Source organism: Perognathus longimembris, chromosome 12 (genome assembly GCF_023159225.1).
Source record: "Perognathus longimembris pacificus isolate PPM17 chromosome 12, ASM2315922v1, whole genome shotgun sequence".
NCBI lineage: Eukaryota > Metazoa > Chordata > Mammalia > Rodentia > Heteromyidae > Perognathus > Perognathus longimembris.
Window position 1 is genome coordinate 13829144 of NC_063172.1, and position 72089 is coordinate 13901232.

The following is a 72089-nucleotide window of genomic DNA, read 5'->3' on the forward strand; positions in this document are numbered from 1 at the left end:
ATACACACATATCCTTTGGTTCATACACACACGCATACACACACACACACACACATCTATACCTATATATGTTCTTTGGTCTGCATCAGTAGTCAGAATTCCCCTCTCACCCATCTGCCTTCCTCACTGAACCCTTCCCAGATCATCTCTCTGTTCCTTTCAGGCCTCACTACCATTACTATTGCTACCATCATCACTTCAGGTCTAAAAATGAGCAAGAAAATGCACTCCTCGACATCATCTCCAGTTCTACCTATTTTCTGAAAACGAAAAGAACACAACCTCCCTTTTCTTGATGGCTGAGCAGTATTCCAGTATTCCACGGGGAAGCTCAGCTGATTCTGCAGTTTGGTGGTTGTGCACAGAGCTGCTGCAATGAGCATAGATATATCATTCTTGTCTTTTTACTCCCCTTCAGATATATGCTCAGGAAGTATGGCAGGGGCCTAAGGCAGTTTTGTGAAGAACATCCACATTGCTTTCCTTAGTGTTTGTACCAGTTTATATTTCCACCAGAGAGGTCCTTCTTCTTTGTATCTTTGCCAATATCTATTCTTATAGAGCAATATATTTTATTATAAAATAATATCAAATTCTATCTACCAAAGCATACAAAGATCTTAAATGTTTGCTTAATTAAATATGCTGCCTGAGGGTAGGGTGTAGTTGGGGTGAATGGGGAGCATGATGAACTCGGTGACATTGATCAAGATGCATTGTACTTATCAACTGACATGTTGAATGCTTAACCTTTTGTACATCTCAATTAAGTGTCTTTCCAACTTGGAAACAAGCCTACACTTGGTGATAAGTTTTAAGATCTAGATTGTGGAAGGAATGAAATCCAAAGTCAGATGAAGAAAAAGATTATTGGGGTTATATTCTTGTTTTCTTGATGACTGCCATGCTAATTGGAGTAAGATGCATATTGTTAGTAAAGCTTTGATTTATATTTCCATGTTGGCTAACAATGAAATTCTCTTCCTTTATTAATTCATCATTTGTATTTCTTCTTCTGAGAACTGTTGAGTTTATTTGCCCACTAAAAAATGCATCATTTGTTGTTTTGCTGTAACAAGTGGAACTCTCTATAGATTTTTATTTATTTATTTATTTATTTTTGCCAGTCCTGGGCCTTGGACTCAGGGCCTGAGCACTGTCCCTGGCTTCTTTTTGCTCAAGGCTAGCACTCTGCCACCTGAGCCACAGTGCCTCTTCTGGCCATTTTCTGTATATATGGTGCTGGGGAATTGAACCCAGGGCCTCATCTATACAAGGCGAGCACTCTTGCCGCGAGGCCATATTCCCAGCCCTCTCTATAGATTTTGTATCTTAATCTTCTATTCATTAAATAATTGGCAAGGATTTTATCCCTTTCTTTGGATTGCTGCTCGATTCTGACAGCTGTTTCTTTTGATGTGCAGAAATAATTTAATGCCTTCCTTTTTGTCAATTCTTGCTCTTATGTCCTGGGAAATAGAAGTCTTATTCATAAAATAATAACTTTGCCTCCTTTACAAAGGGAAAGCAGGCATTTTCTTGTTCTACTATAGCAGTTCCAAGGTTTCAAGTCTTAAACTAAGTTCTCTGATCTATTTGGAATTTTTGATTGCACAGAGTGAGAAGTGTCAATCTTTTACATGTACAGACCACTTATATCAGCATCATTTGTTGAAATTTCTATTTTCTTGTCTACTGTATGATATTGGCTCTTTTGTGAAAGATCAAGTAGATATAGTTAGGTAGCTTCAGGGTTAGATTTCTATTCTGCTCCATTTATTTCATGTATTTTTGGCAAAATCATGTTTTTATTTTTGTCACTATGGCTCTGTAATATAATTAAAGCCTAGTGTTAAGACACCTCTTACATTTCTCTTTGTATTCAAGATTTCTTCTGCCAATTAGTGCAGATTTTTCTACATCTGCACGGATTGGGTTTGATGGGCATTGCATTCAATCTGTAGATGGCTTGTAGAAACAACTTGATGATGGTGTATGATATTATTAGTGTGTTGCTGACTTCAAATGTTAGATCAAACCAAAAAGCTTCTGCTCAACTCCTCCAGGAATTTTCTTGGTGACTGCCTACCTGCCGACTACTAGTGACCTGCACCCTTGATTAGCCATTACAAGATTAGCCCAACTGAGGTTGCAAGCAAGCCTGAAATCCCATGTTCTCTTGACTTCTTGGCTCTTCCTTATCCTGATTTCCCAACTCCTTTTACCAGTTCTCTTGGGGCATTCATTTAATAAATACTTGGCACATAGAATTTAGCCTTTGGGTGTGATTTTAAGAATTAGGCCCAAGACAGCATATGCAGCTGGCAGTAGGGAAGAAAGATTACCATTCAGATTTGTAAGTACTTTCCCATATATTTCTGTATTTAAATGACTATAATGAAATCTATAAAACCTCTTTCTTCATTTATAACAGTGCTATAGTTAGAAAAATAAAGGTAATTTGTTCAAACACATTTTGTAAATTAGTTCTTGCCAATTATACACATTCTCGTGTGTTTACTTTTTATAGAAAAATCTTTATTTTCAGTTTGTTCTTAAAATTCCATTTTTTAAGTGTGGACTATTTGGTTTACATTTTTTTTAACTTATTATAAATGGTATTTCATTGTCTTCCAGATTCTATAATTGCTCATGAGAAGTCAGCTGTCAATACAAAAATCAATACCTTTTAAATGATTAATCTTTTCTCCTTTAAAATTTCTTTACTTCTGTTAACCCTCTACAGTTTCACTATTATACATATCAGAGTATGTACATTTTTAAAAATCTGAGCTATCTATTTTACCATATCCATTAACATAAATATAAACATTTGTTTAACACATATAAATGTGTATATACACATATATTTCTTTCATCACTTAAAATTATTTAGTGATCCAAGAGCCAAATGAGAAATTGCTAAAATGAGAAATTAAACCTTACATTTTTAAATTAGAATTATCTTTCTATGACAATTATCATTACATTAGCCATGATATATAAGTGCTATTATCAATTTGAAGATGATGAGGGCACTGAGGCCAAGAGGCTTAAACTGACTTACAATTACACAGTTATATGAGTAGAAGACTAGGATTCCCAACTCAAGATTGGGTGATTTTGAAGTTGGTGTTCTTTGTCACTACAATACACAAAGACAGACTTTATTAATTCTCTAATTGGTCTTGAGGGTTGTTTATAAGTGTTTTCCCATAGTAATTATTAAGCTTGGTAACCTCTAAGGGTATCTGATAGAAGAACTCAGATTCTGGGATTTTGAAATAGAATTAGTGCTCAGATATCCATTTGGAGTTCAATGATCTGAACCTAGAGTTGTTCATTTTGGACAAATGCATCAGTTTGTATGATGAGTTTCTGTCCCACAGATACAAACAAGCTTCCTATCAATAGTAAAACTACCAAACTAAAGCTATGCTGGAGAAGCACTTAGAGAAAGTTCAGTCTCTTTTAGGTTCTTCTTTTGAATGTTTGTCAATGACGTAGGTGTACTTTTATTTGCTGCTAGTGTCACTTGCATTTTACTTTTTTATCTTCAAATTCAGTATTTTCTTTCTTCCTTACTGTGAATGTCCATCAGCCTGGGTAGAAAATGTTTGAAAATTCATTTTAATTAATCAGAAAAAGCCTGGCTGGAGACATGCTTCCAATGAGGAAAGAAGCTGAGCAAACACAAGATCCTGAATTTAAGCCCTAGTCCTGGAAAAATAAAGTCACTAGTGTTATAATTTAATTTTAAGTCAATCAGTGAATTTGCAATTGTGCAGATATTTATACTTAGCATGGCTCAGATATTATGATCAGAAAAGTGCTACCTCTGCATATTCATAATTGGAAACATGTAAAAGTAGCTATTGTGTATATGCATATGTGTGGATTGTGAGCATGTGACTATGAATAATGCAAGTGTTTCTTTAATCTCTATGTTTGGGGCTGTCAATATTTTCAATTTAGGTTTAATTCCTCTTAAAGTTTTTCTGCCTTAATGTGATGTCACAAACACCATGGTATCATAATCGGTTTGTGATATCACAAATGCTATAACATCATAATAGGTTTGTGATGTCACAACAGCACAGTGATGTCATAAGATCGATGTGATGTTGCAACAGTTATGGTGTCACATGGTTTTCTGATATCACAATGTGAGTCATGTCTGCAACTTTGTGATGCCACAAACAGAATATGAGGTCATAATGCTTCTCTGTTTTCAAAATATCCATGTGATGTCACACAAGTGATGAGGTTATAATAGGTTTGTGATGTCAGAATGGGTTAGTCATGTCACAATGCCATGTCTGAGCTCAGTTGTCCTTAGTTCACAGAAGGACTGTGATGTCACTGTTAATGTGATGTCATAAACTATGATTTTTTTTTTTTTTGGCCAGTCCTGGGCCTTGGACTCAGGGCCTGAGCACTGTCCCTGGCTTCTTCCCGCTCAAGGCTAGCACTCCGCCACTTGAGCCACAGCGCCGCTTCCGGCCATTTTCTGTATATGTGGTGCTGGGGAATCGAACCTAGGGCCTCGTGTATCCGAGGCAGGCACTCTTGCCACTAGGCTATATCCCCAGCCCATAAACTATGATTTTAATAGGTATGCTATAAAAATGAGATAATGATGTTGTAATAGCAATATGAAATCACATAAATTATAAATTCTTAATAGCTTTGTGATGTCACATTGGGTTAGTTATGCTACAACTGCAACCGATGTCCAAAATAGTCATGAGCTCACAATGGGTTTGTGATGTCACAATGGTCTAAGTGGTCATGAATTTCCAATCTGGATGCGAGTTCACAAAGTATATGTGTAACATGTTACAAAGGTTATGAGGTCATAATAAGTTTGTAATATCACAATGGATTAGTGTTGTCACAATGGCAATGTGATACCACAATGTTCATGATGTCACAATGGTTTTCTGGTATCACAATGCATATCATATTCGAAACATGAGATCACAAATGAAATATGAGGCTACAAAGGGTCTATGATATCACAATTAAAGTGTGCTATTAGAATGATGTGATGTCATAATGACTTGTGATGTCACAGTGGATTAGTGATGCCACAATGGCACTGTGCTATGATGAAGTAAAATGGGTTTATGGTGCCACAATGACACCTCAGATCTTAATTGTCGTCAGGCCACAATGAGAATATTTTCACTAAAGGACTATGATGTCACTATGTCTATGATGTTATTTTGTCATGATAGGTGGTCATAATATGATAAAGTGACAGTGATTTCACAGTGGCAATGTGATGTCACAATGGTTATATCATCACTATTGCTTTCTGATATCACAATGCATGTCAGGTCTGAAAGTTAGTGAGGTCACAAACAGGTTATAAAGTCATAGAGTGCCTATATTGCCACAGTGGCATCATGATGTCACAAAAGTTATCAGGCCATAAAAGTTTGTGATGCCATAATGAGCCAGTGATGTTACAAAGCTAACATGATATCACTATGTGTTTGTAATGCCAGAGTGGGTTTGTGATGGCACAATGACATGTAGATATCAATTGCCATGAGGTATCAATCAAGGTATGATGTTACAATGATATTGTGATGTCTTTTTATGGTCAAGGTGATGTGCAGAAGGGTTACAGTTACTTTTCTTGTCCAACTTGTTACTCCCTCTATCATTTACATTTCTTGTCCAACTTGTTATTCCTTCCCTCATTTTTCTTATTGTGATATCTTAGTAGCTGTATGGTATCACAAATGTAATGAAGTCAGAACAGGTTTGTGATGTCACAATGGGTTTGTGGTGTCGAGTCCAAAATGGTGTCACAAGGGTAGGTCAGATCTCAATTGTCATTAGTGCATAGTGAGAATATGTTCACACAAGGACTGTGCTCTCACTATGTCTATGGGCTTTCACAAACGTTGTAAGGTCATAAAAAGTTCATGATGTTATAATGGCACAGTGATATAATGTCAGTGAGATGTCACAATGATCATGATGTCACATTGGTTTTCCTATATCACAATGCATGTTAATCTGAAACTTTATGAAGACATGAACAGGATATGAGGTCACAAGGCTTCCCAGATGTCAAAGTGGCCATTTGCTTTCATAGAAACTATGAGGTTATGGTATGTTTGTGATGTCACAGCAGCAATATGATGTCATAATGGTGATGAGTTCATAATGGATTTTTGATGTCATAATACATGTCAGATCAAAGTTGTCATGAGGTCACAGTGAGCATATATGTTCACAGCAGGACTGTGATGGCACTGTGTCCATATGATATCACAGGTCATAATAGGTTTGTGATGTCACAATGGGAGAGTGATGTCATAATGGCAACTTGGTGCCTAAATGGTCATGATGTCACAGTGGTTTTCTGGTATCACAATGCATGTCACATCTGAAACTTCATGAGGTCACAAACAGGATAAGAGGTCACAAAGGATCTCTGATGTCACAAAGGCAATGTAATGTCCCAATACTTTCATCAGTTGTATTTTTTAAAAATCTGTCATGGGGCTTGAACTCTGGGCCTGGGTTCTCCAGCTCAAGGCTAGTGCTCTACCACTTGAGCCACAGTGCTGCTTCCAGTTTTCTGGTGGTTACTTGGAGATAAGAATCTCATAGACTTTCCTGCCTAGGCAGATCTCAGGGTTCTGAGTAGCTAAGATTACAGGTGCCTGGCATAATACTGAAATATTTAATACTTCCTTCACCATGAAATCAGTTTGACTTTATAACTAGTGACAGAATAGGATAATAACTCAAATCATAAAAAATGGAAGTCAGCTTAAAGTCATAGATTGCCTAGTCATTGACTACTTTATCCCTGGGGAGGGTGATAGTGAAGAGCTTTGCTTGCATATATGCTTACTTCCTCCCACCTTATAGCTTGATAGTAACTGATCTTAACACATCTGGACACTTCCACTTTGTTATTTTTTTTTACAATCTCTTCCTAATATATCTTTTTCATATTTTTTCCAAAGGAGTTTTTTTTTTTAAGATTTTCTTTCCACAAAGTGTGTCTTATATCCCTAAAAGCAATTTTTTCAGGACTACAAAATTTCTCTTTAGACTTAACCTCTGTAGTCAAAAGTATTGCTTTTGTTTCCAAAGACAACATTAGGAAAATGGCCACTGAACTAGATGGTGGACTTTTATCTTAAATAAAAATATTCATTTTGTCATTTAGCTGACTGACCATAAGATTTCAGGCATGAGGGGCTGGGAATATGGCCTAGTGGCAAGAGTGCTTGCCTCCTATACATGAAGCCCTGGGTTCAATTCCCCAGTGCCACATATACAGAAAACGGCCAGGAGTGGCGCTGTGGCTCAAGTGGCAGAGTGCTAGTCTTGAGCAAAAAGAAGTCAGGGACAGTGCTCAGGCCCTAGTCTAAGGTGCAGGACTGGCAAAAAAAAAGATTTCAGGCATGAGTTAACCTTAAAAAGTATTCTGTTCTGGTCCTTCTTGCACTATTTGAGTGCCATCTACATATCCTTACCCATTAGTTCCTTAGCCTTGGACTACTCTAAATATCAGACCAATAGATTTTGGTTTTTACAGTATTATTTTAGTAGATGAAATAAGACTCCATTGGCTTTGGAAACAGGAATCCTTTTGTCCTATGGACTCTGGATGGATAGAAAGTTTGTATTATAACTTGCCAAATAAATTCTAGAGGATATAAAATAGGCTGAATTGAATTTTCACTTTATAACTGCCACTCTTTTCTTTTACCATTTCATATATTACATAGTCATCCCATGGAGTAATGTTCTTTGTTTCTTTTTCTCCCTTAGTGAAATCCAAATTTCCTCTCTTTGATTTCTGTATCTGGCTTTATTAGGGGCTCGGTCCTTGTCAAGCCAAGGGAATTAATAATAAATCCAAGGGAAGAATTTAGTATCTTTGATAACTTGTGAGAACAGCTTCACAAGTTGTACTATATGGATGATTCATTAATAACTTTCAAATGCTTTTGTTGCTCTGGAAACAGTGCTGTGATTAAACTCACAGACAATTGGTAGGCCTCTCTGCAGTAAAGGACATGGCAAAATATGAGTTAATCATAAAGCAGTATCAGTGGCATGCAGGAACCCAAACCCATGGCTCAGCATGTATCTGGAAATCTTCAGTGTTTAAATACTTGTTGAGTTCATTCTACTCCGTACTATTCATGTTCATAGAGAGAAAGGCTGTGTTCTTTATGCACATATTAGAACTTGACTGTCAGCACAGTTTTTCTACATTTACCCATCCCTCCTAATACCATGTAGTGCTTATATTTATTGTTCTGTGAAAGGAAAAAAGCCCCTAATTATTAGTTGAGCATGCACTTTGTTACTCAATTAAGATTCACTTAAGAATTGGAGTTATTAACAGACAATAAGAATTGTTAACAGACAACAAGTGTAAACTAGAACAACATAAGCAAAACATGACAATAGTCACTCTTCTTAAACATCATTAGTTACAGTTCTGGTGGTAGACCTTGTATCTGCTAGTCAAATGACGTCAGGTCTTTGACTTATTGTTAATATGGGAATTTGACAATCTGTGCTTTGTGGCAGGTTTTGAGTACATTACGGACCTGCTCTATCTACATCTCATGGCACTCTTGGGAATTTTATGGAGTAAATGGATGAAAGTTATCTTTGAAACATTACAAAGTATTTGGACCACAATGTGCCATATGTACATTGTGTCTAAAGACTTAATAGGAAGCTCTCTGCCATTGAAATTCATGGAAAGACTCTGAGATGAAGACAGAGATTTTATGACAGGAAGGTCTTGAGTTCAAAATTAAAGAAAGTAGGATCGGGTACAGAGCAGTTAACTGTGACACAGTTGCCACTGTGGCGTCAGCCAGTCCCATCAGATGTTTGGCACTTTTGGTGGCCCCTCAGCTTGGCCTGGACTGACATAGAAAGCCTAGACCCATGCATTAACCAGACATCAGAATCCATGAGAATCTTCCTGTCGAAGGTGGTGACTGTATCCTACAGTTCAGATCCACAAGTCGATGCCTCTAAGTGCCCTGGCCTTGACAGAGATGAGTCCAAGATTAGGATGGGGCTGAAAAGTGAAGGATGAGATAAAGGATGGGCTGGCCATGAGCCAATGGAGTCTCAGAAGCCAAGACAAGGCCAATGTATTACTCTTGGCCTTCTTGCAAGTGAATTTGAGATTAAAAACTCAACTGACTGGACAGGTAACCCCTTATACGCCTATAGATTTGGAAACTGCTTGCTCTTTCATTGCTTCTCGATCACTATGAGGCCTCCATGCCATAGATTTCACATAACACAGAAAATCAAGAGCCTAGCACAAATGTAGGAAACTGTAATTTAGGCTTGTCTATCTTCATGTAACTTCAGTAGGAAACAAGATTTTCAGTTTTCCTTGAAAAATAACATTTTCTGGGCAAACATGCAGGGCAAAAATAACATTTTCTGGGCAAACATGCAGGGCAGTATTGGTTGGAAGTGAGAAGCAGCTGCTGCTTGATGCAGACACTTACATGTCTGGTTGTTACTGTCACCCCATTCCCCTGATATCTTATGATTCATTATATAGTTAATCCTTAAAAGGCAGAGGTTAGGGTGTCAACCCCTGTGTAGTCCAATTCCTTTGTGTAAGTTCTGGATCTCTTCACACTTAACTAGTAATGATTTACTGTTCACATGATGATTTACCAATGACATAAACAGTGGATGAACATACATATTGTATATATTATATAGTGAAACATTCACAAAGATCATGAAATCTTTGTGATCTTTGTCTCCTCCAGGAAATTGCATACTTCCCAGAAAGATGAATTGTTCATGAAAAGATGGTCGTAGGGTGGCGTTTAAGTCAATACTGGCAAGACTGGACCTCACTGCAATAGCCTACAGGATGTGGCTAGGAAATTACACTAGTATAGCATGTGCTGGTCATTTTAATGCTTGTGTGTCTTAATACTGCATCTTTGTATTTATTTTTCTCTAGGCTAGATGACACCATGTGTCATCAGTGTATGCATAAGTTTTAATGTGTTAAGTTTTTTTTAAAATTAAATTTTTGTTTTTATTGAAAAGGTAAATGGGGGGAGGTATTACAGTTATGTAAGTCAAGTATTGATTACATTTGTTTTTAGACAATGTTACCCCATCTTTCATTTTCTCCCACTTACACCTCCTTTCTCTCCTGCCCCGCAAGTTGTAAAGTTGATATCCAACCTATTGTTAAGTGAGTATCATTGTTGTATTATTTTGTCCTTTGACCCACTGTTTCTGTGATTCCCTTTCCCTTCCCCTGGTCGAAGCATCTTATAAAAAAGACACAAGGTACAGAAAATTAAGAGGGATGAAAGACAAAAAAGACTAAAATAAATAAACAATAAATAAACTATGTATAGTACATAATAAGGATGACTTGTTTTCATATCTTGGAGTTCATGTTGGTACACTTCATTATATACTACGGTCCTATGTATTAAGCAATTGGATTGTTGAGATCCCCTGTTAAGAATGTCATAGACATATTCTAGTTCTTACATATGAGTGAAACTATGCAATCTACTTTTCTTCATGTTTGGCTTACTTCATTTAATGTAATTTTTTTCCAGGTCTTTCCATTTCCTTATGAATGGGGCAGTGTCACTCAGATAGAGGCATAGACCTCCATTGGTATATATGCCACATCTTATTGATCCATTCATCTACTGAGGGGATGCAGTAAACATGGTTGTGCTGGGAGCTTTAGTGTGGCCTTGTTTGTGGACATTTGGGTAAATGCCCAGAAGTGGGATTGCTGGATCACAGGGGAGCTCTATGTTTAGTCTTTTGAGGAAGCTCTACACTGCTTTCCACAGTGGTTGTACCAGTTTGCACATTCCTACCAACAGTGTAGAGGCTCCCCACTTTGGCTGTCTGCCCCCACCCCCAGCATCAGTTGTTGTTAGATTTCTTGATAATGGCCATTCTAATTGGTTGTTTTAAGTTTTTGTAATAGATTCATATGTATTTTTTGTGTGCCATCCTGGGACTTGTACTTAGGGCCTGGGCACTGTCCCTGAACATTTTTGCTCATGGCTAGTGCTCTACGGCTTGATTCATAGCTTCAGTTTTTTTTTAGTGGTTGATTAGAGATAAGAGTCTCATTGGCTTTCCTGCTTGGACTGGCTTCACATCAAGGTCCTCAAATCTCAGTTTTTTGGGTAGCTGGGATAGCAGGCTTGAGTCACTGATGCCTAACAAAATTCTTATTTTGTGCCAGTAAGTAATAGGTATTATTAGTAATGGATATTATTATCTGCATCTGTTTTACGTGTTTATCATATACTTAACTTTTTCTTAATATTTTGATTTATAGACTATTTTGCTCATCTATGAGTTATTTCAAACTGTGGCAAATCTAAATAATTCTTCATTATAAGTGGGTCTGTGTACTTCAGACTTGTTTTTTTCCCAAGGATCTACTACCTTATCTAACTAATATGCTTGTTGAAGTTTCATGCTTAGTAGAGCTCTTTGTCTCAATCTTCTTTGATTCATCATAACAAAGAAACTTCTCAGTTAGTTATATGCAGAAAAAATGGGTGAAAATTTTAATTGAATGTGTTTTTTTACCTTCTGCAAGGACTGTTCTATTGGGAGATGTTCAAATGTTTATTTGTTCACTTAAGCTTAGTATTTTTAGTGTGTATTCAATCTTTTTATATGTTGTATATCCCTTCCATACCACTCTCATTGGTATTCTCCATTTTACATTGATGAAATCTGTGTAACCAATTCGTTAACATAATTTGTTTAGCCAGAAAAGTAGGATTCCCCCCTCCCTCCACGCTCACTTGGAAACTCTCAAAGGAATCAATTTCTTGTGGCCATTACATGAAGAAGGGATTCCAAGAGCACATGCTCCTGGAGAAGTTTTATTTCTTCCAGATTACCTGGAACTCAAACAAGTTAATCTTGCAATTTTATCTGGGCTTTGACAAAACCTTATTGCTTTGTTTAGCTGTAAAATAGAACAGCAAAGTATACAAGCCCTTTTATGTCTTATTTATTCACTGCTTCAAGCCATCTGTTTGATATTATTTGTTTGAATTTTGAGCGCAATAAAAACCAAACTAATTTGGAGAAATCAGTTTACCTTAATAAAACAATCTTGCCAAATTGTTCTGGAATAATATTTAGCTATGGATAAATTATGTTTCTTGTCCATAGGGGTTCTTATATCCTCTGTTATTCGCAGTCCTTGGTTAAGGACTGGTATGGGTTGGCATTATCTGTAGTAGCTCTGGACACTGAGCAATTTAGGTATCATTACCAGCTTATATAAAAGAGAGGAAGTTGACTTGATTCATACTAAATTAAAGGAAAATTAACGGGAGAGCACATGTAGAAACAAAAGTATTGTGTTTTGATTTAATGAAGTCACTTATTTTTCTCCATGGACTTTCTCTGCTCTTGTTGGAACCAAGGTGTTTTCTACTACCACAATAATCATCATTTCCTACACAGGCCAAATCTCATCTTAAACAATTGTTCAGACCTCCTGGAAGTGGGTGTAAACCCTGTCTCTTTCTGGCCTTATAAGAAGACTAAGATCTAATCTCTTGTGCTCTAAATAAAATCAAAGCTCCAGATTTATAGCTAGAGTGCTATTATATTCTTAATTTTTTAATTGGCATTATTAGTTGTGCTTAACTGGATTCTAGAATCAAATTCCAGGCTTTCCAATGAATTCTACATCTTATTTCTGTCACCATATCACATGGGTTGAGTAAAGAGAACAAATTGGGCTTCTGGAGGGCTTTGGGCCTGTACTTCCCAAGGATGGTTGTTCAAGCTGGTCCAGTATATCCGTGTGAGCTTGAATCATGCATACATTCACAACCTTCGGTAACCCCTGCAGGTACCCTTGAGACCTATGTGCATGCATGGTTTTGTACGACAGGCTTTAGTCAAATGCCACTTTTGTCTAGAGAGGGTATAAACAGGCACCAGTAAAGGACAGGGTAGAGCACTAGGGTGCCATGATGAGTGGTCACCATTGGGTGATGGAGAGAAAGCACTGTTAGCAGTGTGCTGTTATTCTCTGGGATGCTGCTTGTTGTCGTGGTTATGGAGAATCAATGAAAAGAGCTTATGATTAAACATGATCTTCATCCCTACATTGCCTAGAATCCTTCTGTGGGTTGCTCCAATCAGAGAAGTAGCTGAGGGGAATCTGGCAACACAGTATGGCACCCTTCATGTTCACACTTCATGTTCCAGTGCCTGCTACTACTTTCTATTACATTCTTCCACCTTAACTTGACATGGGCTTTAGTATTTGTTGGGGCAAAGCCAGGTTTCCTTCTCACACTAACTACCCAGGATAATTTGGCATGGAGAGCTCATGATGTATATTACTGATTGATACAGAACATTGCTTTAGGAACCTTTTTAATTTAGGAAAAGATTAATAGAAAGTGGAATATTTAACATCTAATATCTTCTGTCTTAAAGCTTTTGGCAGGATAGCTGGTAAAAAGTTGAAACTAAGTGGGATGATTGGAAAGCATAAGCTACTGAACCTGGCCTCTATATTAATTAATTAACTAATGAATTAATTTTGGTGGTTTTATGATACATGGTGTACACACTGCAGAAAGCCTTTTGTGTAGTAGAAAAATAATATAAAATAGGTGGATTGTGATAAAATATTTGAAGATTAACGATGGGAAAAGTTCACAGAGGCTTGAACTCTGGTAGTAAAAGACCAATGAGTGTGCACCATGAAGGGCCTGCAAGGGGACCACTTCCATGGCAATGAAAATCAAGAGCATATCATGCTCTGGAAACAACTGCCAAAGCGGTCAGAATGACTAGTGCAAGTGCTCTTGATGATAGGTTAAAAAAAAGAGAGAGAGAGTAAGCAATATGGGAAACTCCCTTCGCAATATGTTGACATGGGACAGAGGAGTTAATGGGATGATTAGAATGCTTCTAGGAGCATCTAGGAGGGTACGAGCTAAAGATGTGGGATGGAACCACCTCTTCCTAGGCCTCATATCCCAGCAAGAACAGTATTAAGCAATAATGAAGAAAATGTTATTAAACACAGATTGGCATCAGTGGTTGCTGTCTGTATTCTTAGTTACTCCAAAAGCTGAGAATATGGTCTTCAAAAAATTTTTTCTTTGGAGACTTTGGTTTTGTATAACTGCCTTCTTTCCCCCACAGTGCTACCATATCTGATAATCATATAAAATGGAGTTGAAATTAGCTCTTTACTTTTTTTTTCTTTTGCTAGGTAAGCAGAATGTAATTTGGCATCAGGTATTAAGTTAAGGAATAAAAATAATTAAGAAAAATATTTCTTTTATATGCAAAGTATCAGTCTACTTTCTTAAGCCATCATGCTCTTGGTTGTTGTTGGTGTTGTTGGTGGTGTTGGTGGTGGTGGTTGTAGGGTTTGAACTCAGTGCCTGGGTGCTGTCTCTGAGCTCTTTGCCTCAAGGATAACTACCATTTTCAGTCACAGTACCACCTCTGGTTTTCTGGTGGTTAACTGGAGATAAGAATCTCAAGGACTGTTCTGCCCAGGCTAGCTCTGAACTGTGATCCTCAAATCTCAGTCTCCTGAGTAGCTAGTATTAGAGGCATGAGTCACTGGTGCCCAGCTACTCCAGTTATTCTTGAAAGATGATCTTGCTTGACTGCTATCCTCCTACTTATACTTCCAGTTATAGCTGGGATGACAGACACAAACCTTTTCTGTTAAAATGAGGGTCTTCCAACCTTTTTACTTGTGGTATGGCACTAATGCAGTGGTCCCAATTTCTGCATCCTAAGTAGCCCAGATTATAGGAGTGAGCCACTAGTGCTCCAAGCTTCCTTGGGTGCTTTTAGTCATATGCAAAGGCTACAGACCAGGAAGATTCCTCAAATCTACAGCTCAGTCAGAGAAAGAGTGAAAATCAATGTATGTAAGGTTTGTAGGTATGAGCTGAGCCAGCTATTTTGAAATATAACCACTGGAGAGTATAACTGGAAGGGCATTTCAGAAATCTTTCAGACCATTCTTCAGAGCTCAGTTATAGAGTCCTAGAAATAACAACTTGTTTTAGGGTCCGGGTCTGGATGCTTTTCTTCCCAGGCTCATTGCCAAGAGCTACTGTGAATTTTCAGTGAGTGAACAGAGGTATCATAGGTAAAGTATTAGCTTCTTTCTACTTGTACTGGATGTTTCTCTGATGGTAACCACCGATTGTCTATGCTGGTAGAGGTACTTCTAAATGTACCTGGTCACTTAAGTGGATAAAGACTATAATATCTATCATGAAATATTATTCATGTAGAAGGTGAAGGAAATCAGCCACTTGTGACCACATAAAAATGACGCAGAACATTATTCTATACGAAAGAATCCAGACTCAGAGAGAGATATACTGTGTGATGTAATATAGATTTGCTGTCCAAAATAAGTGAACTCGGACTGGACTAGTATTTATCAGGTGCTGAAGATGGGGAAAATAGGAAAGTTATGGTTTAGGGTACATTCTAAACCAAACAGGTTCTGGGGAATTGATAGGCCAGCATAATTGGTGAGAGTTGTTAATTAATTTGACCATGGTAATCATTATAAAAGCATTATACAATCATATTGTATAACTTGAATGTGTACAGTCTTTATTTGCACTTAGTGTCTTTGATAAACAAATCCCAGGAAGCAGGGCTGAATACACTGTACTGTGTAATAACTTTAATTTCTAAAAGTGACATGAATACAAAGAGTTGCCTGGCCAAGGGAAATTTTTTTCTTGAAGATGTCTTTCATGGTGTGTCTCTCACTAAGTCACTTGTCTCCCCATTGTTCTGTGAAAATAATCTAAGTGGTATAACCACTTTGGCAAGAAGATGCAGACAGTGACCCTGAACATTGAAGAAATGATGGCTGCACGCTTTGCTTTCTAAGCTTTCTAATTCAGAAAAACCTTTTAGATCAGTAAACTCTACATTGGCTAATTTGCCATTTCCATATTCTACAGCCCATGCTTGCAGGTCTGACTATGGCCTGTGAGGAACTTCAACATGTAAGTGACCTTGGAGGACTTCAAGTTTTTTTTTTTTTTTGGCCAGTCCTGGGCCTTGGACTCAGGGCCTGAGCACTGTCCCTGGCTTCCTCCCGCTCAAGGCTAGCACTCTGCCACTTGAGCCACAGCGCCGCTTCTGGCCGTTTTCTGTACATAGTATCAAAGACTAAGAAAAGAGAATGATAAACTTGGAGTAGTTTGAGTATTTTTTAGGTATGCATATGTGTTTCCACCTATATATTTCTATTACATAAACGTGACCTAAATTCATATTTCAAAAAGGAGGCACATTACTGTTTTTGTATACTTACGAAGACCATAAAGACCATGACTGTGCAAAACATTGAGTTGAATCTATTGAAGAGATTCAAGGATTTGAGAAGAGTGAATTCTTAGGACTGCATAAAAAATTTTCTGTCCCTCATAGTTAATCAAATTACCATTTTAGTTTACTATTGGCTAAAGTAGGATCATTTTACATCATGGTCTTTTAAAGGCAATTCCTGATTTTTATTGTTATCCTAGCACAATTATTGAAGCATTGAGTTTCTACATAATAAGATAACAACTATTTCAATTATTGCAAAGATGATATGAACAGTATATATTACTTGTATATATAATATAGTATGTGTATATATATGAAAATTGATTTTCACATAGAAGTCCCCCAAAATTAGTTATTTGTTTTCAAAGTCATGGTTTAATGTACTCTAAACTTGTGTGTAAAACTTAGTATTACATATCATGTAAAGTATATGTATGTAATCTTCAGTGGATAAATGAGTGGGAGAAAGCAGACAGAATCTTTCAGGCATCATCACAAACTAATAATGATATAGAAGTCCATTCAGTTCTGGATCATTTCAAAACTTGCCTCCTTCTAGATAGACACCAAGTTCCTTTCAGTATGAAAACTTATTATTATAAAATATCGATTCAAAGATGAGTTGCAATAATAGTTTGTACAAAGAAGTAGAGAGAAATTTTCCCTATAAAATGCACCTGGGGCAAACTCCTTCAAAACTCAAACCTCACTACATTCGCAGACAACGCAGCAAGCTTGGTGGCAATGTAGCCATTCTGTAGCTACAGTTTCTAGGGCCACATAGGTTTTGGATTCCATTTTTTCCATATTAGGATGATTATATATCTATATTATGAATTGTATGTCATATATACAGGTATGTGTATATACATATATGCCACATATATAGGTATGTACATATATATATACATATGAGTGTAGAATCCCACTGTAATTTCAAGTTACTATATAATCAGAAAAGTGTACTCCTAGTGTTCCTATTAAGATTATAAAGAAATAACATTTAAAATAGTTCAGGTACATTTGGTCAAGGCTCTCTACCAATAATTTGGGATGTATCAGGCTTTAAATAACCTAGGCAAGGCTTGCATAGCTTCAGAGCCTTTTATATTATGTGATTTAGGAAATGGTACTGTTTATATTCTATTTATCAAGTCTATATTCAAGTCCATGTTATAGTTTTTATTGAAAGATTTTTGTTTTCAATTCATTTCTTTAATAAGCAAACTTGTGAATATTCATCAAGCCAAAGATCTGGATTATGAAAGGGAACAGGATTGGTGAAATTGTGTGAAAATATGGTCAGATTGTCAACTTGGTAGATAGGCCTTAGACCTCAGTGGTTTCCACAAGCTCTTTCGTTTGCTTTTTTCTGTTGTTCTTGTTCCAAAATCTGTCCCTGGCATTAAAGAAGCAAAACACAAACAGATTAGCATAAAATATATCAGGTTTCATTTGTATTACATTTCAACACAGACATTTCTGACTTAAGCTCTGATACTCTTCACACATTCCTGAGAATGAATAGCAGTCTTGAATGTGTATGACCATTTTAGAGATGACTAAAATGTGACTCTGAAGTCTCTTACAAGTTTGCACAGTAACTAAAACAAGTTTCTAATTCTGTACTCCTGTTATTACCTGTACCATATCACATGCCATGGAACATGTGTCATTGACTTCATGTTCATGTGAAAACAGAGATTAAAGGTCAAAGGTACTGCATTGATCTTCTGACAAGCAAGTATTCTCCATTTAGTAAATTAGCCATTATCAGAACCTTTCACTGAAAAGTTCTTTGGACCACCAGCCTCTTCTCTAGAAAATGTTTGTGAGGTAGATCTCCATAGGGTTTTAATTAGAGATAAGCTAGCAACTTTCCAGTGGCAAAGTTACAGCAGTTCTCCAAGTTCAGCCACATGACTTAAAATGTGAGACCATAGTCTGAAAATGAAATGTGCTTCCATGTCCCATACAGAATAAGGACGGAATAAACTTGTTTGGAAACATGGATAATTTGGAAATGATAATCTACTTCTCATGCATAGGCAGGTGGTATATGCTTTATGCTTTATCTATATGGAAAAGTTGAGGATATTTATATGAGCATATAGACAATTGTGAATATTGTGTATGGATAAGGTGTATGGCTGAAACTATGTCTTTCCAATACTGGTTGGCAGTAATTTCCTCATTATCTCTGTGCATTATAAAACTTTAAAATAAGACCTTGATGCCTTTCATTGGTAATTGAGGAAAAAAAAAGACCATGTTTTTGAAAGTTTGATGTTATGAATTACTTAAGTGCTAATGAAAATGACTTTTTTATTTTAAGAGTACTATTTATTTATTTATTTATTTATTTTTCTTATTTATTGTCAAAGTGATGTACAGAGAGGTTACAGTTTTATACGTTAGGCCTTGGGTACATTTCTTGCACTGTTACCTCTTCCCTCATTCCCTTCTCCCCTCTCCCCCTTTCCCTCACCTCCCATGAGTTGTTCAGTTGGTTTACACCAAATGGTTTTGCAAGTGTTGCTTTTGGAGTCATTTGTCTTTTTATCCTTTGTCTCTTGCTTTTGATATTCCCTTTCACTTCCCTAGTTCTAATACCAGTATATACAGTATCCAGTGTACTCAGACGAGACACAGTGATAGTGCAGGTACAACCACAGGAAGGGGATACAAGAGGATCATCAACAATAGAAACTACGGTTTCACATGGCATGTTGAAAGTAATTACAACAGTGATATAACAGTCGTTTCCATAACATGGAGTTCATTTCACTTAGCATCATCTTATGTGTTCATAAGGGCATAGCTATTAGCCTCTTGTGATCCTCTGCTGTGACTTGCCTAAACCTGTGCTAATTATTCCCTATGAGGGAGACCATAGAGTCCATGTTTCTTAGGGTCTGGCTCACTTCACTTAGTATAATTTTTTCCAAGTCCTTCCATTTCCTTAGAAGCAATGTCATTCTTTCTGATAGAGGCATAAAATTCCATTGTGTATATGTACCACATTTTCCTGATCCATTTGTCTTGTCATAGCTAAATTATGGATCTAACCCAGATGCCCCACAGTAGACGAATGCATCAGGAAAATGTGGTACATATACACTTCTTTTTGTAATGCCAGTCTCATCCTCCATAAACCAAAATATACTCTCACTAATCCAAGTATAGATTTTGCCCAATAAGCCCATTCATTCCTGCTAAAGCTATTTTTCATGGGCTCCCCAAACTGTCCATATCCAGTTATGTTCATGCTTTGTTGAATGGCTGTAGCTTCCCATCCTTGTTCTCTTGTTTGAGTTCAAGTGGCCTGGGGTTGGGAATGTGGCTTAGTAGTAGAATGCTCCCTTAGCATGCGTGAGGCCCTGGGTTCAATTCCTCAGCACCACATAAACAGAAAAAGCCGAAAGTGGTGCTGTGGCTCAAGAGGTAGAGTGCTAGCCTTGAGCAAAAAGAAGCCAGGGACAGTGCTCAGGCCCTGAGTCCAAGGCCCAGGACTGGTAAGAAAAAGAAAGAAAGAAAGAAAGAAAGAAAGAAAGAAAGAAAGAAAGAAAGAAAGAAAGAAAGAAAGAAAGAAAGAAAGAACCCAAGTGGTCTGAAACTGCCTCCAACAAACCCCTCAGAAACAATTTACCCATCATTTAATACTTTCTAAGTGTTAAACATTTTGCAACTAATATAATATCTCTCATATTAAAGGTTCTTCCTCTACACAAAATCATCATATTATTGCATATCTCAAAGTTTCAATAACATGTAAACAAGAATGCAGAAATGAAACTGGTTATGCCACAGTATGAATTCCTTTTAATTCACAAAGGAAATGCTTGTGAGCATTACTTTATGATTCTTAAGATTAATAATCACACTTGATGCTTTAGGAACTAACAGGTGCCTTGTCCTAAACTTTCTTCGAACTATTACGTTTCATAGCTTTCCAGGCTCTGTGAGTTCTACATCAACTTTATATATGAGAAACTTCAATCATTTAGAAATCATCATAAAATCAGTGACTCCAGTTTAGATACAAGTATTACTGTCATATAAAAATCTATCTGGCATTGGGAGTGAGTAAGTAAGGCTAATCTATGACAATGTTAATGCTTACAACAAGGCATATAAATTCATTAGTAAAAGTAGAATGAACCTAAGATTTGGGTTCTAAACTGTTTGAGTTCCAGTTCCAGCTTTTTCACTGATAGATCTCTGATGAAGAAAAATAAAATATATCCCCACCCTCATAAATCTTCAATTTTCCCATGTCCAAATTAGAAACTATTTATTCTAATTGGAGATTATATGAAATAATGCACATAAAAGGACTTTGATTTTTTTATGATATGAAATTATTAGGAAGTGCTTATTATAGTCATGTATAGATTTGTAAAGCAATTATAGAACTGCTAAAATACAAATCAAAGGTATGTATCTTACAAAATGCCTCCATAGATTGTCATCCAGAAAGTTAGCAAAATTGATGTAAATATTGTATCCTTTGGTCTTATAAAATTAGAATATTAGTCCTGCGACATTTCTTTTTTTCTTTTTTTTTCCCTGCGACATTTCTTTTTTTTTTCTTCTCAAATTTTTATTATCAAACTGACGTACAGAGAGGTTACAGTATCATACGTTGGGCATTGGATACATTTCTTGTACTGTTTGTTGCCTTGTCCCTCATGCCCCCCTCCCTCCCCCCCTTTCCCTCCCCCCCCAGGTGTTCAGTTCACTTACACCAAACAGTTTTGCAAGTATTGCTTTTGTAGTTATTTCTCTTTTTTTACCCTGTGTCTCTCGAATTTGGTATTCCCTTTGAATTTCCTACTTCCAATACCAGTAAACCCGGTTTCCAATATACTCAGGTAAGATTACAGAGATAGTGTAGGTACAAACATAGGAAGGTGATACAAAACATCATCAATAATAGAAACTACACATACACATAGGACGTTGAAAGTAGTTACAACTGTGATATATCACTTGTTTCCATAACATGGAGTTCATTTCACTTAGCATCATCTTATGTGTTTCTAAGTGTATAGCTATTGGGCCTTGTGATGCTCTGCTATGGCTTGCCTAAACCTGTACTAATTATTCCCAATAAGGGAGGCCATAGAGTCCATGTTTCTTTGGGTCTGGTCCCTGCGACATTTCTGTAAAGCATTTTGTAAGTCCACAGCTCAGCGCAACACAGAAAAGCTGCAGATGGCTCACCTTTTCTCCAGGTCCTTGATGGTGTTAGGAAGTGGAAGATTGTAGGTCTCTGGTAGGAAGTAGAGGCTTGTTAAGGCTACTATGGGAAGGACCCCATAGAGAATCATGGGAAGATGGACAAAGTATTTTCCAGTTACAAGCACTAAAGAAGCACAAGTCATTGATATTCTGAGAGAAAAAATATAAAAGGCCTGTAGAGTTGACCTTCAAAAAGAGAAAATAATTCTTCAATAGTTTGAATCTATGAGTTTATTTCCTACTTCAAATTCTATCTCACATGCACACTTCTTTTATTTTTAAATATTTTAAAATTATATCATACAAAGGGGTTTCAGCTCAAGATGCCAATGAATGTGTGCCGTGCACTTTGATCCATGGCACCGATTCCAGTATTCTCAATGACTCCTACCTATCCCAACCTACCTCAACCTCTCAAATTTCCTTGTTCCTTTTTATTTATATACATTGATTATGATGGTGACTGTATTTGCACACTTTTGCTCTCTGTCCTTAACCTGCATTCGTGAGACAAGACATATTTCAGCTTCCTCATATTCATTTTGTCAATTCTTGGAATGAATGGACATCCACCTCTCCATGTACCATACTTTATACAGTTTTACTAACATTCATGCTGGATCAAGGTCGGTTTTTCTTGACAAAAGTGCAAGTAATGCTGTGCTATAACTTGCATTATAAGAGCAAATTCTTCCCATTTACACATAACTGTCTTATTCTTTCAGCGACACCGTACAGAGTTTGAAACTACAGTTCTTTATTGTTCACATAATATAAGACCTTTCTCATCTGTAATGTTATGAAAACACATTAAATCAAAAGTGCTTGGAACAATATTAAGATGATTCAGTACGGTGGAAGATAACAAGCTAAACTTGAATTTCAAATAAACAAGAATGTTGTATAAGGAGTCAGCATGCAATATTGATTTACTTATTAATTAGCAATTAAAATTTTGGCCTCTGACTGTAAACCAAATCTAGTTGCCCCATATTTTCTTTCTTTCCATTTCCTTTTTTTCAAGTAAATCTAGACTTTAGTGAATTGTTATTGCAAATTTCTGTATGAATATTATCAAGACTCAATTTACATAAATTGAGAATTTTGAAAGATGACAAATTACCAAAATAATTTTTAAAATTTCCTGATACATGTAACATTAGTACATTTACATATCCTTCAACATCTTCTATCAAATTAATAGTTTATGACATCTCACTTAAATCCATTTGAATTCTGTAAGAGCTTCCAGCACTATACAACAAAGATCCTAAGAAAGAGCATTTGCCTTTTTTTTTCTTACCTGAGTATTGTTGGTGACAGCTCAGTAGTAAAAACTGTACATAATACAGAGAAGGATGAATAGCAAGCTTTTCCAAAGAGAAAAATAATAAGGCGCAGTATGTTCATCTCTATGAACAAGATTTGGGAAAGAATAATTGGGAATGTTTCAGTATTTATTTGTTTGTTATCAATTATTTCTTAAATATTTACCACTAGGCATTGTTTCAGCATTTATTTATCCATTTATTATTCAATATTTCTTAAATATTTTCCACTTGGCAATTATCTAAAATCAGTATTTGCTAAGTAGGATTTAAGTAAGAAAAGGGGCAACATTTTAGGCATTCACAATTCAAGGATCATTCAGAACACCGTTAAACTGGAATTGAAATGACTGAGAAAGTAAAAGAAAAAACAATGGCTGGGAATGTGGCTTAGTGGTAGAGTGCTTGCCTAGCATGTATGGAGCCTTGGGTTTGACTCCTTAGTACCACATACACAGAAAAAGCCAGAAGTGGTGCTGGGGCTCAAGAGGAAGAGTGTGAGCCTTGAGCAACAAAAAAAGAAGCTCAGGGACAGTGCCCAAACCCTGAGTGCAAGCTCTAAGACTGGCAAAAAATTAAAAAAAATAAGAAAAGCAAAAAAAAAAAAAAAAAAAAAAAAAAAAGAACCTAGTAGGTATACAGATCATTCTATTTAAGAACAGAGAAATGTATGTTCTTTCAAGAGTATGTGGAATAGTTTTTAGGATAAGTTACATGTCAGATGTCATCAGATGACTCTCAACAAATAAAAGAAGATTGAAATAATTCTGGCTTTGTTTCAACTGCAATGTAATTTATCTAAAAATTATCAAAACTAAACTGATAGAAATAAAAACTTGTAAATGTGTTGAAATTAACAAAACATATTGAAACAGAAGGTCAAAAAAATAAAACCAAAGAGAAACTGGAAACATTTCAAAGACAAATGAAAATGGGAACACAATAAAGACTTACAAAATACCAAAAAGTTGGTATAAGAAGAAAGTAGGTAAATGTACACCATTAAAAATATTTCAAAGAAGAATCCTTTACAAATCTTTACAATTTAGAGTATAAAGAACAAAATATATCCAGAGATAGTAGAGGAAAAAATAATAAATAATGAAAAAAAGTTAAATAGTGGTTAGAAAAAATGGGAAAATGACAACTAAGAGTTGGGTTTTCGGAAAGATTAATGCTATCAAAAATCTAGCTAACGTGAATATGATCATACAAAATGATGCTTGTCAAAATGAACTCCAAAAAATGGAAACTGTTGGCAGTTTCTCCCCTTCCCCTTGGCTTATTCCCTTTTTTCCCTTGATTTCTGTACCTGTTATCTTGTACATACCTTTATCTGATCTGGGGAGGGGAAAGGGGAAGAAATGGTGGGACAAAGGGTGAACCAATTCAGCAGTGATACTCACTAGACACCATGTTGGAAATGAACTATACAACTTGGAAGGAAGGGGAATTGGGAGAGGAAAAACTGGGAGAAAATGAGGAAGCGGGGGGGGGGGGGGGTGACACTGTTCAAAAAGAAATGTGGATCAAGAAAATGTAGTACATGTACACAATGGAATTCTATGCCTCTATCAGAAAGAATGACACTTCCCTATTCGTAAGGAAATGGAAGGACTTGGAAAAAATCATACTAAGTGAAGTGAGCCAGACCCAGAGAAACATGAACTCTATGGTTTCCCTCACAGGGAATAATTAGTACACTTCTAGGATAGTCCTAGCAGATCACAATAGCTCAATAGCTATGCCCGTATGAACACATAAGATGATGCCAAGTGAAATGAACTCCAAATTATGGAAACAAGTAGTATATCACTGTTGTTATTTTCAACATGCCATGTGAAACCATACCCCCCACCCCCACCCCCACCCTGCCCCGCGCCCGCTTTTTCCCCTAGTATTCCCTTCCCGTGGTTTTACCCCTGATATCACTGTAACTGACTTTAGTACCTTGGATACTGTATATACATGTATTGGAACTAGGGAATGGAAAGGAAATACCAAAATCGAGAGACAAAGGATAAAAAGACATACCATTGCAACAGCAACACTTACAAAACTATATGGTGTAAACCAACTGTACAACTTATGGAGAGGGAGAGGGAAATGGGGAAGGGGGAGGTGGGGGAAAATTAAGGAGGAGGTAACAAGTTGGACAAGAAATGTACTCACTGCCTTACATATAAAACTCTAACCCCTCTGTAATTCACTTTGACAATAAAGAAGAAGAATAAAAAAGACATGTACCATTATCTGATTTATGTAACTGTAATCCTTCTGCACATCACTTTCACAATAAAAATTAAAAAAATCTAGCTGGAATAAGAAAATGACAGAGAAGATTTAAAGATTTATGGTTAGAAATAAATAACAGATAATATAGTACCTACCACAGAAATTAAGCAATGAGGAATTATAATAGACAATAATATATGAAAAATTGACAAATAAGAAGAAATTGATAATTTCCTAGAAATATAAATACTACCAGTATTGAATAAAAAATAAACAGAAAATGTGAGACATCTGCCAAATAATCATATTGGATTGTTAATAAAAATAAAAACAAACCACTACCATTTAAGAAAGAAATAAAAGTACATGCTAGTTAATGTAAGAGTTCCTAAAAATGAATTATTTTACTGAATATACAGTGTTTGCTAAGTTCTGATTTAGTGATTCATAAAGGTGAATTTGTTCATCAATTTCCAACATTCCTAACACCTAGATTTTAACGAACACTCTCATGCTCTTCTTGGCATTTGTTGAGTGTGAATTTCCTTTTCTATTAAGGAAATTGTGATTAGAAAGACAAATTCCTAATGAGATTCTAAACATGAAAAAAAATCTTACCTATAGGCACAAATATGATGACTATAATAGAGCCTCCCATCATACAAAGTAAAAAAGCTACTGAAGGGCGCCGCTTGACATGTCTTATTATAAAATATGAGGCCAATTTGCTGGGAAAGTCTGTAACTGCGAGTAGAAACTGCGTCATGAATATGTCCGTTCCCAAAACCCGAATATCCAGCAAGAGGCCATAATAGCTGAAAAATCCTGCAAACCTGGGAGAGAAAACAGAGGCAGTTGATGAACTCAGAAATTAATGTACTTTATTATTACTATGTGTGTGCATGCATGGGTGTGTATTTGACACTTTCACTACATTCATACATATTATTAATACTAAAATACTCCATGTAAAGAAAGCAATAAAATTATATATAATTCAGTGAATATTCATTATCAACTTGAAAATACAAATAATAGCTCAAAATTGATTATTGACCTAGGGATTATATAAGTGAATGTGCCAATATCAATATGCATTTAGTCTACTTCTACAATTTAAGCTCTAGATATGCTTTAAAAATATTTCAAGTAAAAATTGAAAGTAGTAATTTCCAGAAGATGGAGGGCAAAAGCTTTAATATGAATTAAAGCTTCATAAATATTTTATAAAATTTGCTAAGTTTTTTGACTTTTGACAATTCTGTATTGGCTGACAATAGTGAAAAATTTTGGTAAGGTTTCAACTTGAAACAACTATAGTTCTTTAAACTATCGAATGAATGGCATAACATACATGAGTGATGTGTACATGTATATATGTAAATTACTTTTTATTTCATATTGCATTTATATTCCTTAAGAATATGGTTTTTAATGATTATATCCCACTTCACAGCTTCAGTTCCCTACTGTTTTCTATGTTTTCCTTACATTATAGAAATCTTACTTAAAAATTTTTTGATTCTTTTTTATATTCACTTGTACATGGTATGTGTGCATATGTCTATATAAAAATTTTCCAAAAGAATGCAGACAAGAATATTACTCAGAATCTGAGGAGGCAAAGGTAAATTAAAATAATTTGTATATTAATTTTTATTCTTGCACTTTCTCAGAAATGCTTCAAGTCTTTACTCCAAAGGTAAGATATATCTAATCACTCCAGTTGCTTGCAATTTGTAGAAAATCTTATTTTTCTCAAATAAACGAAGGTAGAAATAATTTTAGGTTAAAAAGTGATTTTATAATACGTATATTATACTTTACATAATTAAAAAAATTTTTTTTTTTTTTTTTTTTTTGGCCAGTCCTGGGCCTTGGACTCAGGGCCTGAGCACTGTCCCTGGCTTCTTCCCGCTCAAGGCTAGCACTCTGCCACTTGAGCCACGGCGCCGCTTCTGGCCGTTTTCTGTATATGTGGTGCTGGGGAATCGAACCTAGGGCCTCGTGTATCCGAGGCAGGCACTCTTGCCACTAGGCTATATCCCCAGCCCATAATTAAAAATTTTTAATGACTCCTTTGAAATAATCTTCTTTTCACAATTCAGCATTCAATTTCAACTCTTTGAAATACCATTTTTTTAACCTTATTCAGATACTAAAAGATCTAAAATAGTCATGCAAGGATGCTTCTCATTTCCATGTACATGTTTATCAAATAGTTAGTATTCTGGCATTTGTTGCCATTAGTTATTGCTTTCCATACATGAAAGTATAGTCTTCAGCTTTAGGCTGGCAGATTGGTTGCAAGCGCTCTCCATAAATTATATCTTTAGGGAAGTCTAATAACTTCTTTGCTATCGTTCTTCTTATCTTCAAAATGGGGCTGGAAATTTTGTTCTCATGGGAAAAGCTAAACAATTTAATTCCTATTGGTTTTTTAATGCATTCATCATTTCAAGTGAATCTACCACTCTTTTCAGTTGTCTTACTTATTGCATAGTATGGAGAGTTATACATTTGAACCAAATGGAAAGTCAGAAAGCATACAATCTGATATTACCCAAAATTACTTATACTTGAAATGAAAGTGGTAATGATGATGCAAAGTATTATATTTTTTCTATTTTCTATTCTTTTCTATTCAGAATAAGATTGAGAAATATGTCTAAAAAAGAGTTTTCCTTTTTTCTTATTTTATTGATGTCCAATCTCACATTTTTCTATTCTGATTCTTCCCGTTGCTATGACTTATTACCAGCCCATCACCCTGTTTCTTAGTTGATGCCTTATGGAATCATACAGATATGTGATTCTCTTTGTATTACCTTTTCTCACGTTATGAATGGAGGAAAAATATTCTTTTAAACAAGACATTCTTGAGAGGCTTAACATGATATGAAAATGATTGAACATATGTTAGTAAATAAGAAGACAACTACTTACAAAAAACTCCATTTAAACAGTGCTGTCCTAAACACTGTGGGGTTGACAATAACCTCTGTTATTCTACAATGACTTCTAGTTTCATTGCGTCTTTCCTTCATGTTGAATCTTATCATCTTAAAAAAAAACCAAAAAACCAGAAAAGAAAGCGAAACACAAAAATATTTAGTTTCAACAAAGGGAGAGCTTTATTTTCAATTGTCCTTCCTGCTTCCTATGGCTTTTATCTTGTCACCCTAGAACCAAGCCAAATTGATTATTACTTAAATCTCATTGGTTTGGAGGCTATTCAAAGAATCCAAGAACTGATGAAGTAATTTAGATCATTGTAAAAAAAAAAACCAACAACACTTTGTAAACCATTGTTTAAGATATGCTTGTGTTCTAAATTGCTATTTGGGGGGGGGGAGGGGCAGTACTGGAGTTTGAATTCAGGGCCTTGCTCCTCGATGTGCTTGTTCAGTTGCCAGTCTACCATTTGAGTCTTATTTTCAACCTGGATTTTTGCTTGCTCATGGAGTCTCACAGACCTTTCTATCAGGACTGGTTTTGAACCTGAAATATGAACTCATCCTCATGAGATGCTAGGATTTTAGGCAGCCAGTGCTCAACACAAACAGATTCTATGCGATTAAAAGCATTTTAGGAATTACTTTCCAATGATTCTTATGGTTGTAAAATTATTTTTTGCTTATTAGAAATCAATGGTATACTTTTCTTGGACCTGTCCCCTAAATGGCCAAATGATGCCCATGTCATTGAGATGAACACACCAACGAATTTCCCTCTGCATTAATAATCTGTCGTTCCATGGTGGTTCCTCCTCCTCCTCCTCCCCCTCCTCCCCCTTCTCCCCCTCCTCCTCCTCCCCCTCCTCCACCTCCCCCTTCTCCCCCTCCTCCTCCCCCTTCCCCTCCTCCTCCCCCTCCCCCTCCTCCTCCTCCCTAGCACTCTGCCACTTGAGCCACAGCGCCACTTCTGGCTGTTTTCTATATATGTGATGCTGGGGAATTGAACCCAGGGCTTCATGTATACCAGGCAAGCACTCTTGCCACTAGGCTATATTTCCATCCCCCTTTGCCTTATTCTCGATAAACTACTAGATATATTTCAGTTAGTCTTTTCTATACTGCCCATGGTTTCTATATTTTTAGGACCGCTATTCATTTTATATATGCAATAGATGTTATACATTCACAACCTAACCATAAATAGCATACTATGTACCATAATATATATTTTAGGTATTTAAAAATATTTTTAGCTAACCAATTTTGTAGTCCCTTTATCAGTATACAAAATGGTAGAGTAATAGTGATATTTATAGGAAGTTTTATTTCTTCCTCACTACCAGTTGCAAACACCATACACTCACGTATATTCAAACTTTAAATATGTAATCCACCACATTAGATCATTTCTTCTTACATCTGTCATGTATTCTTTTATGCCATTTAATGCTCCTTGAACTTCACTTTTTCTCTAAGTGTGTATAATGATTGTGATTAACCAGTTACATAAATCTGTCAAGAATCTAAAATGTAATTGGACCAAGTCTTCTCATCTCATTGGCATTGCTGAGGAATGTAGCTGAAGAAATGGTAATCGTGCTTCCCTTACCTCGGTAGTCAGACTTTGTGCAACATCTTTCTTCCCATTGATATTGGCAATTCTTTGCAGTTCTCTTAAGGCACGTTCTGTTTTGCCATTTGTCATGAGCCAGAGGACTGACTCTGAGACCCAACTACAGAGGGAAGTTTTGAGAGGGTTAGACATGTCCTTATTGGAAAGAAATCATTTTTTCCAGTGTAAATGATCCCTCTGACTGAAAAAATAGCACTTCTTGATCAATTCTTTGTCTATACATCTATCTCAGTCAATACTTTTTTAAAGGAGAACTATATTAAAAAGTTTGACTCCTAATGAAAGATTTCCTGATTTAAACATTAAATATATTTTCTTTCTTTATACTCTATTTTAGTTTTTTTTTTTGCTCAAGAAATGATTGCAATTTGATACATGAAGTCTAATTTGGAAATAATGTTTTTAATAATAACATTTACAATATTATAAACATTTATGATATGAATTTTCAGTGCTACTCAATATTTTTACCCCTGAAAAGATAAATAAAATTTTTGCAAAGAACAGAAAAAGGTTATTTTGTCTCTTAGTTAGAAGGATCATCATTAACATTCCTATCAATGGCTCTTATTTAGGAATATTTCTTTAGTCAGTTAATGTGAGAAGAATCTCAAGAACTAAAGTGAAAACAAAATGTTTAAATGAAAATATGGAGGTACCATTCATCTAAATTTATGAGATAATTCATTCTAGTAGAACTGATTTTTTTTCCTGTAGATTTTTATTCTATTATTCTGAGTATCACCCTTAAAATGGTAAACTATTCCTTTGTAGAGATAAGCAAGCCTTCATGCAATCATAATCACTTAAGTAAAACTGACTAAGCACTTTAGGTAGGTCACATACCAGACAAAGAAAGACAGAATGAAGAAGGGCAAGCTTATGGCCAATTGGAGCTTGTGCCAATCTCGAATAGCATAAGCCAGTCCTGCAAGTAACGCGTGGCCAGCACTCCAAGACAATCCTTTCACTGTTGCAACTCTAGGGTACCATTTTTGAGAAGTCCCTTCTAAAACTAAAAAAAAAAAAAGATACTCAGTACCACAAAAGAAAGATGATGACAAGTGTAATAAAACTTATGTGTTTTATCAAGACAAACTCACGAATTATTATGCTACTGTTTTGAAAGGCACTCAGGCAGGCAGACATCAGGAATTTAAAAAAGCAGTAAAGGATAAAGGAAGGTGCAAATGCACAGGCAATGCCCAGGATCCCAAAACCTAGGGCAGTAGCAACCAACAATGGTTTCCATCCAAACCTGTGGAAATAGTTGTTAATTTAATTTAAAAAAAAAAAAGCAAATATCTTTTCATATCCTTTGAGCATTCCAGAAGAACTTCCATAACATTTGGAAAACTTAGTTTTCCAAATAACTGCACATTGTTACCTCCAATAGGGTGACAGTAGAAATGAAAACAAATCCCACATTGTATTCAAATATTATAACTGAAACGTAATTCTATGCATTCAGTAGAGTAGAATTTATAACATATATTTCCAAAAATAATTATTGTGACAGTCATACATATGTTGATGATCATGCCACACTATTTCTGCCCAATGCTATAAAATGAGCATTCAATTTAAGAAAATACATCATGACTTATATCTGAAGAACATTAAGCACCTTGTGAAGCTATTTAGATTTTACCTTTCAGATCCACTAGGTATATATTTTTTAAATAAGGGAAAAAAAGTTAAGGTGCTATATGTTTCTAATTTTCAGTAAAAAGAATTCATTAGCTATGGTCTTTTTTTTTCAAGTTCCCATCCTATTCTCCTCATCACTGATAAAAACAGTGGTGATACATTTTTTATCAATTGACTTCTGTAGTCATCATAGCAGCTCTTCCTAAGTGCTATCACATATAATTCATGTCAGTGGAAACGAAGTTATAAATATTTGAAATGTATTATCTTTATTTTATTGATAGAGAATGATAAAATGTCATATTTGGTTGAAAACAGAAAGATTCTTGCTGTCGATACTAAATCCCAGATTTTTGTATTTGTTTAATAATGTTACAATCTGCAGTTGATTTGCATAAGGATCATCTTTTTTTGTGAGGATAAAATCCAGCAAGATTTTTAAAATAGATTTACATGTTTGTTTATTTTAGATACATTGAAATTCATATCAGTTTCTGTATTTGTGATCCTGTTGCCACCAAAGTCAGTTTCAATGGAGTGTCAGTACAACTTTGTTTTTAACCTCTGTTCTACAGTATACTAATTAGATTTGTCTTCCTCCTAAGACTAAATGTAATAAACTCAGTATGCTTATTTTAAATCTGCCTTGTTATTAATTTGGATCATTCCTTCTCTAAATTTTTGTTGTCAGTCTTTTTAGACAAATTCTCAATAGTTGTTTCATCAGTGAGTGTATTTCTACTTTTTCCTGTTTTCATTAAGTATCTTAAAGTCTGTCCACAAATTAATCTTCTTAGAACATTATATTAAGCATTCTGAATACATTATAAATATGAACCTAGATTCTTTCAAGTAGCCACAATTTCCTAGGTATTCCCACTTCTCAGTTTAAGGATAATGTAAATACTGCTTTCCCACTTTTTAGATAGCTGCCTCTACAATTTTTAAAAAATCTTTTTAGATCTTGACAAGCAGTCATAGTAGTTACTCTGTTTCAATTGTTCCCATTTCCACTTTTTTATACCTGCCTCCTCCTTCAGAATTTTCAAGCCTTTATAAGTTATGTTAGGGTTTGCTCCTTATTAGAAATGTAAGTTTTGTCATCTAAGACAGAAACCTCAGCTTCTGCCTTTCAAAATTTCTCATTTTGTTGAATCCTATCTACTTATCACTTGGCTTTGGCACTCTGTGTACACATTATCTGTTGCGATGCAAAATTTCTAAGAAAATATGTACAGTCTTTAAATTGTGTTTAGTTGGCAGATAGTTCTTGTTTTGAAGATGAAACTTACTTGTCAGAAAGGATGCCAGATATGGGAGTGCCCACCAAATGCCCTGCTAGGGTGATGGTCTGGGCAAAGTATTTGAATGACTGAAAATCACATACCAAGTCCCACTGGAAAATATGAAAGAAGAACATCATTCACAATGTCACTTGAAAGGAAGGTCATGAATAAGACTCATGAATAGAATGGTTAGTATGGAGAAAAAGATTACTAAAAACTGTTTGTTAATGTAGACAATGGCTATTATAGGTAATGGACTAGAATATATGGGCGAGTACTTTGTAAAAAAAAAGAGTTATAATACTCATAATAGAGATCGAAACCTCCATTGCAAAAGAAGACTGTAATAAGTAACTACATTTATAGATGTAACAATTTGCAAAGGGCAGTTCATGATCCTTCAGTTCATAGCACTAATTATTCATTCTTCATAATGTAGACAGAAACAAGAATTTTCTTTTCAAATACTCACCTATGGGGCTGAAGTCATCTACATTTCATAAATAGAAAGTAACATACTTTGAAAAAAGTCATTTCTTAGTTTCCATTTCCACAAATATGCATTCTTTTTTATGAAAATATAAGAGATCAAAGGAAGGCAGTGGCCAGATAGTGTAATGCATAATATGGAGAATACTGTAAAGAGAGAATGATTTTAAGTGTGGACTCCTATCACATACAATTTAAACACACAGGCAAATTAATAGGTTGGAGTGCAATAAAAAAGAGGAAAATTAGAGGAAAGCACCAAAGAAGACTGTTAAACAGGACCTATTTCCAGCAAACCCTGGTTCCCTGTTGGAGTTGGCACTCAATGGGAGATGCAATAGAAATTACAAAAACATCTCAAGGGAAATACATCCCATAAAGACAGCAGCTTCTTCAACTGGTTCTTGTACACATGACACTGAGGGCTGGAGGCAAATAATAATGGCTGGTGGTTACTGATATGAATGCAAAATCAATCCTGAGGATGTCTATGTATCCCCAAGTGGGTGAAAAAATGTCAGAATATTTTCTATAAGGTATATGAATATAAATTTTATAAGAATTAAGATTCTGGGGCTGGGGATATAGCCTAGTGGCAAGAGTGCCTGCCTCGGATACACGAGGCCCTAGGTTCGATTCCCCAGCACCACATATACAGAAAACGGCCAGAAGCGGCGCTGTGGCTCAAGTGGCAGAGTGCTAGCCTTGAGCGGGAAGAAGCCAGGGACAGTGCTCAGGCCATGAGTCCAAGGCCCAGGACTGGCAAAAAAAAAAAAAAAAAAGAATTAAGATTCTGAAGGTAAGCAAAATAGAATAAATTAATACAAAAATAAAATATGGCTTCAAAGCTAGGATGTTAGAGCAGCAAAGTGTTAGTTTCTTAGAAACTAAAGAGACTTAGAAATGAAGATAGTGTCTTGGTACAAATGTATCAAGAACCAGAAATGTACTAAAAGTATTAAATACAAAATACAGTATTAAGTATGAAATAATGATACTGCTTTCTTGCAAGCCACACTGTTGGGAATATAAATAAGTATAACCACTCTGGATGGCAGTCTGGAGGTTTCTCAAAAAGCTAAGCATAGAACTTCCCTATGACCCAGGCATACTACCATTCTTGGGCATCTACCCAGAACATTGCAAGTCAGGATATGGTAAAGACACATGCACATTGTTTATTGCTGCACCATTCACAATAGCCAGGTTATGGAAACAGTCCATGTGGCTTACAATAAATGAGTGGATCCAAAAATTGTGGTGCATTACACACAATGTAATTACTCATGTCATTTGCAGGGAAATGGGTGGTCTTAGGATTCATCATGTTAAGTGAGGTAAGCCAAGCTCAGAGAGACAAATAGTACATATTTTCTCTCATATGTGGAAGCTATATCTAAAATACAACTGGACATGATAACAGGACTCTAAGAATTCACACACAAATAGTGAAAGTAAAGGAGGATGTTCTTAGGGAGGAACTCGTGGTGTAACTAGTTCATCTGAACATTTATAATATTTATCAAAACCAATTCTAGGAAATGGAAAATTTTTTTTATTGTTGTGGTTTGGTGCTGCTATTTTTTTTATTTTTATTTTTTGGCCAGTCCTGGGGCTTGGACTCAGAGCCTGAGCACTGTCCCTGGCTTCTTTTTGCTCAAGGCTAGCACTCTACCACTTGAGCCACAGCGCCACTTCTGGCCATTTTCTGTATATGTGGTGCTGGGGAATCGAACCCAGGGCCTTCTGTACATGAGGCAGGCACTCTTGCCACTAGGCCATATCCCCAGCCCTGATGTTGCTATTTTGTTTTGGTCTTTTAAAGAGGGGAAAGGGGGCACAGAAATGGAGGGAGGAAGGTTGAACAAATATGATCAGGCTATTCAATAGGTACTATGTAGAAAATGAACTATACAATTTGTGGGCAGATGTGGGAGAGGAAAACTAGGGGAAAGACAAAAAAGGGAGCCAGGCGCCACTGGCTAACACCTGTCATCCTAGCTACTCAGGAGGATGAGATCTGAGGATCATGGTTCAAAGTCAGCAGGGGCACGAAAGTCCATGAGACTCTTACCTCCAATTAACCACCAGAAAACTTGAAGTGGTGCTGTGGCTCAAGTGGCAGAGTGCTAGCCTTGAGCTGAAGAGCTCAGAAAAGGCGCCCAGACCTAGAGTTCAAGTCCCACAACTGACCAACAAAAAAAAAAAGATAAGGAAGGAATGGGTAAAATTGTCCAAAAATAAATGCACTCATTACCTAACATGAACTGGTAACCCCTCTGTCCAACATCTTAACAGTAACAACAAAATGATGTTAGAAAAAACATGATAGGAAGAAATAATATAATACAATAGAAAAATGTATGACTGTCTTGTCAATTATAAATCTGAAAAATGTATAAAAGTTACTAAATTATTTGTGCTACGACTTTGGAATTATCCTTAATTAGATTCATCTTAGGATGACATTATCACAATAAAAAAATGGCTCAATGAAGTCTCAAGTAGTTAAACAAAAGCCAGAACTAGAATTTAAGGCTAACAATGAAAACCAGATCCACAAAGCATGAATGAATGTCTGCTGGTAAAGGAGTCTGGATTTTGTATTAAAAGCTTTGAAATTATAATAAAAATTTCACCTAAGTTATTTATCTACAAGCCATACCTGATGTAAACTTATTAGAACAAATATTAAACTGCCTAACTTACTTAAAATATGAATTAATACCTAATCATATAGATGGATATTTTTGAAAGTTAACTATTAACATGAAAATTGAGAGTATCTGAAATCTGGTAACTACATATAGCATATGGATTCCATGCATAATATCTTTTATTTGGAAAATCAGTGAATCTTAAATTCTACGTGGCCCCCAAAATTGTAGTGTTGATGACATTTTAAGGTTGTATGAGGATTCATTCATGTTAGTGTTTTGAAAATACTTGTCTCACGCACATTTCAGTTGGAAAATTTGTTTAATGTCTCCTCCTCCTCCTCCTCCTCGTCCTCCTCATTCTCCTCCTTGTCCTCCTCGTCCTCGTCCTCGTCCTCCTCCTCGTCCTCCTCGTCCTCGTCCTCCTCCTCCTCCTCCTCCTCCTCGTCCTCCTCCTCCTCCTCCTCCTCCTCCTCCTCCTCCTCCTCTTCCTCCTTTTCCTCCTTCTCCTCTGTTTTTCTTTCTTTTCTTCTTCTGTACTGGACATTGAACTCAGGGACTAGTGATCTCAGCTCTGCTCTTTGCACAAGGCTAGTGCTCTGGAATCACATATTTACTTTTGGCCTTTTGATGGTTAATTGAAGAAAACTCTCCTGGTTTATCTTCCCGGGCTGGCTGGAAACAGGCTCCTCAAGAATCAGCCTCCTGGATGTGGCCAAAAGGGAACCCTGCTTCATTGTTGGTGGGAATGTAAACTGGTTCAGCCACTCTGGCAAGCAGTATGGAGATTCCTCAGAAGGCTAAATGTAGAACTCCCCTATGACCCAGCAACCCCACTTTTGGGTATTTATCCAAAAAACCACAAACAAAATTACAGTAAAGCCACCAGCACAACAATGTTCATTGCAGCACAATTTGTCATAGCGAGATTCTGGAACCAACCCAGATGCCCCTCCATAGACAAATGGATCAGGAAAATGTGGTACATATACACAATGGAATTTTATGCCTCTATCAGAAAGAATGACATTGCCCCATTTGTAAGGAAATGGAAGGACTTGGAAAAAAAATTATACTAAATGAAGTGAGCCAGACCCAAAGAAACATAGACTCTATGGTCTCCCTTATTGGGAATAATTAGCACAGGTTTAGGCAAGTCACAGCAGAGGATCACAAGAGCCCAATAGCTATACCATTATGATCACATAAGATGATGCTAAGTGAAATGAACTCCATTTTATGGAAATGATTGTTATATCACAGTTGTAACTACTTTCAACACCCCATGTGTATCTGTAGTTTCCACTATTGATGATGTTCTTGTATCACCTTCTTGTGATTGTATCTACACTATCTCTGTAATCTTATCTGAGTATATTGGAAACCGTGTATACTGGTATTAGAATTAGGAAATTCAAAGGGAATACCAAAATTGAGAGACACAGGGTAAAATAAGAGAAACAAGAACAAAAGCAATACTTGCAAAACTGTTTGGTGTAAGTGAACTGAATACCTCAAGGGGGGAAAGGGAGAGGGGGGAGGTGGGTATGAGGGACAAGGTAACAAACAGTACAAGAAATGTATCCAATGCCTAATGTATGAAACTGTAACCTCTCTGTACATCAGTTTGATAATAAAAATTTGAAAAAAAAAGAAAGAAATGTATCCAATGCCTAACGTATGAAACTGTAACCTCTCTGTACATCACTTTTATAATAAAAACTTAAAAAAAAAGAATCAGCCTCCTGAATACCTATTATTTTCTTCTTTATTTAAACTTCCTGTTTAATTCATTTTCAATAATACTCTATAAAAATGAAATTACACATTGGAAGAACTTTTACATATATTTTAAGTGGATTAAATCTGGACAAGGTTTAGAAATAAATATACTCCATCTACATTATTTACTGGACATGAGGTTATTAAGGAGGATCTAATACTCTTTTAACCAGTTTTCTCTAAACATACATTGAGTAATGTACAATGCTTATCACACCCTAACCATAAGATTCAAATGAATAGAAGAACAGTTTTGAATACTAACAACTAATTTTTGTCAGATAATTCTGCATGATATTCAATTTTTAAATGCCATATATATTGTCCATCCCATCTTAAAATAAGATAGTTATTTTCATATAAAGTAGATGATTACTAATCTGATAACTTAGCAAAGATAAAAATAAATAACCTGAGAATTCCCTAAAAAGGCAAGAAGTAAAATTATCTGATTTCAAGTAGTAAACTATAACAAATAGCTGCTAAATTGTGAAAGCGAGTGACAGAGCTAAGATGTTCATCAAGACCATCTGAACCCTGAGAACCATTCTGATCAAAATATGTGACCATAATACACTCAAATATTTTGCAGAAAAGTGTTTGTGTCTCTTTTTTAAATACATGGAAGTAGTTCTAAGGACAAAATAGGAAAAATCCATAAGGTATTAGTCAAGACAAAAAACTACAGATCTTCACTTTGATATTATATCTATCAAAAATTTATATTATGCTGGGGATATAGCCTAGTGGCAAGAGTGCCTGCCTCGGATACACGAGGCCCTAGGTTCGATTCTCCAGCACCACATATACAGAAAACAGCCAGAAGCGGTGCTGTGGCTCAAGTGGCAGAGTGCTAGCCTTGAGCGGGAAGAAGCCAGGGACAGTGCTCAGGCCCTGAGTCCAAGGCCCAGGACTGGCCAAAAAAAAAAAATTTATATTATAATATCTATTAAAATATACGTGTGTGTGTGTGTGTGTGTGTGTGTGTGTGCGTGTGTTCATTCGTTTCTTTTCCTTAGTTACTGAGACTAACCTCAGTAACGATGGTTGAAGTGAAGACACTTTGGTCATAGGTCCACCCATCCAGGCATGGCTCTGTCTCCAGCTCAGTGATATTCATGGCTGCTGTCACATTGGGAATTAAGAGTTGCCACTGGGTCTTGTGAAAACGACGACATTGTTCAGGGTTCTGGTTTGGGTCCAGTAGGATGGAGACCCTTAGCAGAGCTTTGGCGGTTAGGTTGGTGGTGATGTTGAATTCCAATTGGGGATTATCAAGGAGGTGGACAGAGCAATGGTGGGCAGGGATGGCTCCTGTAAAGTTCTCCATGAAGTCGTGCGGGGATGACAGCATCCCCAAGAGTATTAAAAGAACAGTAGTGAAAATGTGATACCTTCCACAGTCACCAACCTGTTGTAGAAGTTCCTCAAAGGCCATGATTAGGCCTGGGAATATCAGCTGCAGAACAAGATAGAGATGACAAGTTAGCACATAGTTAACTGCTGTAACATGTTCTCCTGGATTTGAAAGTGGGAAGGGTTAAACAGCAAAATTTCTCTAACTTCTTAATAAAGGGTTATGAAACCACTTGGCTTATTTTAACTACAGTGAGGCCATCGCGTTTTATTTCTTAGAGAAAGAGGTTATGAGATACAGACAATAGGTAAATTGTATCAGACAGTGCTGGTCTTTCTGTATTTCACTTATTTCACATAGAATGATGAATAGTGTGCTCCATGATCATTTATATTGTAGCAATGGCTGAAATCCCTTCTTCATTCTTTTGGCTGGATAATATTGTGTGTGAATATATATATATGTATATGCATATATATGTGCACACATGCACTCTACACCATGTATGATATGTAATTACATATATGTATATATGTAATGAACCATGTATACATAGTATATATGCATATATATAGCGCATGTATATAATCCCAGTCATTATCCATTTGTATGCCATGAACATTATGTACAGTAAGAAATATGCAACTAAAGATCCCATATGCCTTAGGGTGATTATAGAAAAAATCCAAGACATATGTGTTCATGAGTGTGTGCAAAAGGGAGAGTCCTTGCACCTTGTTGATGAAATAGCAAAGTACTAAAGCTACTGTGAATAATGTTGAGACATTCCCAGAGATTAAAACTGTAACTTCCATGCAAAGTAGCAATCCCATATCTAAATATAAATACAAAGGAAACTGTCTACTGAAGGGATATCTGCACTCCCATTATCACTGCAGAGTTATGTACATTAGTCAAAGTATGGAAGATATTAAGCATTCAACCTTAGGGAATAATTTTGATCAAATATATTTACTCCTGCTTTCTTGAAGCTATACATGCCTGTAAATCACAAGCAAATACGTCATACACATATTATACAAATTAAGTAAATGCAAACAAAATACACACTTTAGTAGAATTTTGGCAAAAATATTATACGTCCCCTGAACATTATGAAGGACTAATCAAATTTACATTGTAAAACCACAAGAAGTTGTCATGCGATTAGGTAGGAGTATTAGAATGCTGCAAATTAAACCATGGAGTTACAAACTACTAGGCTGAAAATAGGACAATCAGCCCTGCTGAGAGTGCCTCTTATAGGAATATGTTTGTGTAACAATGGCAAAACAATTATATATCAAGACTCATGATAGTCTCAGAAGGGTGGCAAAGGGTAGAGATCAAGGAGATAACTTTAAAATTATTTGTGTCCTTTGAACTTCAGAAGTGTACTGAATTAGCTGAAACTTTTGTATCTGAAGTGTTAATTAAGTTGATGATTTATGTACCCCACATTGTATTCATAAACTATAACAGCAACTGTATCCATATATGGACCCAACTATGATTTTTCAGTTACAATTTTAAAAATTAAGAAAGTACAAAATTATAGCCCTTCTTTTTACCTCAATAATTAATTTTAATCATATTATTACCTTCAATTTCCTATGCTAGTAAAATAAAAACAAAATGAAACAGAACAAAAGATAAGAACTTACCTTCTTACAGCTTCCAATGAATTCCTACAAGCACATGGAGAGAAATTGTGTGTATAAGAGAGGGCACCCAGGATAAGCCCAATAAAGTTAATGCTTTACCTCTATCTCTGTGTCCACAGAAATGAGTTTAACTACAGTTGATCCTTTTCTCCTCAAAGCTAATGCTTTCTACAAAAGAAAAATACTCAGATGTCCAGGCAATTTTGTGTCAATCAAAGTGGAAATAAATCAATTTTGAAATTCATCAATCTTGAAATTAATCAAAGTAGAATCAGCATGTGTATAGGTGAGGCCAATAGTAGCATGAGTAAAATGAAGCCATGTTCACTGCACCAGGGTAATAGGAAGCTCAAATGCTTCTCAGAAACCATCAAGACTGTCTCCAAGTTCAGAGACTGGGCAGTGCAAACTTGTCTTATGTTGGGAATCATTTCAGGATGCATAGCCCTTCATCCCATGAGTAGAACACTGAAACAAAGCTGTAGCCATGGCTCTAATGGGCCCAGTTCCAGCTTGCTATTTAACCTTGCAGAGGGGGTGGTGGTGGTGGTGGTGATCATTTTACAAGCACGAAGACTTCAAGATTTAAGGGCTCATGGAGATTTGATAAGATTTCGCAGTAATGCCTGGAGACTAGGTAATGTGTTCCTGCAGTGGGATGGGGGGGGGTCCCTTGCAGGTTGCTCCCAATGGGGTGAATCATGGGACTTTGAGAGTGAAGTCACAGCTGCAATAATAATCCCAGAAAGGTGACAGCAACTTGCCATCTTTGTCAAAGGAAGCTGTGGGCAGTAGCAGAGGCAGTGTAAGGGAATGGCTGTGTGGATGGCAACCAGTGAGGGTGTTAGGTAGGGACTTTCCACATCTTTGGAGACCACTTTCTTCTCCAATGTGTATCAGAGAGTAGATATGAAATTTTAAGTCTTAAGTTTGGCTTTCATTTTCATTGATGTAGTTCCTCCTTTCTATTCTCTTATCCTTCCCCGCAGGAATCGGAGTTCATACTCTGCACCACTGTTACACTTGTTTCTTGGGAATGTGTTAATTATTGAGATAGATTTTTAATAGTTTGCCTTGAGTCTAAGACAAGAGTCTGGACTTGGACTTTTGATTGATGTTCGAACATTAATACTTGGGATACTATTGATGGAATAAGAGCACCTATATTTCAAAATAGTCAATAAACAAGATTTTGGTGATCAATGATGGTCACTTTGTGTGTGCACTAATTTCTAAGATCCCTTTGAATATGAGAAAAGAAATCAAGCTCATTCTTCCACTAAATGTATACATTGATCTCCCTTTCTTTTCCAACATTTGTCATTTCCCCCCACCCTTTTGAGAAAGATAGAGGGGCATTTATAATCGAGAAGCCTTGTATTTTTTAAATAAAATAAAACCTCCTTGTATAACTAATTGATATCAATGGAAAATATAGAATATGTTAATCCTTAAGCAGACCAAGCCTGATAAAAACAAATGTCCCAATAGAAAAAGAGTGAAAATATAACATCAAAAAAACAAGAGGAATAAGATTCAAAGAAAATTACAAACATTGCAAAGGAAGATGTGTTTCCTATTCTTTCATGTAATCAATTGTGTGGAAGAAGGCCAGAAACCCAGCCTACGACCTACGAAGAGTGTGCCTTCTTTCAAAGCTAGGCAGTTATACACCAGGTGGTAAGAATAGAACATAAATGCATTTTCTTTTCTTTTTTTTTCTTTTTGTCAAAGTAAAGTACAGAGGGTTTACAGTTTCATATGTAAGGCAGTGAATACATTTCTTATCCAACTTGTTACCTCCTCCCTCATTTTCCCCCTGCCTCTCTCTACCATAACCCCACCGCGCCCCCCACCATGAGTTATACAGTTGGTTTACACCCTATGGTTTTATAGGTATTGCTGTTGCATTGGTTTGTCTTTTTATCCCTTTTCTCTCAATTTTGGTACTCCCTTTCCCTACCCTATATCCCATACACGTATATACAATATCCAGGGTACTAAAATCAGATACAGTGATATTAGGGGTAAAACCACAGCAAGGGAATATGAGGAAAAAAGGGGAAAAAAAGTATAGTTTCACATGGCATGTTGAAAATAGCTAAAACAATGATATACCACTTGTTTCCATAACTTGAAGTTCATTTGGCTTAGCATCATCTTATGTGTTCATATGTACATAGCTATTGAGCTATTGTGAACTTCTGCTAGGACTAACCCAAACCTGTACTAATTATTCCCTATGAGGGAAACCATAGAGTCCATGTTTCTCTGGGTCTGGCTCACTTCACTTAGTATGACTTTTTCCCAAGTCCTTCTATTCCCTTGGGAATGGGGCCATGTTCTTGGAGAGAGCTTAGATAGGGATCTGCTGTGCCTCTGCCGTTTTCTTCCATCTCTTCATTTGCTTTACTTTTCCTTGTGTTTCTTGTTTAATAGCCAGTGGGCATGTTTTGTTGGCCATGCCCCCTGTGTGACTCTTAGTGTCACTGTATCTAAGTATGAGGTAGAATGTGTCACACACTTTCTACCAGCTCGTCAGGTCTCTACCCTTCCAGGGGTCTGGTTGTGTGGCAGCTGGGGAACACTGGCTTGCTTCACTGAAATTTAGCTCCTATATGGAACACCTCATGGTGCTTGGGATGCTAGCTGAAAGAGCTCCAAAAAGCTCCAAAGGAGAAGTGACTTGTAGTCTCCCCTGTGTCCCACCACTTGGAGCTCTTTGATTCTCTGACTTCATTTGTCCCCTATGGTGAGAGTAGCACTTCAGGACATCACTCACTGACTCACATTACTTAATGACCCTTTCTGGGAATTCTTAAAGACACAACACATCAGGGACCTTTGAGTCCTAAAGTAGAAGGCTTATGTATCAACCTCTCAAAACAGTTTTGTGCCATTGAACTAAGCCAAATACCTGGAAGAAGAAAGAACATTCCTAGTGCCAATAAGCCTCTGCTGACTCCAGAATTCGTTCCTGTATGGACTGCAACTCTGCTAGGAACTGAAGCCAATGTTAATCTTGTTATGTAATTATATCACCTAATCCCCCATCCTCTATTGGTATACTTCTGTGTATCTCACGTGTTGAAATAATATTTCTCTGTTCCACTCTCCAAATTGTCTGGGGTATTTCTCTATGGTTCTATCTGCTCACTACTAAGAATTTTAATCTGTCTTCTGTCTGTCTCACACAGCAAACAATTTGTAATCTCCAGCTGTTCTAGCTCTTTCCCCTGGAGATGCTAGAAACTGGGAAGTGCCAGTAGGCCACCATGTTTAAAGCTTTATTAACAACTGAACACTAGAAGAAGATTGGGTTAAAAAAAAAGGTAGCATATTTACAATTGAAATTGAATCATCTACAATTCACTATTATTTTAAAAAGAGCAAGCACAATATAGGTGAATCTTAGAAACATAGAAGTAGAGAATTAGTATCCAGTTCCTACTTGAATTGTACAAATACTCAAAAAATGCTTCCTCCCCAAACATTTTCATACTTTCAAAGGAACGTATTATTGAGAACTTGTCCTTTTAAGCAAATTATTTAGAATTTGAAAGGTCCTAGGTCTTAAAGCATGATGGTAGTGCTAGATGTGACAGAAGCACTTATTTTGACATTCTTTTGCTCCTAATGTCCATGTTTATCATGTGTGTTTCCAGCTTGGTGCTGGCAAGAGCTCCTCTAGGCATCTTAAGAAGTAGGCTGCATAGCCTAGCCTGCATAGATACCTCAGGAAATCATGAATATTTCTATACTTTTATGGAGTGTACAAAATCTAAACTTTATAATTATGCTTAATTTGGCTCCTCCAATCCAGCTTTTATCAGAAAGCTTAGATGAGGGAGAATGTGTTTTATCATATGCTCTCAATATGTTTATTCACTGAAGCTCTTAATTTGATACCATTTATTCATTGCTCACCCCTTAGACTGGGGAACGTGGCACAACTTGTGTTTCCTGTGGTGGGACCCAATGGCTAGTCTAATTATATTTCCATGTTGTGTTTGAAAATGTGAAATGTTGGGGCTGGGGAGATGGCCTAGTGGCAGGAGTGCTTGCCTTGCATACATGAAGTCCTGGGTTCAATTCCCCGGCACCACGTATACAGAAAACGGCCAGAAGTGGCGCTGTGGCTCAAGTGGCAGAGTGCTAGCCTTGAGCAAAAAGAAGCCAGGGACAGTGCTTGGGCCCTGAATCCAAGTCCCAGGACTTGCAAAAAAAAAAAAAGTGAGGGCTGGGAATATGGCCTAGTGGCAAGAGTGCTTGCCTTGTATACATGAAGCCCTAGGTTCGATTCCCCAGCACCACATATATAGAAAACGGCCAGAAGTGGCGCTGTGGCTCAAGTGGCAGAGTGCTAGCCTTGAGCAAAAAGAAGCCAGGGACAGTGCCCAGCCCCTTAGTTCAAGACCCAGGACTGGCAAGAAAAAAAAAAAAAGTGAAATGTTGAATTTATTATGTGTATTAGGCAATAAGGATATGTTAAAGACTGATCTTATTTAAGGTCAGAATAGAAACCGCGTAATTTCAGTGCTAATAATGGTATTTTATTATAGCTTTCTTTTACATGTTCCTACCAGCATTCCTCCAACCACACACTACCTAATGAAACCAGGATATGAGATATAAATGGCTTCTTAATTGACTTTTATTATTTATTTAATAACTATGTTCGTTAACTCTCGCCAAAGACCAATGCTGCATATTACAGAAAAGAATAAAACAATGTCTGAGACTGTGTGAAGATATGTCCAGCTTCATTCTAAGTCATTTCTTTGTCCCATTCTGGTTCTGTTTTTCCTAAACATGTCCCTGAGATTAAAGAAACAAAAAGCAAACACATGAGTGGCCATATGGATCTGAAAAATCAAGTCTTATTTGTACTGAAATGTATTTTATATGTTTTTATACATGAATTAGTAATTTTAAACATGATCTTGAGAAAATGTCTTAGCATTACCATTTAAAAGGTAACCAAGATTAGGCTTGCGATCTCTCATTCCTCACTCAATTTGCACAAAAGTAGACTTGGAATTAAAATTCCAAATCTTTTAACTTCTATTTGACACTTAACTTTCTTACCTATAAAATACCAGGAAAGTATTATTTCTCCCTGAAAAATGACACCTATTTTGTCAAAGGTGTTATGGAACATGAAGTATTGATTTCATCTTCATATGACAACTGTGAGTGAGTAAAATGGATGGTGATCACATGTCATGGCAACAATTTCCTCTCTGTAAATTTTCACCATTATCTTAATCTTCAGAATAACTGGAGCTATCTGTGGAAATGAAGGTGGGCACTAAGTCCCTTATGACAACATACTAATAAAGTAGCTCCCTTTCTATTTTTTAGAACCTAGATTCCTATGATCTAGTTACTGATATTTCCCAAGGTCAGTCAAAATGTCTAAAAAATTGGAACATAGGCAAAGAAGTTAATCTTCTAGTGATATGCTTGAAGGAGCAAGGTTCAGCAACTTTCTTGGAAATAGATTGGGCATTTGGAGTGTGGCATTAACGTATTTGAAGATTATGTTTTAGCTAAGTAAAAATAAGAGATATGTTCATTGCCATTGAATGGATAAATAGAAAATTTGCAAGATTGATACCCAGACTCATATCCTTCTTAAAACTGTAGAAACAAAATTTCTCTCTCTCTCTATATATATACGTACGTATACATATATATACATATATATGTGTATATATATATATATATATATATATATAAGTTTAACCTTGAAAATGGAAGGCCTTTCATGGGAAATTGAGAAAAGTACTCAGACTATGTATTTAAAAGTTCAGTATTTGTGCATTCTGTCGAGGATGATGGAAAATTTCTTTTTGGTAACACAAAGTCACAAAGTGACTTGTTATTCTAGTCCCCTAATCTACCATGTAAGAATGCTAGACCCAGGATATAATCATCTGTATAAGTGATGCTGTGAATTGTAGTTTACTGTTTATGAATATATGGTTAAATACTGGATAAGTGAATTTATTAGTGCTGAAGTATATTCACATACAAGTGGTGAGAACCAGCACATCAAGCCAGTTCTCTGAGAACATACAGAACAATCAAATGGCTAAATTTCATTATGGAAATATAAGAAATATGAGAAAATAAGGAGGTATGGTCTCTCAAGTCAACAATTGCACAACAAAAGGTAATCACAGGGGAGTTGTGGAATTGTCCAACCCTTAGTTCAAAGGAATAATGATAAGAATGATCAAAGAATAAAGAAGACATGTATAAACTATGCCATAAATCAAAGAGAACGCAAAGAAACAAATGAACACTTTAAAACTCAGATAAAAAGCTAAAGAAATGTCATGGAAATGCAAACAAATAGCTAAATGATTTCAAAGAAAATTTAGCTAAACAACTAAAAGAGATTAAAGTAAAGACATATTAGTAGTTAAATTAGGTAAAAATGACAAAGCAAGACATGGGGGAAAAAGCAAGACATTAAAGATACAGAAGTGCTAAAAAGAAATCAAACTGAAGTCCAGTAGATGAGAAATACAGTGGGAAGCCTCTTCAGCATAATGGCTGAAGTAGAAGACGGAATGTTTTGTAGGAAGGTGGTTTTTATTCTCTTTGTAAATCTCTGAAGATGGTGTTCTTTATTTGCTCACATCTGTAATCCTAGCTTTTCAGGAACTGAAATATGAAGATTGAGGTTTGAAGCCAACTGGCTAGAAAAGTCCATGACCCTACCCCAATTAACAAGTAAAATAGAGCAGGATTGGAGTGATGGCTCAAGTTGTAAAGCACGAGGGCATGAACAGAAAAGACTAAGGGAGAACACAGGTTCTAAGTTTAAGCCCCACTACCACAAAAACAGAACACGAAGAAGGAAACAGATGCAAAAAGTATAAGTCAAAGGTATAAGACTTCAGCTCTTGAGTTCAAAGCTATACTTATTTAGAAAAAGAATATGGCTATCTATATGCACATCTCATAATATAAATTGGCCTTTCCTAAGTTCTGAGCATGTTGGACAACGTGGAAAACTGTCTTCTACCTCGTAGCCTAATGTTAGCGATCAAATCTCAATTCACACTACCTCACTGGGATGAACCTATGACCTGAGGTATGATGGTTGAAGTGCAGACACTTTGGTCATAGGTCCACCTATCCAGGCATGGCTCTGTCTCCAGCTCAGTGTTATTCATGGCTGTCACACTGGGATGTTAAGAGTTGCCACTGGGTCTTGAGAAGATGATGACATTGTTTAAGCTTCTCAGCAGAGCTTCGGTGGTCAGGTTTACAGTGACATTAGACATTGATTTGTGTTGGGGAGTCATGCTGCCCTTCAACCAGCCCTTGGACAGTGTGGGAGGGAGCGTCTCCCACCTTCCGGCCTCAACCGGAAGAGAAGCGAGTAGTCCCCGCCCATAGAGGAAGTTCGTGACATCACCATGACGGATATGGTCTTTAGCCTATGACTGGCCCTTTGGCCAGCCCTCCTCCTTTCCCGCCATTATCGCTATATAAACCCCCTCCCAATTAAATCCTGTGAGACCCGTTCAACCATTAGGCTGTCTCCCTGGAATTTTCTTCCTGAGTCTGACACGTGAGGGGGGCTGACGGGGAAGGGGATTTCGGCATTTCTCCTCAACTCAGCAAAGTCCACAAAGATACGCCTTACTCCTTCTGCCGGTGGGAGGGATGGGGCTGAGTGTCTTTCATAGTTTAGAATTTAGGCATCTCCCCTGGAGAAGTGGGGAGAGGGGGTCCAGAGGCCCCCCCCCCCCCCAGATTTGGGATCAAGGCAGTGGACCGAACAATGGTAAGCAGGGATGGCTCCTGTAAAGTTCTCCAGGAAGTCATGAGGGGCTCACACCATGTTTAACAGTTTTAAAAGAATGGTAATGAAAGTGTGATACCTTCCATGGTCATCAATGTGTTGTAGAAGTTGCTCAAAGGCCATGGTTAGGCCTGGTAGTATCAGTTGCAAATTTTCCTAAATTAGCAGGTTAGAAAACTGGAAGCTTTCAGTTACGGTGTTCCAACAGTGCTTTTACTTCCCCTAATTTCTCCGTAAAGTCCTGGAAAACATTTGAAGTATTTTCAGTGCCAAAAGGGGAACAGATTTTGTTGCATAAGCATAGAAATTTCAAGGAACTATTTCCAAAGAGCAAACCAAGTTGATTTATACCACTTTTAGGAATGAAAGTTAATATATAACATATTTCATGTAGCTCTCAGTTCGTGGAATCTTAAAAATTAAGTTGACAAAAGATTATATATATATGTGTGTGTATACATGCATATATAAAGATATATATACATACATATATGTATACATGTAAATATTCAATGTATACACTGCTGATTGCAAAATGAATGTGCAACAAAGATCATGATTAACTCAACACATCCAGACACTTTGCATTTGCGCATTAACGATGTTCACTTTCCCTTTTCTCCTTGCTGTGGCACCTGATTCTGCTACCTAAGTTCAGTATTTTTAGATTTTCACAAGTATGTTAAATCATACAGTACTTGCTTTTATTTTACTGGCTTAATATAGATAGAATAATGTCCTCCACATTCATTTTAATAACCTAAAAAGCTGGATCCTCTTCTTTATACAGATAGTGATCATACTATTATCTAAATATATGGAATGAAAAAATATGTAAATACATGTAGCAATGGAATATTTATATTATGAAATGTACACATATATATGTATATACCATAGATTTATCCATTTAAATAATCACTTAAAATTTTAAAGCACCCAATATCACCAATAACAAAGAAGTAAAAATTTTAAAAAACACAGTGATAATGTACCTAACTTTTAAGATGTGTTGATAAGTGTCTGGAGGTAGGAGAATGTCCAGACACTGTAAAAAGATCATTCAAATATTACATATACAACTGTCATGCAATTCAACAATTCTTCTGATGAATATACATCCAAAGGAAATTAAATCAACATGATGACATAATATCTATTATACCATGTTCAGGGTACAGCTATTTATAGTAACTATTTACACTAAGGTATAGAAGCTACAAAGAACTTTCCAACAGAAAACATATATATATTTTTCCAGTCCTGGGGCTTGAACTCAGGGACTGGAAGTTGTCCCCAAGCCTTTTTGTGCTCTACCACTTGAACCACAGTGCCACTTCTGGCTTTTTCTGAGTAGTTTATTGGAGATAAGAGTCTCATGAAGTTTTCTGCCCAGCCTGGCTTCTAACAGTGATCTTCAGATCTCAGCCTCCTGTGTAGCTAGGAATACAGGCTTGAGCCACCAGCGTCCAGCTAGAAAATAGTTTTTGATTGAAAGTATTTAGTTTTTTCCTTCTGAATCTATGTCTGCACATAAATGATAATGTATGTGTAACAAATTATATAAATGTAAATAATAAATTCATAGAATGTCTGAAAATAAAATGGAAAGTCTTATCTAAATATTTCCAAGGCTTAATGAATTCACTGTTTCAACAGAGTAAAGTTTGTAATGAGATAGGGGAAAGAGAATTCATAGAAAGTTGACCAATCTAAAGCTACTGAGAACATATTCCGAGGATGACCTAAGAGTTTCTTTAAAGAGAAAATGATTTTCAGGAACTGCAAAATTGGAGACGGGTTTGTTAAATGTTAGAAGGGGTAGGCCAGTATAACCGGTAAAATATCTAGTTTTAGCTACTGCATCATTTAAAGTCATGGATCTACTGGGTAAGCTGAAATTCTAAGATTTGGGATGATGGAGTAATAGACTGATTGTACATTGTATTTATAAATTACAACATGAATTTGTACCTGATAAATATGTATAGCTACAGTTTGTGAAGGTACAATTTTCAAATATTCAAATCCAGAAATACAGAAGAAAATCATGAAGAAAATGATCACCATAGTCACATATCTTATCGGAGAGAAATGTAAGGTACTAAAATGAGTTCTTATATTCCTATTAACTCTTTTGTTCCCTTCATATAACAGGCAAAATAGCAACAACCACCTTCCTTATCTTTTCTCTAAATCAACACCTTTTTGCCTGGAGGAGTCAGTTCATTATTTTTATGCTAAACATAGATTCCCTACTTTCATATAATATACTGAACAGTTCAGAAGCTTACCGTAATGACAACACTTATTGAACACATGCAGCAGCACACGTAAAGATCATGTACCTGCACTGAGGAAAGAAAACATTTAACACAGGTGTGGCAAAGTTAAACCTTTACCTCTGACCCCTATCTCTACCAAGCGAATGTTCAAGTGACTGAAACGGACTTTAGTTCATAGAGTTATGTTCATTTATCTACTGAAAATGAATGTGTGCCACAAAAAAATACTAGTATGTCTGAAATTTAAATGAAGAAGGATCCCACAAAATTTTCATAATGGTATCAGAACTGGAAGGAGAAAAAAGTCAAATGTTTTCTTCTGTACATAGGGCTTTTCTATGTACATAATACTATAAATGTAGATGATATCATTATAGTATATATACCATACAATACAGTTTATATACTGTATGTAGTACACACACACACACATACTGTCCATGCATTCTATCTCTGTAATTCATAATTCCAAGGTCTTCACTCATTCTAACAAAACTCCAGTTCCTAGTCTTATCTTAGAACCAAGGCTAATTCCTTCTGCTGTGAGCTTTTCTAAAATTAAAAAAAAAATAGGTAAGCCAAATACATCAAAAGTATAATGATGGGAAAATCAGAAAACTACTCTTATTCTAATATGAAAAGACAGAAAAATAAAAAGGAATGATATGCCCCAAATAAGATGAAAACCAAAGAGCAGAGGCATTAAATTCTAAAGTTCTAATTCTAGCATCTTGTGTATTTTAGGACAACAGTTTGGACCCCGGAGTCTCAGACAGCCGGGCTCCTGTAGCTTTGCTTGTAACTATTCAGTGGGCTATGCTCTTGGGTCCATGGGATACTTTGCTAGGTGAGCAATGCATATGTTTGTGGGTAGACCTTTCTAGGTTCCAAGTAATGACACTATTCCCATGAGTCCACTAGGTTCCATCCCATTGGAGGCTCTATGCAGAGGCCTCAACCCTTGATTGAATTCCACCTGGTCAAATTTTCCTGCTTATTTGAAGAAAAGTTCTATGTAGGTGTGCCCAAGATCTGTCATTAACTTTGCATTTACTGTATTTCTGTCTGTAACTTTCTATTTCCAAGACTTTGATTGGGATGTCAAGCGGGCCTTTGGAACTTCTAATGGTCCTCCATAAAAATCACTCTGAATTTCTTTGGAAATTTGTTATTCAGTTGAAACTTTACAAGCTTTTTCCACTGTTGCCTTACCAGCCTGCAACTTATACAAAATTGTCTGCATAGCTCCTCGTGCTGATAAATACCTTCACTGCTCTCAAATTTGAACTTGCAAAAATATGCACAGACACAAGGTAATAATTTGTTTTCAATTTTGTAATAAATGCGGTCACAAATCCAATCTCTAATAGAATATACATTTTCATTTAAAACAAGTCTTTAGTTTCCTTATTCACTCCAGTCAGCTTTAAAGTTCTCCTCACAGCATTCCCTTCTTTTTTCTAAGATATTCATACCTCTTCTACTATTGGAAATATCAATTTCCATTGCTCATTATCCAATACCAAAGCTGCTTCCATACTTTCAAGTATAACTTTAGTAATGGCCACATTCCAAGATATCCATTTTTCTCTATCAGTTTTCTGTTCATTTTATGAAATACTTGAGGGTGGATCATTTTGAAGAGAAAACCAACGTTTTCTAATGCTGACAGTTCTAGAGGTTGTGAGGCTAAGATATGGCAGTGCTCACAGTTTTTTTTTTTTTTGCCAGTCCTGGGCCTTGGACTCAGGGCCTGAGCACTGTCCCTGGCTTCTTCCCGCTCAAGGCTAGCACTCTGCCTCTTGAGCCACAGCGCCGCTTCTGGCCGTTTTTTCTGTATATGTGGTGCTGGGGAATCGAACCTAGGGCCTCGTGTATCCGAGGCAGGCACTCTTGCCACTAGGCTATATCCCCAGCCCAGTGCTCACAGTTTTGATCTCTGGAAGGAGACTCAGAAATGGTGGATGGTGTCACAATGGTGAGAATGACAGATGATATTATCAGACAGGAAGGCTGAATGTCTTTCACAAGGTGGTCCTGCTCTGAGAACAATTTGCTCTCAAAAGAACAAAGTTGGTTCCCTGAGAACTTCCCAGTCTCTTGTGGCTTGACCCAAATGACCTTGGGACATCTCTACAGGCTCCTCTTCTTGCAAGTCCCATTATCTCTCTCTCTCTCTTTTTTTTTTTGCCAGTCCTGGGCCTTGGACTCAGGGCCTGAGCACTGTCCCTGGCTTCTCTTTGCTCAAGGCTAGCTAGCACTCTGCCACTTGAGTCACAGCGCCACTTCTGGCCATTTTCTGTATATGTGGTGCTGGGGAATCGAACCCAGGGCTTCAAGTATATGAGGCAAGCGCTCTTGCCACTAGGCCATATCCCCAGCCCCCATTATATCTCTTGTCACCACACTGAGGAATAAGCCTCTAGCACATGAGCCCCGAGGACACAAATGACACCCTAACTATACCACTCATCTACTGTGACTAAACCCTTCATGAAAAATTGAGAAGCTGTGTATTCTGGACATACAGTTTTGTCACCCTAATGCTATTCCTCAAACACAAACTAAATATATTCAGGAAAGATTGTAGTCTTTAGATTAAACACAATTTGGAGTGTAGTATATTCTCTTTAGACACAATTTTCTCCTCATCCTTAGTAAAAATGTCATGCACAATTTCTTTTCCTAAAGTCATAGGCAGAAAGGCGCCATAAGAAATGTCCTTTAGAATTGGACTGCAATCCCTTTTCTGTTTAGGAAAGCTCATTTTTAATAACTATCTCTGGGACATTAGTCATGGGAAAAGGAGTGGAAGGGTGATGTCAGGGCAAACGCAGAATTCAGGAGTGAAGAGTCTAAGAGGAGATTTTGGCTGTATACAGATGAGGGAATTTCCCATAGGTCAAAAAATAAAGCATGACAAGGTGTATTTGGAATTGAACAAGCAAAGAGCCGATAGCGTCAAATCAAGTCACGCTGTAGTTTGTATTATGTCTCCCAAGGAAGCTTAAGGGGTGGTCTGGAGGGTGCTCAGAAGACTGGAGTGCTAAGTGAAAAGCAGGTGACGAAGGTCAGGCTGACAAAGTTTCACACAAAAATGAGGACTCTCTAGTGGGAGTTGTGCTATACCATGACAACAAATTTAGTCGTGTGCTGTATGCCCTGACACACTGTTGGAGTCTAAACTTGTGCTGTGTTCTAGTTCCTAAGATACATGGAGGAATATAGCTTACTTTGTGGAGAAGGGGGGTAGTGCCATGAGTTGCAAATGCATTGAAATGGTAAGCGTCAGAGTAAGAAAATGAAGAGGTGAAATAGTTTTACTAGTGAAAGAAAATTAAGAGGAGAGAAAAAACAATACAAAATAAAACAAATAAAAAAAAACAGTCAATTTTTTGTTCTTGGTGAGGATAAGGCTGGTGGCCAGAGTAGCTCTGACATCCAGATGGACCCCACTTCCAGTCTCTGTGCTCTTGTTTAAAGGGGCAGAGGTTTGCTGGTAGGAGGAGAACTTCTGGCAGTCGTATAGTCTTGTGCAGGTTGTGCTGAGTGTGTGTGTATCCCCCTAGGATAAGGTGGGAAGTATAGAGAAGTCTCTAAGGCTTCTGTCTGAGGTGGTAAGGAATTGCTCTGGCTGTTTTGTTTCTGGAATGGCCCCGACTGTGAAGGGCCTGTCAGTCGGCTCTTGTATCTCAAGGACATGCATGTGGCCCTCTTGGATGCTGCTGATATTCCCTTCTGATCTCATCCACTCCGAGACTCTGCATCACTGTGGATGGGATTCCTGCTGGTGTGGTAGGTTATAGAAAAGTTTGGCTGTGCTCCCTCTCTAGGACCTACTGAATCCATGTGGGCAGGTGTCCTTGGGTTAATGCAGATTATAGAAATGATTGGTATCACTTTCCTGCTCCAATGGAAGCATGGTCATGCACTGTTGCTGCTCTGTGTAGCACTCATGCACTGCAGAGTTGGGCACTATTTCTTCCCTCACACAACTCTGCTGGGCTTCTCTAATGTAGGCACGTATTCCATTGTTCTTCCTTTGTGTGGAGCTAGTGTGGCATTCTCAGATTCTGCTTGACAGCCTGTTTCCCATTGAGTGAACGATTCAGTGCAGATCTAGCAATGCCCCTTCACCAAACAGGACTTTTAATTCTTTCTGTGGTTGAATTGTCCTACCCACTAACACATCAGATGCAGAAGTCTTATCAGAAACAAAAAAAGAAACAAGAAAACCCACAAAGATCAGAGACTTTTGTCTCACCGTTGTGGTTGATACTGCCAACCCACAGGACACAAGTGACAATGAATTTGAGGATGGACTGTTCTCAGAAGACATAAATTCACCCAGCCAGTTAAATCTGGCCAGTGTTCATGAACATTGACAGAATTGCCATGATTAGGGATCTGGATTTAATTGAAATGTATCCTACAACCAATAAAAGAAGAATATCTAGCCAAGTGAAGATTATATAAACTGCTACTCAACTTGACAAGAGAAAAGAATTAAAACTTACTTAGGGACCACGATGCTACTGATAACTCTCATACCCAGGAACATTTCCAGTAGGCATCTGGAAGTAAACTTTGAAAGTTGAGGCAGATACTAAACATATTGCCAGAAACTTAATCACCAAGGGAAAAGGATACAAACTCTTGTTTCTGGCCAAATTTAGGAAATAATGAATTGAGTTAGTAAGTTTTTTTTTTTTTAGATTTCATTCTTCTCTAAATTTCTTATTTAAGACCCTATATCTTCTGATGCTCTCTCTGGTTGTCATGTTTATTAGATTTGGGTTAATCTTACATGCCAATACTGGACTGGGAAACACTTAAATATTGGCAAACCATATTCCTGGGGATGTTTAGAAGGACATTTTCTAGGTATGTTTATGAGATCACAAGGGCTCTGACCTAATGAATGAGTTAATCTCTTGATGAATTTGTAATACGATGTACTGTTGCGAGATGGTAAAAAGCTGGAGGTGGGATTTATTTAGAGCAAGTAGAGTGATGAGGATGTGTCCCTGGGCACAACATTTTGCCCTCCCCCATGTTCTCTCTTTGTTCCTGACTGCTATGGTGCTCTTAGTTTACTGTGCTCTCCCTTCTATGATGGATTGACTCTTCTGAGACTATGAGGTAAAACAAATCCTTCCTCTTTAAGTGTTTACAACAAGTTTTTTTTTTCACAACAGCCCCCCTAAAATAACACAAGATGGAATCATCCTTAAAAACTCACTATTTCCTTCAAAAAAGTTGAACTACTTTTCATCAAATGTTGCCTGAGTAAAACAATACCCAGTCCAAGACTGAAAAATTGCCAGCATTCAGTTATAACAATCTATTGGCTTAAAATGTTTTAAAAACAGATACTGTGCTTAGCTTAAAAATGAGACTAAAGTTTTCCTTTATTGTTTCAAGATTTTTTCATGTTAATTTCTTTTTTAGCTTTCAGAATTTACTGACACATATGCATTTGAATATTTTGTTATTATCTGATATAATTGTAATCCAAATAGATGTAACATCACACCTGCAGAAAAATCCTTTTCTGTCTTTAAGCCTCATTTCCATTCTTAGGAAAGATGATTTCTTCAGAAGTCTTTATCTCCCAGAAGTATTCTCTCTCAACAATAGGCTATTATTTGGCATTTTCCTTTTATTCTCTCAGTAGTAAATTCCTCAGAGTTTACAATTCTTCCATATTAGAGTTTATAAATCTTTCATATGATAATGTTTTCATACTTTGACTAATCTTAATATAGAATTTGTTACCAAAAGTGGTCCCAATAGATTTACAAAAGTGTGAATTGCAATTGATATGTTTCTTATTTGGGATGGAACCCAAGGGATTAAATGTATTATTTATTGATTTCTAACTTCTCCACTCCTAATTCATCAAACATTTTCTTTTTTTAGGTCTCATCAGTTGAGGGAATCAGAGTATGGGGCTTTTATTCTGTTCTGCCTACTGGAATTGGACTAGTATACATGTCAGCAAGGAGAGATAACTGTCAGTGAACGGCAATGGTTCTCCCTCAGGCAGATTTGCCGGCGAGATGGTTTTTCTGGTTGATTCAGCAGCACCATCCTCAGTTTCCCAGCAGGCTTTGCAGTCCTCACTGGCATTTTTGTAGAAGTTTAGGATGTCTCATTTACACAATGGTAAGTTCCACAGATTTCCCACTCAACTTGTTTGAAGTATGTCTGTCTTTCCTCTAAAAGCCATAAAAAGCCACAGTAAATTCCATGTTTCTCCCGTTCAGTTTCCTGGAAAGTTTAGCTGCGACTGAAGGTTTCCTGCTGAATTCCATGTACAACCATCTGGCTTCTGCATGTTTAACAGGGTCTACATAACTAATTTCCTGGTACTGCAAGGTCTGTGGCCAGCTTCCCAGAGAGTTTACTACATTTTCAGACTCCTCAGCTCACTGGTTAGCAGTGGCTTTCTGTTGAATCCATCTTGTGTCCTAGTGAGCTTCCTAGAAAGCTCAAAAGCAACCACTACAGGCAGATTTATAGAAAAAAGTATAATTCCCCACTACCAAATGTAACCTTGGTACACAATTGGCAGTATCTTTTGATTGTTATTATAAAAGTGTTGTACAGAGGGGTTACTGTTTCATACGTCAGGTAATTAGTACATTTCTTTTTGGACAGTATCATCCTTTCATTCACTCTCTCCTAGTTTCCTTCCCATCCCTGCCCACAAGTTGTAGCATAGAGTCTAGTAAGTACCACTTTCACCCTTTGTCCTTCCATTTCTGTGTCCCCTTGAGCCCCTCCCCCAAAGACAGCTAAACAGACAAGAGAAAAAGAGAAAAAAAAACCCTCCTTTTTCCATTTCCTGGAATCCATTTCAATAAACATCATTTTGTATGATCAGAGGCACAGTGGCATTGTGCTTTGTGTTCCTCCCCTAAGAGTATCTTCTTTGGTCTCACTGTGTGTGCATGCTTAGAATGCTGTATAATTTATCATTTGGGGGAGGAACATTTTATGTTATTCCTGCTCACATTTTCATACTGATCAAGATCATTTCACAATATTCCAATGTCAACTGTAGAAAAATCTGTGGCCAAGTTTGATAAGAAATGTTGTCACTGCCTCACGTATAAAAGTGTAACCCCTCTGTACATCACCATGACAAAAAATAAGAAAAAAGACGATATAATAAAAAAAAGAAAGAAAGACAAATGTCTGGCCTGGGAAAAAGTCAGGATACTCAGCCTTCTTTATCCAATAGAAAGCACTCATACCCTCTTCAGTGGTAACTAAGTCCCAGAGTTAGGATAAGCCCAGGAGTCAGTGATTGTTTCATTTTGGTACATCTCTTCAACCCAAGGATTCCTCTATGTTGGTCTTTAAAATTATCTCCTAATATTTATTTACCCATGCGTAATTCTTCCTTACATTAAAACTCTGTCATATTATGCTCATGTCACCACTGAATTGACCAGTAGTACTGCATTGAACAGTAGTTTCCTTTGCATGAGTCTTTGAGTGACTAGAATAATTGCAACACAGAAGAAATTATATTCGAAGGAGGGAAAACAATGGCAAACTCTGAGAAGCAGTAGAGAAATGACAAAAAAATCTAAAAAAGCATAAAGAATCTGGAAGACAACACAGGAAAAACAAGCTATAAAGATGGAGCTGGGAAGTGAATTAGATACTTCAAGCATGAGGTAAGCCAGAAAGTGCACTCAACATTGATATCTACATCCCAGCAATCCTAACTACAGGAGAAGCTCACTGTATATATGATTATACATTCAAGTGTGGTTGCTCCTGCATAGCAGGCTAGCTCTAATGAAGAAATTCAATACACCATTCACCCAGCTCGCAGAGTGCTTTCCTCAGGACCCATCTGGAGAAGATATCTGTTCTTAGGTACTAAACTACTCCATCGAGCAGAAACCATGGAGCAATCACATTTCAGAAACATTTCCCTGTAGATACCCTACCATATTGGCTGTGTTGGACCAGGCCACATAACCCAGTCATGGATGTAGACACTGACTGCTGCAACCTCACTGAAGTGTGAGCAAGGAGGAATTTGGGCTGTGTTAGAAACTGGAAGGCACAGCGAACAGTGATCTCACCCTCTTCCAGGAGGAATGATTTTCATGGCTCTCCAGGTGTAACAGTGCTAAAATCAAGGGTGGTAAGTTGGTCAGTTACCATATGTTAACACCAGTACAGAACTGAAGGATTTAACTACTTTCCACATCTACTTTGAGATATGTTGGGCATATGCCTTGGCTTAGATGCCTTCTAAGCCCTGGGAATCCAGGATGAAGTCAATTTCTATTCCATTTTTCAAGCATGGTGTCCCCAACAGGTTGAAGTAGGGGCAATGAGAAGGGCTTGTTGTGGCCCAAACATTGCTGAGACTATCCAAGGAGAAGACCTGGGACCTGTTGACTGAATGTGCACACACCAGGGAGTAAGTGTCTCCAATCTAAATGCCTTAGCTGATATGAGTTCTTTGGCAAGTTATTTTCTTTGTCTTCCTTGATTTCTTATATTTTTATTACCAATTTTATGTATTTCATTATTTTTTTCTTACTTTTATTTTAAATTAAGGGGATCACATCTCTTCTGTTTCACTTTTTCCACTTAATTTTGCTTGCATTCATGTTAAAGTTTTTGTATTATTCTAGAATATTTTTGTTCCACTGTTTTTATTGTATTGCCAAGCAAAGGACTCAACCTAGGTGCCCACCAGCACCTGAGTGTGTAAAGAAAATATGTTATCTATAACCAATGGAGAATTATTTATTCATGTAGAAGTATGATATCATTGGAAAGAAATGGATGGCAGCAAAGATCATCAAGTTTTGTGAAACAAGCTAGACAGAAGAAGAAGTTTATATGTTTTCTTTCATATGTAGAAACTAAAGAATGACAACAAAATGAACTTAGAGATGGGACTTGGGAATGACCAGAGAGAGAGGAAGGAGAGAGGATATAATGAGAACATTACATAATCCTGTACGGAAATGTCACAAAGAAATCCACTGATTGTGCAGTTAATGTGAGGTAATACTTACAAAAATTAAAAAAAAAAGGGAGAAACATTATCTGTAAGTTATTTTGAACCAAGTAAACATATTCTCCTGCAAACTCAGTCCTCAACTAATATGTATCAACTAAAATTTAACATCTATGTAGACAATCTACAGTACTATGACCTAAGATAAAAATTAGTCAGGCTTTTTAATCTATGAAAACCAGCTCACAGATTAAATTATTAAAAATTCTTTGTAAAATTCATGTTGACTCTTTCTTTTCTACTTTCCTTCCACTGGCAAAGATAATACATATGTACCACATATAAATGTTTTTCTGTATTTTACAATGTGTAATGATTAACTCAAAGAAATTGATATATTCATTACTTTTCATACTTTTCATATTTTTTGGAGTGAGACTGCTTAAAATCCAATCTCAGTACTTTTCAAGCATATAACATGTGAATAATACTCATTATGGTTATCATAGAAAGCATCTCTTAAGTGACTTATTCCTGTGGTCTAACTGACATTTATCCTTTTGTCCAACATCTTACCAATTCCTCTCCCTACATCTGATCTTAGAATCAGTCTTTGACTGAATGTCTGAGTGTGGCTTTGTGAGCTTCCACATACATAAATGAGAACATATAGTGTTTTTCTTTCTGTACCTGGCTTGCTTCATTTAGTGCATATTCCCCAGGTTAAACTATGCTGTCATAAATGTCAGAATTCCCTTCCTTTATAAGGTCTAATAGTATTCCATTGCTTATCTGCGCAAGTTTTTCTTTATTTACTCTACTTTTGCGGAGCATTTCATTTCTGCATTTTGTGAATAAAAGTTATTATGAACAGAGGAGTATATCTCTCTTCTACATCTTGATTTCATTATTTCTGGATATGTACCCACAAGTGGAATAGAAGGATCACATGGTAATTCTATTTCTTTTATTTTTTTTTGAGAAACCTCAATGTTGTGTTCTATAATAGTTTTGCTAATTTGAGCTCCTGCAAACTGTTTACAAAAGTTCTCCTTTCCTCTCACTCTTGCCAACACTAGGCATCCCTTTGCCTTCTAAAATAAGAACCATCCTTAGTGGGGCAAAAAAATTCATTGTTTTTTTTTTTTTTAGTGTTCCAGGATCAAAACCAGGAGTTTGTGGTCCTTAACAAACACACAGACCACTTTCATCCCCCAATCTTCATTGTGACTTTAATTTGCATTTCTCTGATGTTTAGTAATGTTAATCATATTTTCCTATATTTATTGGCCACTTGTGTATTTGGGGAGATTGTTTTTTCAGGTTCCTTGCCCATATTCTTTTTCTTTACTATTGAACTAGTTGTGTTTCTTACATATTTTGGATATTAGCCCCTGTCAAAAGTATGGTTTGGAAGTATTTTCTTCAAACATATAAACTGTCTTTTTACTCTGCTGGTTGTTTGCTTGTCTCTGTAGAAACTTTTCAGTTTGATTCAGTTTCATCTGTTTTTCCTTTTGCTGATTGTGCATTTAGGGTCAGGTCCAAGAAATCATTGTCAAGACTTTTGTCAAGAAGTCTTTCCTCTGTGTTTTATACATAGTTTTACAGTTTTAGGTCTTACATTCAAGTCTCTGATTCAATTTGAGTTGCTTATTTTATTTGGGATAAGTGTAGAGTCTAATTGTATTCTTCTGCATTCATTCCTAATTACTCTGATAACATTAATTGGTGAGTATATTCTTTCTCCATTGTACTGTCTACAAACTTTTCTCAGCGTTCAGTTGACTATAAATCAGTGGGTTTATTCCTCAACTTTCTGTTCTCTTCCATTGGTTTCTGCAACAGTGACTATGTTCATACCTGTTTGTTTCACTATGCTTGCTTTGTAGTAGATTTTGATCACATATAATATGATTCCTCTGTTGTTAACAATTTTTTTTCAAATTTTTATTATCAAACTGATGTACAGAGAGGTTACAGTTTCATACTTTAGGCATTGGATACATTTCTTGTACTGTTTGTTACCTCGTCCCTCATTCCCCCCACCCTCCTCCCCCTTTCCCTTTCCCCCTATGACTTACACCAAACAGTTTTGCAAGTATTGCTTTTGTAGTTGTTTGTCTTTTTTTACCCTGTCTCTCTCAATTTTGGTATTCCCTTTCAATTTCCTAGTTCTAATACCCGTATAGACGGTTTCCAATATACTCAGATAAGATTACAGAGATAGTGTAGATACAACCACAGGAAGGTGATACAAGCACATCATCAATAGTAGAAGCTACAGATATACATGGGACATTGAAAGTAGTTGCAACTGTGATATAACAATTGTTTCCATAACATGGAGTTCATTTCACTTAGCATCATCTTATGTGATCATAAGGGTATAGCTATTGGGCTCTTGTGATCCTCTGCTGTGACTTGCCTAAACCTGTGCTAATTATTCCCAATACGGGAGACCATAGAGTCTATGTTTCTTTGGGTCTGGCTCACTTCACTTAGTATAATTTTTTTTCCAAGTCCTTCCATTTCCTTACAAATGGGGCAATGTCATTCTTTCTGATAGAGGCATAAAATTCCATTGTGGATATGTACCATATTTTCCTGATCCATTTGTCTACTGAGGGGCATCTGGGTTGGTTCCAGATTCTAGCTATGACAAATTGCGCTGTGATAAACATTGTGTTAACAATTTTTGCTTAAAATTACTTTGACTATTTCAGGTCTTTTGCTGCACTGTAGAAATTTAATTTTTTGTGAAAAAGTATAGCATTTTGATAGGGATTACACTGAATCTGTATATTATTTTTAGTAGTATAAGAATTATATGTTATATTGATTCTTCACATCTACAAATACAAGCAATTTTTGTTTATTTGTGTCTTCTCAATTTCTCTCATCATCATTTTCTATTTTTAGTATATGGGTTCTTTTTTTGCCTCTTCTAAACCAGACCATTTATTATTTTTTACAAGAAGGCATTTTTTTCAGAAACAAAAATGCATAAGTAATTTACCAGATGTCAAAAACAAAGTTGATGAAAAGCATTACTAACATATGCATAGTATCATAAATGTTAAAACCAATTATTTTGACAAAAAGTGGTATGTGACACAAATACATATAAATGGGGTATGTCAGAAGAGGTGTGAAAAGGATATAAATTATTTCCACATCTTTAAATGCTCTTAAGTATATGCATCTAAAAATAACACAATTACATATGAAATAGTATATGTAAAATAAAATGTCTTCCATCCCTAAGTGGCAATCCCCAAAGGAAGATGATTTTTCTCTGCAGGATGAATATATAGTTGTTTAGATATTTATGATGAAACTACAACTTGATAGATATGAGTTACTAGCACATACAAAAGATCCTTGCCTAAAATATCATAAGAAAACATTAAGAAAGTTTAGTTGTGGTATGAAATGAAAACCTATCAAAACGATTCCAGTAGTATTGTCCTTAAAATACTGTATCCCAAGCAAGGTATATAAACCCACAAAATATAAATGGAAATATGAATGGGTTCATAGCTAAGATAGAACTTTCATATGTGTTCTAATCAGGAGAATACAGATGAAAATCAGTGAGTAAAGGAAAAAAAACTCAGCTTAAAAAAACAATTGCCAGTAAGGAAGATATTTGAAAAGACAATCAGAAAAGAAAATGTTCAATGGGAAAAAATGCGATTAGGATGTTTCCATCAGAGAAAACCTAAATCTAGATAAGGAATGGAACAGAATGTGTCCACAAAGCAAGACTCAACCAAGAGCAGTGCTAAAGTATTTCCAGTGCAAGGCAAATTTTCTTTTGTGAAATATTTTGCTTATGGGGACATGGGTCACTGTCCAAATTTTGATGATTCTGAAGGATTCTGTTTTGCTGATGACTGCTGCTCAGTTTGTGTCTCTTTAGAACATTTTTAAAAAGATTGCTCAAAAAAGTAACAATTCAAGTTGAATGGTCACTGTTGACTGCTGGCCAAAGACACTGAGTATGATTTGAATAAATTTTATGTTTCCAAGCCACAGACATCTACATGAAAATGACTAAAATGTTAATTTCTGATAATAGTTTGCATAAATGTTTGTTATTGTCTCATATTCTGCCTATTGTACAAGGCAGAACTGGGGATTCGCTTGGAGAAAAGCAAGCAAATACCTATTTTGTAGGTGTCAGCATGATCTGAGAGTGGTCAAAATATTTTTTGCATTTTGCCCATCAAGAAATACTAACAAATGGCATCTGTTTGGGAGAAAAACCACTGGAGCAAAGTAAAAAATGTTTAAAGTAGGTTCTCTAAAAAGGAAATGTTTTGAATAATCAGAATTTAGGCATAACAAAAGGGCTGCATACTTCATTCTGACTGTTCTCTTTCTTAAAAGCATAATTATGCATTGACATGAATCACTTTTAACCCAAGCATGTTGCCTTACATGTGAAAATGAATTTTTGGTTATGGCATTTTCTTGGTTTTCAGTATCAACTGTTGTTGTGATTATAGCAATTTATTTATGTTATCACGGAATGTGTATTTTTTTATACAATGTGTAAAGTTACATTTGTTATTTTTAAGAAAAGCAATCCACTCAAAATTAGCATAATGAGTAATTAAAAGTATACTGTGCAAGGTCACTATGCTAAATAGAGATAATATTTCTTGACCATAGAATATGATAAACTAGGTGTATATATTATAAATCTGGTTATCCACAAGAATAAAGGAAACACAGTAATTAGTTCTAGCTAGACTAATAAGTTAATTTTAAAGAGAAAATGAACCCATACCTTCCCAGAAAAAGATTAGAAAAAGTGGGAGAAACCACAGATGTAATAAATAGAAAACAGCTAGGAAGATTTTAATCCAAATATATCAATAATACCATTAAAACTCAGTGATCTAAAGCAGGGGTCAGTAACAACCTGCCCATGAGCCAAACCCAGTCATGCTTTCTTGTTTTGTATTGATTATGGTTGCCTTTACAATATACTGACTGAACTAATGAGTTGTGACAAATCCAATGGCCTGAAAACTTGAAAATAGTTATGATCTAGCCTTTCACATAGAAGTTTGCCAACCTCTGTTCTAAGAATGCCAATGGAGGAGGAAAAAGAACAAAACCAATGCCAATGGAGGAGGAAAAAGAACAAAACCAATTATCAACTGGATTAAATAGTTAGAATTGACTACAGGTAACCTATAGGAAACTTTTATCAGAAAAAAAGTAACCTTCAGCATGGGGACGTCATCAGGTATAAAATGGGTAGGTAAGACTTAAATTGTGTGAGAAATGGGTCAATTCATATTAAGTACACATGTACTTAGTAAAAACAGCTTCAAAATACACAAGATAAATGCTGAGACAATTGAATAAAGAAAGAAGTTAAACAATTCCACAATTACACATGGAATCTTAAAAAAAACTACAATTTGGTAATGAATATAAATAATAGAATATCAACACCACATGAATATAAAATGATATGAATATAAAAATAACATTGATACCATTACCAGCAAATTCCATCTCAAACATTTTTTACTTCCCATGGCAAAATGAGCAAGACATGTTATATTGCCAGATGCCAGTGGCTCAAGCCTGTAATCCTAGCTATTAAGGAGATTGAAATTTGAGGATCTCAGTTAAAAGCCAGCCCAGAAAAGTCCATGAGACTTATTTCCCCTTAATGTCCAAAAAAAAAAATAAAAAAATACCAGAACTGGAGCTGTTGCTTAAGTGGTAGAGTGTTAGCCTTAAGCAAAAATACTCAGGGATAGTGCCCAGCTCTGTGTTCAAGCTGCCAAAAGAAAAGAAAAGTAGGGAAAATAAAAGAAAATAAAAGAAATATGAAAATCCACATAATACATCCATTAGTTAAAAACATGACTTTAACTTCTAACCTAAGAAACTAGGAAACATAGCTGATAGGAGCAGAAAAAATATAGTTAAAAGTAAAGCACAGCAATCAATAAAATAGGAAACAGAGAAAATAAAAATAATACAACCCAAAGCTGACTTGTTCAAAACAATTCAATGGACAATTATAAAACTGGAATGAGCAAGATTAAAATGTTCAAAGTCACCGCTTACAAGTAGCCAGAATGAAAGAGGGACATTATTATAGAACTTACCAATATAAAAATAGTAGTTTGCATATGTGTGTGTGTGCACACGCGCATGCGTGTGTGTGTGTGTGTGTGTGTGTGTGTGTGTGTGTGTGTGCGCCCATCTGTGTGTTGATGCTGGGTATGGAACTCTGGGCCTGGCTGCTTTCCCTGAGATTTTTCACTTAAAACTGTTGCTCCTTCTTTGAAGAGGGAATGAGAATGGCCAAGAGACACATGAAGAAGTGCTCTACATCACTGGCCATAAAAGAAATGCAAATCAAAACAACACTGAGATTCCACCACACCCCAGTAAGAGTGTCCATTATCAGGAAAACTAATAATTACAAATGCTGGAGGTGATGTAGCCAAAAGGGAACCCTACTTCATTGTTGGTGGGAATGTAAACTGGTTCAGCCACTCTGGAAAGTGGTATGGAGGTTCCTCAGAAGGCTAAACATAGAACTCCCCTATAACCCAGCAGCCCCACTTTTGGGAATCTACCCCAAAGATTACAAGCAAGACCACACTAAAGCCACCAGCACAACTATGTTCATCACAGCACAATTTGTCATTACTAAAATATGGAACCAACCCAGATGCCCCTCAGTAGTCTAGTAGATCAGGAAAATGTGGTATGTATACACAATGGAATTCTATGCCTCTGTCAGAAAGACCGACACTGCCCCTTTTGTAAGGAAATAGAAGGACTTTGAAAAAAATTATACTAAGTGAAGACCCAAAGAAACATGAACCCTTTGGTTTCCTTCATAGGGAATAATTAGTACATGTTTAGGTTAGTCATAGCAGAAGATCACAATAGCCCAATAGCTATGCCCGTATGAACACATGATTCTAAGTGAAATGAACTCCACGTTATGGAAACAAGTGGTAAATCATTGTTGTAATTATTTTCAATATGCCATGTGAAATGGTACCTTTCTTTTTCCCTTTTTTCTTTTCCTCATGTATTCCCTTCCCATGACTTTATCCCTGCTTTCACTGTACCTGATTTTAGTACCCTGGATACTGTATATGTGTGTATTAGTACTAGGGAAAGGAAAGGGAATACCAAAATTGAGAAACAAAGGATAAAAAGATAAACCATTCCAAAAGCAATACTTCCAAAACCATTTGGTGTAAACCAACAGTACAACATGTGGGGGCGGGGGGGGGCAGGGAGAAGGTAATGGGGAGGGGGGAGGGGGCAATGAGGGAGGAGGTAACAAGTTGGATAAGAAATGTACTCATTGCCTTACATATGAAATGGTAACACCTCTGTACTTCACTTTGACAACAAAGAAAAAGAAAACTGTTGCTTCATCACTTGAGCATCAGCTCCACGTCCAGCTTTTTGGTGGTTCACTGGGGGTAAGAATCTCACCCATATTCCTTCCAAAGCTGGCTTCAAACATCAATCCGTGTCTCAGCCTTCTGAGTATGTAGGAATGCAGCATCTGGCTAAGAGTATGCAATTTTATAGTCCTAAGATTGGCAGGTCAGGTGAGATGGAAATTTGTTCAATGGCAATGTTAATTATTCTGATTCATGAAGGCAAGACAACTAGTATACTTAGGTTTTCTTTAGTTTCTTTGAGCGATATCTTGTTTTCAGAATACAAATCTTGCATATATTTTGTGAAATATATACCCACTTTTGATACTATTATAAATGGAACTATTTCTTAAATATAATTTTAAGACTGTTCATTTACTATTATCTATATCTATGGTTGAATTTTTATAACCTGGAACATTGCTAATCTCTTTTATTCATTGTGACAGATTCCATTTTAGGATTCCGTATGTGAAAGATTATGCTGTCTGTGAAGAATGATGGCTTTCTTTTATTAAAGTTTTTACAAATTAGCATACATTAGCTGTTCCACTGTTTTATTTTCACACATGCTTTTAGAGAGTGCTACAAATATATTCATCCATTGCTCCTCCCTAGCCCCACTAGGACCTACCCCAACAGAATCTGCTTTACTTTCCTGTAATTGACTTTTTACCTTTTATTCCTGTGCTTCATTTTTCTTTTTGTTGGTTGTGGGGCTTGAACTCTGGGCGTAGACACTGTCCCTGAGCTTTTCAGCTCAAAGCTCTACCACTTGAGCCACAGTACCACTTCCAGTTTCCTGCCTGGGTTGGCTTTGCACCGTGATCCTCAGATCTCAGCTTCCTGAGTAGCTACGATTACAGGTGTGAGCCATTGGTGCCCAGCCCACTTCAATTTTTGAAACTTTTTATTAGTTGTGCAAAGATGTTTGCCATGATATTTTGCATGTGTATTTATTATACTGCATTCTCACTATCACATCCTTATTATTTAATAGCTTTCAGCTTCTTTATGACATTTTTATAAAAGATATGATATATTTTGCTTTTATTTCTCTCCCATCAATCCTTTTCCCTTTTGTCCTCCTGTGTCCCACTAACCAGTCACAGTTATGTTAATGTCCTATCTATCTATCTATCTATCTATCTATCTATCTATCTATCTATCTATCTATCTCACTTATATCTCTTTCTATAGATATCTCTAGCATCTATATCTACTTATATCTGCCCTATCTCTATCTCTTTTTCTTTTTTGTTTGCCAGTCCTGGGCCTTGGACTCAGGGCCTGAGCACTGTCCCTGGCTTCTTTTTGCTCAAGGCTAGTACTCTACCACTGGAGCCACAGCGCCACTTCTGGCCTTTTCTATATATGTGGTGCTGAGGAATCGAACCCAGGGCTTCATGTATATGAGGCAAGCACTCTTGCCACTAGGCCATATTCCCAGCCCCATATCTCTTTTTCTTTATGTCAGTACCTAGATTAATATATCTTCCTGTATTTGTCATCTATCTATCTCTACCTGTGTTCATACACATGTGTATGTATGTATGTATGTATGAATGTGTGTATGTATGTATCTTTTAGCTATAGCTTCCACAAATGGAAATGTTATGATGCCTTTTCTCAGAGTTTTGAATTTTCCTTCTATTCTTGGCTTGTAATTGTTTTAAAATTGAACATTTTACATAGAACTATTCAATACTGACTGTCTCTGCCCTATAGCTTTTCTGTCAATTTTGCTCGTTTGCATATCTTCCTGATTTTTGACTTGGTTGGTTGAATTCACTGCAGTGTATTTCTACTGTTTCATGCAGCCTTCATTGTACTTAGCTATCTTTGTTTTTAATCTTCAAGGCTAATTTTCTATGTGTTACCTTGAATCAGTACTGTTAAGTGGAAAATCACTAATTGGTCGGTAGTAATGGTCAAATTCCTTGAGCAAGTCTGCTTTTCATCTTTTTGCAATGGATTTGTGGGTGGCTTAAAGATCACTTTCCCTGTCCGCGGAGTTTACTCCTCTAACAACTGTTCAGCTTGGCATTTGCATGTAATTCGGAAATTTTCTTCCGCGTCTCTTCTCAGATGGTGTCTCTTGTGAATGAGTACAATTTTTCATATCGACCTGGGTGACTGTGGCTTTGGCCAAATCACCTTTTCCCCCATAAGTTTTCTGGTTGAGCTTCTTGTGTATTAATTTTGTGAATTCTGTAATGAGACAAATTCCTCCATGATCTGAGAAAACAGAAAATCCATCCCCTTAGCAAGAACAGAGCTTGTAGTCATTGAGGCTATTTCAACTCTTCCCTATGTAGGAGCTCTGTGTGGAGCAACTTGTTGAGATGGGAATTTGCCTTTTTCATCCTTGCCTCATGTGGATCCTTCTTACAAATCATCCACTGTAAGTTTTATGGGTCACATCCATGACTGGTAGCCCCACCCATCTGACACTACCACGTGACATTGATTTTCTATAACCCAGGACCAGGGGGAGTGCTTTATTTCCCAGCTTTTGAGTCCATTCAGACTAATTTTGCTGCTCCAGAATGGTAGAGGCTGTGCTCACTAAAACAGTTGTTCAGCAATGCAAAGATGCACAGAAATGGAAAGCTCTCTTCTTCACCCCCTGTCATGCCTGGGTAGTTCCTTCATAGCAGGGTTGAGCTTGGGGAAATGACATACCCATCAATGGCTATGCCATACTTGGTATAGTCTCTGTTATCTTGAAGCTGTGAAAACGGTGATTTCTCAATGTTCCCCAAATGTCAAATTCCTTCAGAACAGTGCTTCTACAGTGGCTCTGAGATACAGGAATTCTTTTGGAAGAGTACAGGTCCCATGTTGAATGGCATGACTTCCAATTAGAATTGAGTTGGATTAGAATTTCTCTTCTTCCAGCAAAGAGATCTCTATTCATTTTTTAGCCCCAGATATGTCAACTCTACAAGGACTCTGTAAAATATTTTACCACAACAAATAGAAATAGACCAAGAAACCAAGAATCATCTTCTTTCTGGTTAAACTCTAAATTCAAACTCACTTAGCTGCGAAGAATCCAGGCTTGGTCCCCTGTGCTAATAATCTACTTTTCTGTATTAAAATCTGGAGAATCCCCATGGACAAAAGAGGTCATTCTTGTTCATTCCTGCAGTCTCTATGTTATAATTTTCAATAATAAATTTAAAGCTCTGATATCCAACAGAGTGAATCTAATACATAAGAAACAGTTTTCAAAAGTTTTAGTATGTCTTTTAGTATATTTTTCCTTTGAACCTTTAGAATCTATTTCCCTTCTGATCTACAAATTAGATGTGATAAAATTAAAATGATACTTATTCAGTTAGTTTTATACTCCATAAGAGGGTGATATATTATTATTTATACTGAGTCTTTTCTCCTATGGATATTCATGTTCCCAGAATATTTTTGTTTTTCTAAATGTCTGTACTCAATGATATTCTCTTTTGTTTTCTATGACAAACACAATTACCATCTAAGGCTGACATTTATGTATATAGTACATATGTATATTAATGTGTTTATGTAAATATAAGCTGATTGTTGTAACCGGTCTAGAAAATCTAAACCTCCTCAAATGGTACTCTTTTTTTAATCAAAAAGTATTCTTAGATTGTACAAGGAGATTACTTTCATTTCAGTTTTGGTTTCCTGTTTTCTTTCTTACGATGTAAGCTTAATATTATTTAAATTAATTTTCTAAAACTCAACATTTGACATAGTAGAATTAGTAAACTTTGCTGTATTTCTTTAAGTCTTTTTGGTTATTTATTTATATACTTAGCTTGCTAGTGAGTCATTTATCCAGCAGAAATCACAACTGTAGATGAGTGATCTTAAATATTGCATGCTCAGGATCCATAAGAGAAAGGAAATTGAAAAAAATTATAATTTCCAAGTAGAACCAAGCCAAAGGAAAACAAGAAAACAAAAGCCCAAACCAAAAATCCATACAAAATGTGTGTATTTAACAATGGCAGGCTAAAGTGAACTTCTAAGAATATATCTGGGAAGAAAATAGTCCTAAAAGATCCTTCAGAAAGAAAAGAAATGATCCTGGAAGGCCCTGATTTTAACAGATCAATAATTTCCCATTGTTTATAAAAACAAAACAACAACAATGGCAGCGGTTATGCATTTTACCCTCGTGAACATTAAATAACTGCTTGTGTGATTTGATGTTTTAATATCTTCCTTGCTGGAAGGCAGTAGTAGCACCAACAGTCTTTTCTAACCTATCATCTCCAGTGGAGCCCATGTATGGGATAAAGTAGTGAAGGGCCTTAAATTTAAACTGAGCGTTTCCCCTGAAAGTTGTAGATAGTTACACATTCTCCGCCTAAAGCTAGTGGCATGATCGATGGAAAGCAGCAGCGTTGTGTAGAAAACCTTAAAGGCACTAACAGAAAAGTGATCTGATGAGAAGGCCTGATGAGCTTCCTCAGGCCAAGCATGGAGATGTGACCTGTTACTCAGTGGCCACTTGAAAGTCCAGGACCCGCTTGGCAGAGATTGCCCTCTCGTTCATCCACGGGACCCTGCAATACATTTCTTCCACTCCCGTACATGTAGTGCACAGGTTCCAGGCTTCCTCGTGTCCTGGTTCTGCAGCAGCACTTCATTTCCGGCAACTTCTTTATAAGAACAGTATGGCTGTCTTTCAGCAAGTCTGGTGATAAGCTAATCTTAGATTTGACTTTTCTGTTTCACTTCTAAGTTTCTTGACATTTATCTTCTCTCTGTTGGTGCTTTCAGCCCCTGCTGTCTTCCATGGACGCCTGCTAATCTCCTCTGATAGCTGCCATCCTCACACAGGC

The 72089-nt window shown here is 36.5% G+C and overlaps 1 protein-coding gene across 4 annotated transcripts; it reads right to left on the reverse strand.

The window, feature by feature from the left end:
• Positions 1-7674: 7674 nt before the first annotated feature.
• LOC125360495 (solute carrier family 22 member 22-like) lies at positions 7675-40843 on the reverse strand. Of its 4 annotated transcripts, none has more exons than XM_048358461.1 (11): positions 40690-40843; positions 38702-39127; positions 32747-32850; positions 30908-31062; positions 30651-30819; positions 29781-29904; positions 28161-28276; positions 25833-26047; positions 22955-23063; positions 21634-21837; positions 7675-8043 (listed from the first exon to the last, which is right to left on the reverse strand). In XM_048358461.1, the coding sequence occupies exons 2-11, from the start codon at positions 39104-39106 to the stop codon at positions 7953-7955; spliced, it is 1692 nt and encodes a 563-aa protein (XP_048214418.1). In that variant the 5' UTR covers positions 39107-39127; positions 40690-40843; the 3' UTR covers positions 7675-7952. The 4 variants fall into 4 exon arrangements, with proteins under 4 accessions (XP_048214418.1, XP_048214417.1, XP_048214420.1 ...); XM_048358460.1 differs by having other exon boundaries at positions 30908-31074; XM_048358463.1 differs by lacking the exon at positions 7675-8043 and adding an exon at positions 17498-17806.
• Between the last annotated feature and the right edge of the window lie 31246 nt (positions 40844-72089).

What these genes read in the sequence shown, in the direction of transcription:
- LOC125360495 (XM_048358460.1), bottom strand. Translation starts at nt 39,106, where the DNA reads ATGGCCTTTGAGGAACTTCTACAACAGGTTGGTGACTGTGGAAGGTAT. An exon ending in TCTGGCATCCTTTCTGACAA is followed by an intron (nt 31,075 to 32,746) that starts GTAAGTTTCATC and finishes TTAAATTAACAA; the next exon opens with CTATTTCCACAGGTTTGGAT. An exon ending in ATTCTGTCTTTCTTTGTCTG is followed by an intron (nt 29,905 to 30,650) that starts GTATGTGACCTA and finishes TTCCCTCTGTAG; the next exon opens with TTGGGTCTCAGAGTCAGTCC.